The 72,089-nt window shown below is 42.6% G+C and overlaps 1 pseudogene; it reads right to left on the reverse strand.

The window, feature by feature from the left end:
• Nucleotides 1-21,936: 21,936 nt before the first annotated feature.
• On the reverse strand, nt 21,937-23,138 carry LOC120997749 (annotated as a pseudogene).
• Between the last annotated feature and the right edge of the window lie 48,951 nt (nt 23,139-72,089).

The following is a 72,089-nucleotide window of genomic DNA, read 5'->3' on the forward strand; positions in this document are numbered from 1 at the left end:
TTATTATTATTATTTTTTTTCTTACAAAGTCTCATATTCCACTAACTTGTGACAAAAAATAAAAACTTCCATGAACTCACTATTCCCATCAGCGAATACCTTGGGTTCTCTTCTTTCCAAAATGGGGTCACTTGTGGGGTAGTTATACTGCCCTGGCATACTAGGGGCCCAAATGTGTGGTAAGGAATTTGAAATCAAATTCTGTAAAAACTGACCAGTGAAATCCGAAAGGTGGTCTTTGGAATATGGGCCCCTTTGCCCACCTAGGCTGCAAAAAAGTGTCACACATCTGGTATCTCCGTACTCAGGAGAAGTTGGGGAATGTGTTTTGGGGTGTCATTTTACATATACCCATGCTGGGTGAGAGAAATATCTTGGCAAAAGACAACTTTTCCCATTTTTTTAAAAAAAGTTGGCATTTGACCAAGATATTTATCTCACCCAGCATGGGTATATGTAAAAAGACACCCCAAAACACATTCCTCAACTTCTCCTGAATACAGAGATACCAGATGTGTGACACTTTTTTGCAGCCTAGGTGGGCAAAGGGGCCCATATTCCAAAGAGCACCTTTCGGATTTCACTGGTCATTTTTTACAGAATTTGATTTCAAACTCCTTACCACACATTTGGGCCCCTAGAATGCCAGGGCAGTATAACTACCCCACAAGTGATCCCATTTTGGAAAGAAGAGACCCCAAGGTATTCGCTGATGGGCATAGTGAGTTCATGGAAGTTTTTATTTTTTGTCACAAGTTAGTGGAATATGAGACTTTGTATGAAAAAAAAAAAAAAAAATCATCATTTTCCACTAACTTGTGACAAAAAATAAACAATTCTAGGAACTCGCCATGCCCCTCACGGAATACCTTGGGGTGTCTTCTTTCCAAAATGGGGTCACTTGTGGGGTAGTTATACTGCCCTGGCATTCTAGGGGCCCAAATGTGTGGTAAGGAGTTTGAAATCAAATTCTGTAAAAAATGACCAGTGAAATCCGAAAGGTGCTCTTTGGAATATGGGCCCCTTTGCCCACCTAGGCTGCAAAAAAGTGTCACACATCTGGTATCTCTGTATTCAGGAGAAGTTGAGGAATGTGTTTTGGGGTGTCTTTTTACATATACCCATGCTGGGTGAGATAAATATCTTGGTCAAATGCCAACTTTGTATAAAAAAATGGGAAAAGTTGTCTTTTGCCAAGATATTTCTCTCACCCAGCATGGGTATATGTAAAATGACACCCCAAAACACATTTCCCAACTTCTCCTGAGTACGGCGATACCAGATGTGTGACACTTTTTTGCAGCCTAGGTGGGCAAAGGGGCCCATATTCCAAAGAGCACCTTTCGGATTTCACTGGTCAGTTTTTACAGAATTTGATTTCAAACTTCTTACCACACATTTGGGCCTCTAGAATGCCAGGGCAGTATAACTACCCCACAAGTGACCCCATTTTGGAAAGAAGACACCCCAAGGTATTCGCTGATGGGCATAGTGAGTTCATGGAAGTTTTTATTTTTTGTCACAAGTTAGTGGAATATGAGACTTTGTAAGAAAAAAATAAATAAAAAAAATCATCATTTTCCACTAACTTGTGACAAAAAATAAAAAATTCTAGGAACTCGCCATGCCCCTCACGGAAGACCTTGGGGTGTCTTCTTTCCAAAATGGGGTCACTTGTGGGGTAGTTATACTGCCCTGGCATTTTCCAGGGGCCCTAATGTGTGGTAAGTAGGTAAATGACCTGTGAAATTCTAAAGGTGCTCTTTGGAATATGGGCCCCTTTGCCCACCTAGGCTGCAAAAAAGTGTCACACATCTGGTATCGCCGTATTCAGGAGAAGTTGGGGAATGTGTTTTGGGGTGTCATTTTACATATATCCATGCTGGGTGAGAGAAATATCTTGGCAAAAGACAACTTTTCCAATTTTTTTATACAAAGTTGGCATTTGACCAAGATATTTCTCTCACCCAGCATGGGTATATGTAAAATGACACCCCAAAACACATTCCCCAACTTCTCCTGAGTACGGCGATACTAGATGTGTGACACTTTTTTGCAGCCTAGATGCGCAAAGGTGCCCAAATTCCTTTTAGGAGGGCATTTTTAGACTTTTGGATACCAGACTTCTTCTCACGCTTTGGGGCCCCTAGAATGCCAGGGCAGTATAAATACCCCACATGTGACCCCATTTTGGAAAGAAGACACCCCAAGGTATTCAATGAGGGGCATGGCGAGTTCATAGAATTTTTTTTTTTTGGCACAAGTTAGCGGAAATTGATATTTTTTATTTTTTTCTCACAAAGTCTCACTTTCCGCTAACTTGGGACAAAAATTTCAATCTTTCATGGACTCAATATGCCCCTCACGGAATACCTGGGGGTGTCTTCTTCCCGAAATGGGGTCACATGTGGGGTATTTATACTGCCCTGGCATTCTAGGGGCCCTAAAGCGTGAGAAGAAGTCTGGAATATAAATGTCTAAAAAATTTTACGCATTTGGATTCCGTGAGGGGTATGGTGAGTTCATGTGAGATTTAATTTTTTGACACAAGTTAGTGGAATATGAGACTTTGTAAGAAAAAAAAAAAATAATTCGGCTAACTTGGGCCAAAAAAATGTCTGAATGGAGCCTTACAGAGGGGTGATCAATGACAGGGGGGTGATCAATGACAGGGGGGTGATCAGAGAGTCTATATGGGGTGATCACCCCCCTGTCATTGATCACCCCTCTGTAAGGCTCGATTCAGATGTCCGTATGTGTTTTGCGGATCCGATCCGTGGATCCGTAAAAATCATACGGATCTGAATGCAGCCTGACAGGGGGGTGATCAATGACAGGGGGGGGTGATCAATGACAGGGGGGTGATCAGGGAGTCTATATGGGGTGATCACCCCCCCTGGAAGGCTCCAGGGAGACGCCTGTATGTGTTTTGCGGATCCGATCCATCTATCAGTGTATCCGTAAAAATCATGTGGACATCTGAATGGAGCTTTACAGGGGGGTGATCAATGACAGGGGTGTAATCAATGACAGGGGGGTGATCAGGGAGTCTATATGGGGTGATCACCACAGTCATTGATCACGCCCCTGTAAGGCTCCATTCAGACGTCCGTGTGCGTTTTGCGGATCCGATCCATCTATCAGTGGATCCGTAAAAATCATGCGGACGTCTGAATGGAGCTTTACAGGGGTGTGATCAATGACATGGGGGTAATCAATGACAGGGGGGTGATCAGGGAGTCTATATGGGGTGATCAGGGGTGATCAAGGGTGAATAAGGGGTTAATAAGTGACAGGGGGGTGTAGTGTAGTGTAGTGGTGTTTGGTGCAACATATTACTGAGCTACCTGTGTCCTCTGGTGGTCGATCCAAACAAAGGGGACCACCAGAGGACCAGGTAGCAGGTATATTAGATGCTGTTATCAAAACAGCGTCTAATATACCTGTTAGGGGTTAAAAAAAACACATCTCCAGCCTGCCAGCGAACGATCGCCGCTGGCAGGCTGGAGATCAACTCTCTTACCTTCCGTTCCTGTGAGCGCGCGCGCCTGTGTGCGCGCGTTCACAGGAAATCCCGGCCATCGCGAGATGACGCGTATATGCGTGATTGTGCGCAGCGCTGCCACCTCCGGAACGCGAATCTGCGTTAGGCGGTCCGGAGGTGGTTAAAGGGCTTCTGTCAGCCCACTAAACCGTTTTTTTTTTTTTTTACTTAATAATAACCCCTACACTGCGATTTATCCATACATAAGTAAAATAATAATTTTGGTTCAGTAGAATTTGCTAAAACCCTATTTTTATAATATGTAAATTACCTTGCTACCAGCAAGTAGGGCGGCTACTTGCTGGTAGCAGCCGCATCCTCCGATGGTAATGACGCCCCCTCCGCTTGTTGATTGACAGGGCCAGCGGACGGGATCTTTCTCCGCTGGCCCTGCCTGTTTTCATTCAATATCTGGCGCCTGCGCCGCGGCCGTACCCATCTTCAATCGGTGCAGGCGCACTGAGAGGCGGCCACTCACTCGGCCGCTTCATCCTCAATGCGCCTGCGCCGATGACGTCACATATACACCCGGCGCAGGCGCATTGAGGATGAAGCGGCCGAGTGAGTGGCCGCCTCTCAGTGCGCCTGCGCCGATTGAAGATGGGTACGGCCGCGGCGCAGGCGCCAGATATTGAATGAAAACAGGCAGGGCCAGCAGGGAAAGATCCCGTCCGCTGGCCCTGTCAATCAACAAGCGGAGGGGGCGTCATTACCATCGGAGGATGCGGCTGCTACCAGCAAGTAGCCGCCCTACTTGCTGGTAGCAAGGTAATTTACATATTATAAAAATAGGGTTTTAGCAAATTCTACTGAACCAAAATTATTATTTTACTTATGTATGGATAAATCGCAGTGTAGGGGTTATTATCAAGCAAAAAAAAAAAAAAACGTTTAGTGGGCTGACAGAAGCCCTATAAGGGTGTTTAAGCTAGGGGGGCTGAGGGGGTTAAGGACTGTAAATAAATAAATTAAAATGCTACTCGTTTTCCTTGTTAATAACATGTACTTGAATTACAGACAAGTGCAAGCAAATTTTGCACTTAATTATGTTTTTTAGCTAAAAGAAATTATAAAATTTCTGTTCACTCGCACACAGGCCCCTTGGCAATAAAGTAGATCAGGAGATGAGTCTTTTGGCTTTATTATAAGCATTATATATAGTGAACGGAAATGCACATCTTAATCTATTGGACACTTTAATCTCATTTCATTACAGTCAATGATTTTTTATGTCTCATAATGTTTAGAAATGGTTTCTCTGTTCAATTACTTGTTTCTATATGAAGGAACTGGAATATGAGGCTAAAATGGTGTTATAAATTTAAAGGAAATCTGTCACCTAGTTTTACCCTATAGAGCTGCGGACATGCAGGGATAGATCTCTGCTAGCATGTCCGCAATATACCTGTTCCATAGCTCTGTGTGGTTTTGTTTTGTATAAAAAATGATTTTATAGATATGTAAATTACCCAAGTAAGGTGCCCAAGGCGTGGTTACTTACGGTTAAGGGGCCCAGCCATGCCCCCTGTGATGGAGCCCAGCACCGCCTGCATCCAGGAATCTCCTCCTTGCTCACAAAGTCACAGTGCCGTAATCTCGCGATACGCGAGCTAGCGCATGCGCAGTTCATTCACTGAGACTGATGCCAGCAAAGGGAACAAACACTTTGCCGGCACTGTGCATGCGCTAGCTCGCGCACCGCAAGATTATAGCACTGTAACTTTGTGAGCAAGAAGGAGATTCTTGGATGCAGGCGGTGCTGGGCTCCTTCACAGGGGGCGTGGCTGCGCCCCTTAACCGTAAGTAACCATGCCTTGGGCACCTTACTTGGCTAATTTACATATCTATAATATCATTTTTTAAACAAAATAAAACCACACAGGGCTATGGGACAGGTATATTGTGGACATGCTAGCAGAGATCTATCCCTGTATGTCCGCAGTTCTATAGGGTAAAACTAGGTGACAGATTCCCTTTAAAGCTACATGTGCACCCTTATCATTTAGGCTCTGCTTTCGCTTAAACTTCCGACAAAGGGTCTTATTACAAAAAATGTATAATGCAGTAAAGTATGAAAACAGTACTCCATAATGTAGACTACCAATAGAAAAAGATTTTTTGCCATTTACCCAGATTAGTCCTTGTGGTCACCCAATGATTTAAAGGGTTTCTGTCACCCCACAAAACTCATTTTTTTTTTTTTTGGATAGTTAAATTCCTTATAGCGCGATATAGGAGAATAGAATAGTCTTACTTACTTTCATGCGGCCGATTCTTTAGAAAACGAAGTTTTATAATATGTAAATCAGGGCTCTACCAGCAAGTAGGGCGTCTACTTGCTGGTAGCCGCAGCAGAAAACCGCCCCCTCGCCGTGTTGATTGACAGGGCCAGCCGTGATCTCCTCCTCCGGCCGGCCCTGTCAGTATTTCAAAAATCGCGCGCCTCTGGTCATTCGGCGCAGGCGCTCTGAGATGAGGAGGCTCGTCTCCTCAGCACTCCCTCAGTGCGCCTGCGCCGATGACGTCTTCTCTTTCGGTGATGTCATCGGCGCAGGCGCACTGAGGGAGTGCTGAGGAGACGAGCCTCCTCATCTCAGAGCGCCTGCGCCGAATGACCAGAGGCGCGCGATTTTTGAAATACTGACAGGGCCGGCCGGAGGAGGAGATCACGGCTGGCCCTGTCAATCAACACGGTGAGGGGGCGGTTTTCTGCTGCGGCTACCAGCAAGTAGACGCCCTACTTGCTGGTAGAGACCGGATTTACATATTATAAAACTTCGTTTTCTAAAGAATCGGCCGCATGAAAGTAAGTAAGACTATTCTATTCTCCTATATCGCGCTATAAGGAATATAACTATCCAAAAAAAAAAAAAAGAGTTTTGTGGGGTGACAGAAACCCTTTAAGTGGAAAAATATATTGTGAAAGCAGCATCAACTTCCCTTCTAAACTCCCTCAGGAATGCCTCAGCCTGTCAGCAACCATGGATCCTCTGGTCGCTCCAGATACAATGTCAAGCAGAGTAGACGGCAGTATGTCCTCTGAGGATTCTTTATTTAAATTGGGTCCATACAAATGAACAAAAAGTGCCAAAGATAGTGAAACATTTCGACTATATCTTAGTTTTTCTCAAGCTTGTTAGACTTTGGGGGCTGGAATTGGTTAATTTGTTGGTCAAATTCTCTACTTCATGCTTATGTTTCATGAGATGGTGGTTCTTCGCCAATCACAAGGTTGGAATCGTTAGCATAAGGAAAGGGACTTCTGGTGGCCATGAGCTGTAACCATGAAGGGGTATAAATCCCACCAATAAAGTAGTACTGTGTGTTGCTACTTATGGGAACTTTTGATTGTGGATAGGGATGAGCGAATCGACTTTAGATGCTTCATCCGAAGTCGATTCGCATAAAACTTTGTTTGAATACTGTACGGAGCAAGCGCTCCTTACAGTATTAGAATGTATTGGCTCCCATGAGCCGCAGGTAATAACTTTGTGAATTAACTTCTACTGTAAAATACCTTTGTACCACCTGGAACCGAACCCGAGTTCTGTACAAAGGTTTTTTACAGTAGAAATTTATTTACAAAGTTGTCACCCGAAGTCTTGCGAGACTTCGCAAAGTAGTAACTTCGGCTCATCGGAGCCAATACATTCTAATACAGTATGGAGCAATCACTACGAACATTATTCAAACAAAGTTTTATGCGAATCGACTTTGGATGAAGCATCCGAAGTCAATTCGCTCATCCCTTATTGTTGACTTTGAGAAGGATCTATACCACAAGTCTTTGGAGAAGAGAAATATGGTGGTGTGGATAGGTATAGTTGAGGGGCCTGAGGTGGTGTCGCCTCTGAGTTAGTGCAGAGGACCCCTGGAACACACCACTCAAGTAAAGGCATGGAGAATGCAGGAGACTTTGTGGGAATTAAAGCAACTGGTTGCAAGTGCTATACAAGCGTCCAGATACAAGGGTGAAAGAGTTGAGTAACATTGTGTTTAAATACTGTGCCATCAGAAACACTGAGTGAACTCCTCCTCCGGCTGGCCCTGTCTGCGTTCGAAATATCGCGCCTGCGCCGTACCGGTCTTCAGTCGGCGCAGGCGCACTGAGAGGAGGACGCTCGCTCGGCCGCTCCTTCCTCAGTGCGCCTGCGCCGGGTGTAGATGTGATATCATCAGCGCAGGCGCACTGAGGAAGGAGCGGCCGAGCGAGCGTCCTCCTCTCAGTGCGCCTGTGCCGACTGAAGACCGGTACGGCGCAGGCGCAAGATTTGGAATGCAGACAGGGCCAGGAGGAGGAGAGCGCTCGCTGGCCCTGTCAATCAACAGGAAGAGGGGGCGTTTTTTTGAAAGGAGGATGCGGCGGCTACCAGCAAGCAACCGCCCTACTTGCTGGTAGCGAGGTAATTAACATATTATAAAAGTGCGGTTTTTAAAGAAACTAGGCCACAGAAATAGGTAAAAGCACTATATATTGAATAATCGCTCTATAAGGATTTTAATTAGCCCAAAAATGAAAAATGACTTTTGGGGGGTGACAGAAGCCCTTTTAAGGGGTTGTGCCAAGTTTTTAAGTTATCCCCTATCCAAAGAATAGGGACTAACTAACTGATCAGTAGAGGTCCAACCACTGGGCCCCCCACGATCCCGAGAAGAGGGGTCCGATTACCCGGATCTGATGAAGTGGCACATCAGGCATGCTCTCTGCTGATCCATACATTTTCCATGGGACTGCTGGAGATAGATGAGTACAGCACTCGGCTATTTCCAATAGTCCTGCTGAGAATAAATAAAAAGGCAGGGTGCATGTCTGACCTGCCACTCCATCAGGTAGGGGAAATGGAACCCCCGTTTTCGGGATTGGTGGGGGTTCCAGTAGTTGGACCCCTACCAATCAGTTTGTTATCCCCTAAACTTGGTACAACCTCTTTAAGCCTTACTATACTATAAATTGGAACTTTATACTTTGGAACCTCTTAGCTGTACCACCACTATGGATTTGAGCCTCATAAAAGTGCAACCAGTCCTGATCCTTTTACTCACCACTTCTAATTTTGACCTTTAATGAACACACAGTAACACCTGCCCTCACCAGTGGGTGGACTCCTACCAGTCACATTATGTCTGTGTGTGGGAGAAATGTTTATGAACCCATAATGGATTTTTCAAATGAAGCATAAATGATTAGATTGGATCAATTACTATCCGCCATGGATTCTGTAAAAACAGAAGCCATGACTTAAGTGTGAACACAGCCATAACAAAGTATTAATACAACCTCATTTGCAAACAGTGTAAAACATCTTTTGCTTATCCACCAAAAAACTACATGGAACAAGTTGGCACAGAAGTTGTATGGTGGAGCCCTGAGATCCATAAGACTTTGTACTATGGAGCTGTGTGGGAACTCATGTTCCATGGTGCAAAACTCCGACAGGTGCTGTTCATATGGCATATGGATGGTGGAGGAGCAGGGAGCATCTTCATATAGGCCAACATTCATTACTTATTGAGAACTGTCCCTTTACTATTTGTTATATTCCTGCCATTCATCACTCCCTTAGATACCTCTGCATTTCTCTTTCTGTAGTCACAGTGCAGAATAAGAGGCCGTTGGACTGAAATCATATGTAAAGGGTGGTACAGCCCTTGCGAATTGTTTAATCTGTGCCTTGTTATGTCTCATCTGTGTGGTGAGAGTAAGCATTTGACTTGGTCTCTTTGTCCTCTTTTTTTCCTGGTATGCATCAGAGTGGCTTGAGAGAATTCATCAGTCCCTGCCTGTCTTCACCCCATTGCTGTACACGATGAGGCTGAGCAAGGTCAAGATGCTGGTTGTCATGGCAGTGGTGGTAAGAAGTGCCATCCGTCCTTACAAGGGCATTTATCAAACACCCTTCCCCCAACATGTAGGGAGGGAAGGAGAAACACAGAATAATAGAAATACTGGAAAATGGTTGGTAGTAAAGGTGTATTGCAGGTCAGTGTGGTGCCCAATCTCACATCCTTTTTGCATCTGGTAAGGCAAGTTGCTGGATGAGTGACTTGTGAAGATCAATAGATCCTTTGTGTGTAGTGAAGACCCAGGAAGCCACTATGGGACTGCATTGGCTGTCTATGTCTTGCCATAAGATTTTTAAAAAACTGTTCATGTTTAAGAGTAGAGAAATTTTGAGGCATTCAGCATGTGGCAGAAATATCATGTTACTGTAGGTTTCTTCTAAGGACCAGTACGATTATGGCAATACCAAATATCTATAGGTTGGTATGCTCTACTCCTTTTGGACATAAAAACCCACTTTAATAACCCCTTCACACATTTGGACGTAACTGTACGTCCAAATCGCATGTGACTTAGTGCATTTGGACGTACAGTCACGTCCAAACTGCTTAACGGGGCTGTTACACTATAAAGTGTCAAAGCCCCAGAGTCTCCTCTCACCCCGAGAGCAGAGACATTGGAAAAGTCAGCAAGGGACCAATCAGAGTGGTCCCATGCCGGCGATGGCTCTGATTGGTTAGTCTCTGCAGACTAACCAACCAGACCGTGGTAGTGTGAAAATGCTGGTTTCAGGCTCTGATCTCCATGCTGGAGATCACAGCCTGAAACCAAGAACTGCCTCAGATCTTCCACTAATACCCCCTGTGTCTCCTGATGCCCCCTCCCGCTGCCTGATGCTTCCTCATGCAGCCTGATGTCCCCTCATGCAGAGTGATGCTTCCTTGATGCGCTGCTGTGGTCCCCAGTATCTTGTGGCGGTGACTCCGTTCCTGAGCTTCCGCCATCAACAGAGTGTCAGCTGTAACATGCAGCTGACACTCTGCTGCAATGGCTGAGATCGGTGCTAGCACCGATGTCGGCCGTTTAACCCCTTAGATGCTGCAGCCAGTAGCCGGTGGCGGCAGCGATGAGGTTAATAGAAGAGCTCCCTCTCTCCCCCCGGACTGCTGTGCCATTGCAACTGGACACCTTACAAAGGCATCTAGGCTTGCCATGTGTACAGTGCATTGCAATAGTATTGCAGTGCACTGTAGAGCAATCAGGCCCACTGGATCTTTGAAATCCAAGTGGGTCTTGATAAAATAAAAAAAGTGTAAAAATATATATTTTTTTAAAAACAATAAAATAAATAAATAAATATGTAAATATTTTTTTTTATAGCCTTTTCCCATGTCCACATATTTAGAATTGATAATTTTAGAAAGTACACATAATTGGTATCGCCGCCTCTGTAACGACCTGATCTATAAAAGAGTCATGTTACTAATCCCGCGTGGTGAACGTTGTAATAATTTTTTTTTTAAAACCATGACGGAATTGCAAAAAACAAGTCCCCACACAGCTACATTGGTGAAAAACTAGAAATGCTCTGAATGTTAGTATTGTGTTGCCATATTCAGGTAAAAATGAATAACAAATTGTGGGGTTAATTTTCTCCTATTACCCCTTGTGAAAATGAAGATTTGGGGCTAAAGCAACATTATATTGGAAATAAAAGTAAATTTTTCATTTTCACGGCCATGTCTTTCTAAATTCTATGGAACGATTGTTGGGTCAAAGCATTCACTTCACCCCTAGATTTATTTCTTGAGGGGTGTAGTTTCCAAAATGGGGTCACTTTTGGGGGTTTTTGTTCTAGGGGTACCTCAGGGTCTCTTCAAATGTGACATGGCACCTGAAAACCATTCCAGCAAAATCTGCCCTCCAAAAACAATATTGCACTTTCCTTCTGCGCCCTGCTGTGTGCCCATACTGCATGTTACAACCACATGTGGGTTGTTTCTGTAAACTGCAGAATCAGGGTAATAAATATTGAGGTTTGTTTTGCTGTTAACCCTTGCTGTGTTACAGGAAAAATTGATCAAAATGGAAAATCTGCACAAAAAATATGAAATTTAATAATTCCCCCCCCCCTATTTTTTTCTTGTGGAACACCTAATGGGTTAACAAAGTTTGTAAAATCAGTTTTCAATAACTTAAGAGGTGTAGTTTATAAATTGGGGTCATTTATGGGTAGTTTCTACTATGTAAGCCCCACAAAGTGACTTCATACAGTAACTGAACTGGTCCTTAAAAAAATTGTTTTTTAAAAGCTAACTTCCTAAAGAAAAATATATTACATTTACAAAATAATGCAAACATAAAGAAGACATATAGGGAATGTAAAGTAATAACTGTTTGATGAAGTATCTAGATGTCTTAAATACATACAAATTCTTATTTTGAAAATAGCAAATTTTTCCAAATTTTCTGCAACCTTTGGAGGTAAAACATACCAACTCAAATTCACCACTAACATGAAGTATGATGTGTCATGAGAAAACAGTCTCAGAATGGCTTGGATAGCTAAAAGCGTTCCAAAGTTAATACCAGATAAAATGACACTCCGGCAGAAAAATGGGCCTCCGGCATTTGGTCCAAACTGGCTGTTCTTTGAAGGGGTTAAAAAATCATTTGTTTTTGTTTTGCCACTTTCTGAAAGCCATGCTTTTTATTTTTTCTATAGATAGGTTTGTTTTGTTGGGGGATGAGTTGATGTATTAATTTATTCATCAGTACTATTTTGGGGAACATATGATTTTTAGATGACCTTTTAGGCTACTTTCACACTCGCGCTTGGTGCGGGTCAGTCATGGCTCTGCACAGACGGATCAGTTCAGGTAATACAACCATCTGCATCCGTTCAGAATAGATCCGTTTGTATTATCTTTAACATAGCCAAGACGGATCCGTCTTGAACACCATAGAAAGTCAATGGAGGACAGATCCGTTTTCTATTGTGTCATAGAAAATGGATCCGTCCCCATTGACTTAAATTGTGTGTCAGAACGGTCAGTTTCGCCAGATGGTGCAAGCAGCTTTTTGGTATCCGCCTCCAGAGCGGAATGGAGACGGAACGGAGGCAAACTGATGCATTCTGAGCGGATCCTTTTCTATTCAGAATGCATTAGGGCAAAACTGATCCGTTTTGGACCGCTTGTGAGAGCCCTTAATGTATCTCACAAAAGGAAAGCCAAAACGCCAGTGTGAAAGTAGCCTAATTCTGTTGTTTTGGGGGGTGGGATGAACAAAAACAGCAATTTTGGTATCATGTATTTCCAATATTGCTCACCATGCGTGTTAAATATTTTGATAATATACAGAAATTGACTTTCTGACACAGATGGGTAGATTTACTAAACCTAAAGATGGCATAAGCTTAGATAGGCTGTCTAGACCTGCATCAGATTTATTAGAGGTGTCAGGCTAAATGATGGATTTGGTCCAGGGATAGTCACTTTTCTAACTTTTTACCACCTGTGTGTCACCTTGCTTCACTGCAAAATTTCATGCCAGAATTGTGGTGCAGTTTTGGCACAAAGCCGTGCGTCTTAGGCTACTCCTCTTTTCCAGCTAAATCACACCCTATTTTATTTTACTTGCTTATATTTTGCCACAATATTCTGCAGCGCTTGCAGGTATTATTATCACTTGCTGAGCTCAGAATATAAATTCCTTGAAGTGTGGTAGGAAACCCATGCAAGCACGGTGTTCTGTCCCAGCACTGGGAGATGCATTTCAGTATCATTACAGTTCAATTCTGCTTTCAGTTTGCTTATTCCTGTTATTAGTTAGGCAACAGCACCATCTAGCAGTGGTAAAAATGTACTGCGCTTTGTTTTCTTGTTAATAAAGTTTATCGTATTGTGGTGAGTGCAATGCATTCTGGGAAGAAGAAGCCCAATCTTCAGTCTACATAAAGACTACAGGACATCAGCAGAGCTGTTCCTTGCAGTTCTCCTTCTTAAACTCCATCTTTGTGCAAGTATATCTGGTGAGTGAGATCTACCGTGTCTCAGAGATATTATGTTATGCAGTGATGTTTAGTTAGCTGTAGTATTACTTTGGGAACATGTTGTAGCTGTTAGATGTTAGCTATGCAATCCTATGTACAGGCAGCTATTTTGGGACATGTGCTCAGAGTAAATGTAATGTTGTAGTACATGTTGTTCTATGCTTCCTGCTGTAGATGCTATCTTGTATGCTTTATTCTTATACATGTCATTTGTATTCTTATAGTTTTACCAAACAATTGATCACACATCAATACTCCTCCTGTTTTGCCAATAAACAAGTTAGACTACAGAAAACAGTACTCTTATTTGGAAGACAGGAATGGTTTATACTGAATGTCAGACTGCACATTGTAGGCCAGATTTATCATTAGCTCAAGTCAGAATAATGGAGTAAAAAAGTCGCAAATTTGTGTAAAATCGCATAAACTGCGCAAAAATATGCGACTTTTATTGGCTCTGCACTATGCTCGCCAGTTTTCTGAAAGTGGGCATGTTTTCTTGTGTAAATGAATCTCTAGACAGATTTACTATTGCGACAAAAAGTTGTAAAAAAATTTGCAAAATCACTCCAGTGTGGACCATGCTTATCTTATGCAACTTTTTAAAAGAACATGTGACTTTTTTGTAAAGACGTGCGACTTTTTTTAAAGCCGCTTACTGACGGATAAACTGCTATCATCACACCACATTTATCACAGTCTTAAAGGGCCGATCATAAATCTGACTTAGCTAAAACTCACGTTAGCCATATGTGAAATGGAGTGAGCTGTCAGAGTAGTGATAAATCTGGCCCTGTGTGAACATGTATGAAGACAGAACAGTAAAACAGATGCTAGTCACCAGCGATAGTGGATCTGCCTATACGGAGCCGCCATCACACATGTGGTCCTGCGTACAAGATTGCAGCGGTTGCCATATAGTCACAAGAAGTGAGGGTGCAGCCCCCAGCAAGTGCAGCACGATCCAGACAATGCTAAAGTCCGTTTCTACATAGACTGAGTCCGCACAGAGACGTTAAGCAGCCAGAAAACAGGCACACAATGTCCACTAGCTGGGTATCATCATACAGGACCAGGTCATGAGCAAGCTGCTCTAGCAAGTCCTCAATAAGAGAAAAGGCTGCTCTCACACGTGCAGAAGCACAAGAGATGCAACTAAAGCTAAAGCAAGCAGATCAAGAAACAGAAAGAGCATGCGTACAAGCATCAATGGAAAAAGAGAGAGCACACCTGCAAGCGGCACTGGAAGAAGAGTACACAGTCAAGCGTCAATGGAAAAGGAGAGAGTACTCCTGCAGCAAGTGTCACTGGAAAAACTCGCCGCAGTAGCCAAAACAGAGTTCCTAGAAGCCTTGGAGTTCCCCAAATATGAGAAGCACAGCCAAGTATTTGGACCAGGCCTAGATCAACAAGATCCAGCACAGCACGTCTCAGAATACGTCCATCAGCATCCCAAGACAGAAGATGACAACTGTGATCCAGTACATCAACCAGCTTATACAGAGTGGCAAAGATCCGACCTTGAAGCACAGTACCTCAAGCAGGATGGTATGCGACAACACGATGCTGACCACAACTACCGCCTTACAGAACAGAAGATACAACCTTTGCTTCGACTTAAAGGGACAACCTTCGCATCAGAACGGTATTATACAGACTTCCTTAAGCCAGAAACCCCTAAAACGTATGGTGATACACCACACATACAGCATAACCACAACACACCTAGTAGTATTCGCGCTAACCAGGCCGCCATGAACTTTGCTAAGTTCTTTGCTAAACGGGAGCTGGTTACCAAAGGACTTATAAAGTTCACCGATCGCCCCGAGAACTACAGGGAATGGCGAGCCTTCTTCCGAAACACCGTAAGGGACTTAGATCTTTCCTATAGTGAAGAGTTAGATCTCTTGGTAAAGTGGCTTCGAAGAGAGTCTGCCGAACACGCCAAAAGAATCAGAGACATTAACATAAACTATCCGGGCAGATTCCTAAAGATGGTGTGGGAAAGACTTGATGAGTGTTATGGGTCAATAGAAGCTATAGAAAATGCATTATTTAAGAGAATTGATAATTTTACCAGAATAGTGGGTAGGGTTACCAAAAGCTCAGAGAACTCAGTGACTTGCTTATAGAGGTACAGGTTGCTCAGGCAGAAGGAGATCTGCCAGGGCTAGCATTCCTGGACACCGCCAGAGGTATCAATCCGATTGTCCAATAACTCCCTTATAACCTACAAGAGAGGTGGATCATGCATGGTTCTCATAAACAGGTTCATAATGTACCATTCTCCCCCTTCGTGGTGTTTGTAGACTTTGTTACTCAACAGGCAAGGATCAGAAATGATCCCAGTTTTGACTTTACATTGTCATGTTCCACTACCCCTGGTGTCAAACCTCATAAAACACCAGTGGCATCCACAAAACTAACGTTGCCTCCACAGGTTCTTCTTACAGGCCGTTTAAGTCTTCTAAAGAAGAGAACATACCCAAAGATCTTACCAAAGAATGCCCCTTGCACAACAAACCACCACCCTCAAGCACAAACTTCAGAGGACACCAGAGACGAAAGAACATTTTTTTACCTTCATGGAAAGAATATTCCAGAACAACCAGGCTGAAATGGCACCCACACTCCAAGACTCAGAGGAGTGTTGGTACTTACCCATATTTGGCGTGTATCATCCTAAAAAAACAGGGCAGATACGAGTAGTATTCGACTCGAGCGCCAGGTGCGAATTCATCTCACTAAATTATGTCTTACTGTCTGGTCCAGACCTCAACAACAGACTTCTAGAGGTACTTCTACGCTTTCGCAGAGATTCCGTAGCATTTATGGCCGACATACAACAGATGTTCCACTGCTTTCTCGTCAAGGAAGAACATAGAAACTACTTGAGGTTCTTCTGATACCGCAACAATGACCCCAATGAAGACATTGCAGAGTACCGAATGAGAGTGCACATCTTAGGAAACAGTCCTTCCCCTGCAGTCACTATCTATTGTCTCAGACATTCAGCCCGAGAGGGTGACGCAAAGTATGGGTCAGATGTCAGATACTTTGTGGAAAAAGATTTCTACGTGAATGACTGCTTGAAATCCACACCCACGAACGAGACCGCAATCAGTCTCCTAAAAAGGGCTCAAGAGATGCTCGCTCTATCTAACTTGAGGTTGCACAAAATTGCCTCCAACAGCCGTGAGTTAATGGAAGCCTTCTCACCCCAAGACCATTCAAGTCATCTAAAGGACTTGGATCTTAGCACCGACTCTCTTCCCATGCAGCGGTGCCTCGCTTTGCTCTGGGATTCAAAGGCAGAGACACTCAAAGACACACCTCCAAATCAGAAAGAGGGATGGCATTCCCCTTCAACTCCGGGTCAGTATCTGCTTTTCTCATGCTTATCATTTACCACTGGCTATTTTGCCATTTAGGATTTTGCACACAATGCTTGTATTTGGGGTATGCCTCTCGGAGACTCCATGCTAAGCTAATATTTAATGGCAGTAAATGGGTATGTAACGATAAATACGCCAGCGTTTATGATGAAAAAGAATAGGTATTTATTGGATAGTGCGGCTGTATGATACAAGGCGCCTTTTCCCTCAGTGCTGTTGCACTCTTTCCTGTATGCCTATTTCCCAGGACATCCATCTACCAAGCGGCACTAGTTTGATGAAGGCCAGAGTGTGGCCGAAACGTCACATGTATCATACAGCCGCACTATCCAATAAATACCTATTCTTTTGCATCATAAACGCTGGAGTATTTATTGTTACTTTAAGACGGGGTGGGAACCTGACTTCCAGCAGCAAGCAGACGGCAGAGTGCCACAAAGTTTTATTAGTTAATGGGTATGGTAATACGATGTGGCATGAGGTCAGGATATGAGATATACGAGCTATCTATTTTTATATGTGTTTTTTACACAATATTTGTACTAAGATTGTGGCTTATAATCAGTTTTTTTGACTGTGCAAAACTAACCATAGGAGTTATTGTTGTTGGGGGGATGGTGGACTTATACTTGTCGCAGTACTGTCCTGCACTGCTACCACTGTATGTACTTTTGCTATAATATGTATTGAATTTTTCTTTTTAAACAAAAAAAGATTAAGCCACGTCTGGGAAAGAATGATAGGTATAACAAGGAAAATCCTGGATTCCATCTTCTTACAAGTAGGGAATACACATGAAAGTTTCGTCGCATTATTGGCGTAAATCTCAACCATCATGAACGCTAAATTGTTGACTACCCTTTCTAGTGACCCTGAAGATTTGACTATCCTCACCCCTGCCATGTTGCTCACACAGAAGACCAGCACCATGAACGCTCCTCTTGGAGAATTTAATGACAAAGACCTCTATAGATGACAATGGAGGCAGGTGCAAAGTCTTTCTAATGCCTTCTGGGACAGGTGGAGGAAGCAGTATATCTCTACCTTGCAGTCTAGAAGGAAGTGGCAAACTAACAAGCCGAACATCAGACCTGGGGATGTTGTGCTTATAAAAGACAGCCAGGCACACCGGAATGAGTGGCCACTGGGCCTCATCACCAACACATTTCCAAGTAAGGATGGGAATGTGCGCAAGGCTGAGGTCAAAATTTGGAAGCTTGGAGAATGTAAACTATTCCTCAGGCCAGCAGCTGAGCTTGTCTTGTTGTTTTCACCTCAGAGACCCAGTGATGGTGTCTGCTGACGCCAGACAGGGAGTGTTCTGTCCCAACACTGGGAGATTAATTTCAGTATCATTACAGATCAATTCTGCTTTTAGTTTGCTTATTCCTGTTGTTAGGCAACAGCACCATCTAGCGGTGTTAAAAATGTACTGCGCTTTGTTTTCTTGTTAATAAAGTTTATCGTATTGTGGTGAGTGCAATGCATTCTGGGAAGAAGAAGCCCAGTCTTCAGTCTACATAAAGACTACAGGACATCAGCAGAGCTGTTCCTTGCAGTTCTCCTTCTTAAACTCCACCATCGTTGTGCAAGTATTTCTGGTGAGTGAGATCTACCGTGTCTCAGGGATATTATGTTATGCAGTGATGTTTAGTTAGCTGTAGTATTACTTTGGGAACATGTTGTAGCTGTTAGATGTTAGCTATGCAATCCTATGTACAGGCAGCCATTTTGGGACAGAGTTAATGTAATGTTGTAGTACATGTTGTTCTATGCTTCCTGCTGTACATGCTATCTTGTATGTTTTATTCTTATACATGTAATTTGTATTCTTATAGTTTCACCAAACAATTGATCACACATCAATACTCCTGTTTTGCCAATAAACAAGTTAGACTGCAGAAAACAGTCCTCTTATTTGGAAGACAGGAATGGTTTATACTGAATGTCAGACTGCACACTATGTGAACGTGTATGAAGACAGATCACACTGGAAGAAAATACTAACTCCATGCAGATGTTTTCCCTTGGTCGTATTTGAACCTAGGATCCCAGTGCTCTAAGGAACTAGTGCTAACCACTTTTTGTTTTGTCTCAATTTACAACAAGGTCTAGGTATACTCACATTAATAAATGTCGGCTAGTGATCAATGCTCCAGGAGACTGGAATACTTCTTAGGCTGAGGCTACAGTTGCGTTGTATGACATGAAGATCATGAAGTTGCATTGCGACACTGCCTCTAACGATTATCAATAGGATTACGATACAGCAAGCAACCATTGCAAAAAATCCAACTCTCAACTTTGCTATCATAGACCAAAATGCAAGCCAAATCACAGCTGTAAAATAAAAAGTTGAACATAAGTCTCAAAAATGTTTTTGGTCAACTTCTTTTCTGCAACTTGCTCTCACAGACACATGTCGCTCAGGCCTAAAAGAAAGTGGAATCTGAAAAACATGTCACTCATCTTTTTGGATTCATGTACATGTACAGTACAGACCAAAAGTTTGGACACACCTTCTCATTCAAAGAGTTTTCTTTATTTTCATGACTATGAAGGCATCAAAACTATGAATTAACACATGTGGAATTCATAGGCATTCTCTTGATGAGCTTCAAGAGGTAGTCCCCTAAAATGGCCTTCCAACAGTCTTGAAGGAGTTCCCAGAGATGCTTAGCACTTGTTGGCCCTTTTGCCTTCACTCTGCGGTCCAGCTCACCCCAAACATCTCGATTGGGTTCAGGTCCGGTGACTGTGGAGGCCAGGTCATCTGGCGCAGCACCCCATCACTCTCCTTCATGGTCAAATAGCCCTTACTTTCAAAGTTTTCCCAATTTTTCGGCTGACTGACTGACCTTCAGTTTTTAAAGTAATGATGGCCACTCGTTTTTCTTTACTTAGCTGCTTTTTTCTTGCCATAATACAAATTCTAACAGTCTATTCAGTAGGTCTATCAGCTGTGTATCCACCTGACTTCTCCTCAACGCCACTGATGGTCCCAACCCCATTTATAAGGCAAGAAATCCCACTTATTAAACATGACAGGGCACACCTATGAAGTGAAAACCATTTCAGGGGACTACCTCTTGAAGCTCATCAAGAGAATGCCAAGAGTGTGCAAAGCAGTAATCAAAGCAAAAGGTGGCTACTTTGAAGAACCTAGAATATGACATATTTTCAGTTGTTTCACACTTGTTTGTTATGTATATAATTCCACATGTGTTAATTCATAGTTTTTGATGCCTTCAGTGTGAATCTACAATTTTCATAGTCATGAAAATAAAGAAAACTCTTTGAATGAGAAGGTGTGTCCAAACTTTTGGTCTGTACTGTATGTATTTTAGCTGTACACATGGGTCATATATTTTAATTGCCAAGGCCAGGATTCTTACCTGTGAGATCTGAAAAACTTTTGTCAAAATGGCTTTGGGAAAGACTTTTCTGATCTCACAAGGTTGTAAATATGACGGAACTGCCCGCCGGATCACACTGCTGCAAGTGTGAAAGTAGCCTAGGTAGCTGTTTCTTCGCCAAAATGCCATTAACCATTACCACACCACACAAATAAATAAATAAATAATGCAGCTGCGCCTGCCAGGCTTGAGCAGGTATATGTGTGAATAGGGAAGATGCTGAGATCCGGCTGTACCTCAAGCCTGGCAGGCACAGCTGCATTATTTAAAGGGGGGGGGGGGCCCATAAATTTTTTTTGCTATGGGGCCCAGTCATTTATAGCTACTCCCCTGTTCTGACCTGTTTTTCTTTACCTTCTTGGCACAGATACATGGCAGTGGTCCCACAGAGTTATTTGACTAGACTGAGATGTAGAATTGAAATGATTATTCAAATTTTTATTTTATTCTTTTATTCAAAATGAAATATTTATTACCGCATTTTTTTTGTAACACCTTTTTTCTTTAAACATAAACTCACAGTCCTTATACAAGTATTTTAATGTTAATTTGACAAAGTTTAAAGGTAACAGCATTTTTCTCTAATGAGGAACACTTGCTGAGAAAGAAATTATCCATGGACATACAATACCAATCCCTCAGCAGGTTTTACTTTGAGAACATTATTTTTTTTCAATTGAGGTAACACATAGAATATATAACATGAAACATTAATAGAACAAACTTTGAACAAATTTTGTTACAGTATTGTCTTCCTTCCTCTCAGTCACTCGAGCTCATCGTCTCACTGATTCTCACACTCACTCGCTCACTCATTGCTGTACGCCCACTCACGCTTCAATCTTTGAGTTTACAATTAAGTTCAGTCTCTCATTTGGTGCATAGACCAGATTGTAGGAAGACCCCCCCCCCCTTTCGCCATATGTCCACATCTAGGTTGGTGTCCATTTGTCCATGTCATGTCTGTGTCTCTGCCCCAATCCACATAGTCTTGTAGAGATGAGGGACAGGAGCACAGACATTTGTCACATCCATGGTTCTAGTCCAGGTCTTGGCCTTGTTCTTCGCTGGTCACAGGTAAAAATAATCTGTAGCTTTCCATGGACAGGGGGAGGGGGTTCTGGCTGAGCCAAGTCATTCATTTGGGAACAACACACATAGTGTGGAAAAAACAAGGCTATCTCTGTATGTCTTGTCTAAAACTATTTAAATCGATAGAAATGTACAAGTTAACTTAGTTCCTATCATTTATCCTACAGTAGTTATATCTCTGAGTCTTTCTGCTTCCAGAGGGTATTTTTTTTTTTTATGGGTATTAAAGTGAACCCATGACTTCACATTTATGTCTTGTTTCATTGGTCCTTTGTTGTCGGTGAAATCTTTTTTGACAAAAGTTTAAAAAATCACACCTGTCTAGAATTTTAAAACTGACCAAAGTTCAAAAGTCTTAAAATATTATCTTTTCCCTTGAGGTTCCTTATAAGTGATGGGCTTCCTGGACAAGATGAGACTCCAAGATTTGGAGTTGTTTGGGGTTATGGGGGGGTGGTAGTGGTTGTGCAGACATGGCCATCCCTAAGACAGCAATTCTCCTTGTGTCATGATGGCTGATGGTAGATGTAGGACACCGGTGGTCCATGTCTTGAGGAAGGGTGTGATGCCAACTGGGGAAAAGTGTGAGCTGGTTGTACCAAACTGATACTCATAGGACCACCCTGAGAAAGACAGTCCCCTGGCATGTACTGCAGACTTCCCCTTGTTTGTGATTGCTCTGCAATTTCTTGGTTACATATAGTGCCACTGTCCATCCATGCCCATATTCATTCCTATTCCACTCATAGGTCCTGCAGGTCGGATCCCCATATGTTGCTTCCTGTCCAACAAAAAACTTCCCATAGGCTGCCCCTCTGGACTATATGCTGCTCCTTGGCTCACTGCTCGATTAGACTGGTCAATCATCGCATCAATGGTCAATTCGTCTTCTAGCATTAATAAACCAGTTATTTACTTGCAATATAGTCAGCCCTGTGTCTTGTGCTAACTGTTTCTTCTGTTCTTCTGAAGGGTATGGATGCGTGAAATGTTGGAAAAGCCACGCCCTCATAATATTCGTTGCTACTTTAGGGACTAGTCCTCTTTTCTTTTGTCTCTTTTTGTCCTTGTCTGGGTCATCATTGTCCCCTGTGTCGGGAGATGCAACACTGTTATCTAAAACATCCCCTTGTTCACTGCTGTTGTCCCCACTTCATGACGCGTACCCACCACTGGAAAGACCCGGCATGCCCGCTGAATGCGTAGACACTGCATCATCGTGATCTCTCCATGAGGCAGGATTATGGCCTGCAAGGTTTGTGAAGGATCCAGAGAGTTCTTCATGGTCAGACTTGGAGCTTCCATCCCTCTCATCAATCACTAAATCTATTGGCATTTTTCCTTTCAAACAGCTGATGTATCAATGGCAGAAATTATCACACAATTCATGGACCTTTTTCTAACTCCAGGAGATGAAACCGCAGGACCTGGATCACCTGGATCGTCAGATTGTCCAGCTCGGGGTTGGAGGAGAACAGTAGCTTCTCTGCACGAACCTGTTTTGCAAATACAGCGATGTCTTCATTAAAGGAATAGGAGGAGCACACATCCCCTCCTGCCACTCCGGGCTCCCGGGGAGTACACATCGCCAGGTCACACTTCTCAAAGACCAGGGCTAGAAGAGGGGGTGTCCATAAATGGCATCTTTGTCCCGTTTGAGGGCATCGTTGACAGCAGATCCCATGCTGGTGGGCATAACATTTGGATGAGGGGCATGAGTTCCATAGTGCTGGCTGGCATGTAAAGGGGGTCCATGGTTTAAGTGGTGTACCTGTGGGATAGGTCGAGGGTCATGGGGATCACCATACATAGAGGTTGGCACCCCTACTCCATCCATGGCATAGTGCGGTAACTCACCATACTCAGGAGATGATAGTTCCTAGTCGATTATTCTAAATTTTATTACAGTACACGAGGCTCCCATTATGCGTAACTTTCTTTTACTGAATCCGCAGCTAAAGAGTTAAATATCAAAATATAAAGAAAAAACTTGTTTAGGTACAACCTAGCATGCTTGAACATATGGTAACCAATGAGGATGTATCAGAGGTCATATAAGCAATATGAGGATAAACTCCGCCCTCTTTCTTTAGCTGCGTCCGCAGTGATAACAGCTGAGTGAAAATTTTCTTGTTATATTAATTATATAATTCTATCATATTTGCTCATTATTGTTCTTATTTTCTATATTCACTCCTTGTTTCTTACCCCCTCCTGAATTAACTTGTGGTTTTATTCATCTTTTTTCATCTTTTTTACTTAACATATGTGTCCTAATTTTCCTTTCCGACGTTGGTTGTTCAGCCTTCGTCTCTCGCCTGTTCCAGTCAGAACGAGCGCTGGATGGACATTGTTAATCTGCTGTGTAGAAAGATTTTACCTCACAGGTGTCCTCATAATTTACTCTCTGCGGCCATATTAGTGACTGCTCGCGCTCTCTCTCTCTCTCTCTCTCTCTATATATAAATATAAATATATATATATATATATATATATATATATATTAATTCTGCCTTTGAATACCTCACCTGAGGAAAATACTTTTGATATATACACATATATTATATTATTTTACCGGTAGTTAATTATCTACCCTTACAGGCCTCACTATAAATTGTGAATTTCTGTTATTACAGTGCCCTCATATATATATATATATATATATATATATATATATATATACAGTACAGACCAAAAGTTTGGACACAACTATTGTATTATTTTCCCTTATAACATGGTTATAAGGGAAAATAATAGCATTCTGAATACAGAATGCATAGTACAATAGGGCTGGAGGGGTTAAAAAAAAATAAAAAAATATTTAACTCACCTTAATCCACTTGTTCGCGCAGCCGGCATCTCTTCTGTCTTCTTGTGTGAGGAATTGGACCTTTGATGACGTCACTACGTTCATCACATGGTCCGTCACATGATCCATCACCATGGTGATGGATCATCTGAGGGACCATCTGATGAGTGTAGTGACGTCATCAAAGGTCCAATTCCTCACACAAGAAGACAGAAGAGATGCCGGCTGCGCGAACAAGTGGATTAAGGTGAGTTAAATATTTTTTTTTTTTTTTTAACCCCTCCAGCCCTATTGTACTATGCATTCTGTATTCAGAATGCTATTATTTTCCCTTATAACCATGTTATAAGGGAAAATAATACAATCTACACAACCTTGAACCCAAACCTGAACTTCTGTGAAGAAGTTCGGGTCTGGGTACCACATTCAGTTTTTTTATCACGCACGTGCAAAACGCATTGCACTCAGGCGATAAAAACTGAACAACGGAACGCAATCGGAGTCAAAACTGACTGCAATTGCGTATCTACTCGAGCGGGTTTGCCGCAATGCATCAGGGCGCATCCGGACCTAATCCGGACACGCTCGTGTGAAAGAGGCCTTACCGTCGCCCTACTGCTGCCCTTGTATGACATCAGCATCTGCGACTCATCTACCCCACACAACAGTAAAAGTCGCACATGACAATTACTAGACCACCCGTAGCCATGACAGGGGCCGCTCTGCCGGACATCATCCTGCCCATTCCATAAAGGTTTCTAGACAGGAGGACGCATTGTGTCTCCATGGCAACACACAGCGGCTCTGCCCGCTCCCGTATGCAAACACAGAGCAGGCAGGTGCGGCTACTGCAAACCTCCTCTCCCTTCTCCCGGCCGCAGCACAGGATCAGGGGCATCACCCAGGCCTCCTCACCTGACACATGTGACTCCCGGCCGCCCACCGCTCTCACGTCCAGCCTGTCACTTCACCAGACTGCAAGAAGCCCGCACACACCTCACAGGAAGGAACCCGCGGAGGCGCGACAAGTCTACTGCTAGAATCAGATGAGAGCAAAGTGGGCGTAACAGGGATCCGCACACCTACCGCATTTAGGGTCAGTGCTCCAGACTAAAAAAAATACCTAGTAGCCATTGGCTCCTGAACTGAAAAATTTAGGAGCCAAATAAAATTTTTAGTCGCCAAATCGAAACCGAATAAAAATTTTGGTATCGTGACAACGCTACGCCGATCAGATCGGCATAGGGTTGTTTCGATACCAAAATTTTGATTCGCTTTCGTTACCATAAAAAAGTATTGCAAAACTAAATACCACGCGAATAAAAAACAAAACACCAAAAAAAGCCGTGTGCATTTTGCATTTTATTTTTTTGGGTGACAAGGTGACAAAAAAATGGCGAAACGCATGTTTTTTATTTATTTATTTCTGTTACGGCGCTCACCGCATAGGAGATATTTTTAAATAATTGAATAGTTTGGACTTTTCGGACGCAGCGCTATGTAATATATTTATTTATTTATTGTTTATAAATTTTATATGTAAAATTGGAAAAGGGGGGATTTAAACTTAATATTTTAGGGTACTTTCACACTAGCGTTTTTCTTTTCCGGCATAGAGTTCCGTCACAGGGGCTCTATACCGGAAAATAACTGATCAGGCATATCCCCATGCATTCCGACAACGTTGGGGTTGTCGGTGCATCACTCAGGTATCTATCTTATGGCTTTTTAGCGGTCAATTCAGCATGAGTGATCTATATACTTTGTGATATTTGCACTATGCACTTTATATTTGTTTCTTGTACATTGTATGACATCTCTACCCTGTCCTGATAGTTCTGCCTGATTATATGCATTTGACCTCCTGTCTGGCTTATATGCATAATATATGCTATATATATATATATATGAAGAAAAATGGCAGCACTGGCTCAAAGGAGAAGGTACGGGTGCACGTCCCAAGGGGAATAGACTTATAACCCCAATAAATGGATCCAGAAAAAAGAGCGGCACTCCGGTAGGTAAAAGCAAGTGAACCCTTTATTCACCCAGGTGGTGCAACGTTTCGGCTCCAAGCATGAGCCTTCTTCAAGCAAAAATAGGGAAATCAATCAACATACAAGTCATGTGATCACATATCACCCAGTGGGTGTGTTACAAATCATAACAGCAATATAAAAAATAAATAAATACAGTGTCTCATAGTGCATTAAATGAATCATGAATTAAGAAGCATGACCATGCATGCTATATACATCATAAACGTGATACAAAATATATAAATCAAATACAATAAATTTGATCAGACAATGCGTCCACACTGATTGTACATAAGTGTAAATAATACAAGGGGAGGAGCAAGGCAGTGGTGCCGCAGACATACCGAACCAGCGGGGAGGCTCATTCAATGTCGCCATGTCGGCGTTGTGGACATCTCATTGCGCAGGCATGGCGAAGCACCAATAGCAGGCATTGGACATACAGGAAGCGCCGCGCATCATCACAGCAGGCCGGCAATCGTACGTCTTACAGACGTCATTCCAGTCAGCCGCGATGATGCGCATGCCCAGTAGAGGGCCTAGCTGGAAAGCGCCATCTTTTCCACAGGGGGATCTTCCTATATACAAGATACATCTGACTTTCTGGTCAAACTTCAGGATGTTGATTTGACACAGGTGTCTTCAGTTGTGCTTGCATCATTTGATGTGACTTCATTATACACATCAATTGTGCATGAAAGGGGTATCAAGGCCGATGAGCAAATGTTGATGACATCAACTTATACTCCTCAAGCCTCTGAATTTATAATTGATTTGCTCAGAATTGTGCTATAATATAACTATTTTCTTTTCAGAGATGTATTCTATTTGCAAGAACGTGGTGTGGCTATGGGGTCTCACGTGGCCCCCACGTATGCAAATATTTTTATGCGGTGCTATGAGGAGGATGTCGTCTATTTGTCCCACCACTTCAGCCATGTGCTGAGGTGGTGGAGATACATCGACGACATCTTCCTCATATGGACAGGTTCAGAGACTGACTTGATGAACTTTCATAGCTTTTTGAATAGCCATGATCCGGATTTACAATTTACCCTCGTTTTTTCCAGAACTGAGATCCAGTTTCTGGATACCCGAGTGATGTTTAATGAGGGCATGCTGTATACTGAACTATATACAAAACCTACCGATACCAACACTTTTCTATGTTATAACAGCTCCCACCCTAGGAGAATGATCCAGTCATTGCCTTTCTCCCAATTTCTCTGGGTCAAATGTGTTGTGTCAGATGAGGCCAAGTTGGATGCGACCCTAGACTCCATGGCCAATAGGTTTCAAGCACGGGGTTACCCCAAACGACTATTGAGGGAACACATGAACAGGGTTCACACTCTAGACAGGGTTCGCACTCTAGACAGGACTGAGTTGCTGATGAAGCGGAGAACTGTCCGCAATAGGGATAGTATTCCGTTCGTCACAGTATATACTGAACTCAGCCCCTCTATAAATAGGATCCTCAATAAACACTGGGGTCTGCTTGGCACATGTTTCAAAGATATCCCCGAGTTCTCATGTCCACCCTTATCATCTTACCGTCGATCCAGAAACTTGCGGGATCAATTGGTTAAAGCCGATATTGGCCCCAAGGGATCCCTGAGACAAACCAAGTTGGCGCAGTCCGGCCAGGGCTGTTTTCCCTGTCTGAATTGCGTCAACTGCAAATACATTCGCAAAGGGAGGAATTTTGTACATCCTATTACTGGCGCAACCTATAGTATCTTATTTCATCTAACCTGTGATTCAAACCATGTCATCTATGTATTATCCTGCCCATGTAATTTGCTTTATGTGGGCGAGACGACAACCGAATTGAAGACTCGCCTCAATAATCATCGCCTCAGTATCCTGAAAAAACGGTTGGATCTGCCGGTATCCAAGCATTTCACTGAGGCCAAACACAGAGAAGGTGATTTGAGGTGCTGGATCCTTGATCACATACCTCAGCCCAGACGAGGTGGTGACAGGTCCAGGATACTTAAGCGTAGAGAGCTCAGCTGGATCCACAAGTTGGACAGCTTGAAACCCAAGGGTTTAAATGTCGAATATAATTTTGGGGATGTTTTATGAGGGTTGGTTTGCCCCTGGTGTCTAGCGGGATGTTGTTCCGCTACTTGTGTACATACTTGGAGAGTTATACAGCTCAATTTATTCTAGCTCTAATATTTTTTTCTTCTTTTTTTAGATCACCTACACTCAGCACCGTGGGGGATGGAACATATGGATGGTGTGCACACAGTATACCACAGGAGGGGGTCACTCTACTGTACTTTGTATTTTGTTTTTTTATACTATGGCATCTTTTATCTTTGTTTTTGCCAGGCATGGCAGGCACCGCGGGATTGGTTTTTGTGGTATAACAGCCCCCGTTGGTGTAATGTGTTTATGATATCTATGATATTTATTTTATTACCCTGTGGCATCTTAGTACCTGGATGAGGAGATCCCTCTTGGGCTAGAAGGTGGCTTGGCACCTCTGGTGAGAACCCTGCAGGTACTGCGGATTCCGTGGTTGCGGTGGATCTTTACCTGGGTTGGGCATGTAGGCACCCGTTTCCATGGGAGCTTTGTGCCCCTTTCAAGCCACTGATGCCCCATTTTGTTCTAGGTTGGATGTGCTACACAGAGTGACAATCCATGGGCAAGTTTCCAATCACTAAGATGGAGCTTTCCAGCTAGGCCCTCTACTGGGCATGCGCATCATCGCGGATGACTGGAATGACGTCTGTATGACGTACGATTGCCGGCCTGCTGTGATGATGCGCGGCGCTTCCTGTATGTCCAATGCCTGCTATTGGTGCTTCGCCACGCCTGTGCAATGAGATGTCCACAACGCCGACATGGCGACATTGAATGAGCCTCCCCGCTGGTTCGGTATGTCTGCGGCACCACTGCCTTGCTCCTCCCCTTGTATTATTTACACTTATGTACAATCAGTGTGGACGCATTGTCTGATCAAATTTATTGTATTTGATTTATATATTTTGTATCACGTTTATGATGTATATAGCATGCATGGTCATGCTTCTTAATTCATGATTCATTTAATGCACTATGAGACACTGTATTTATTTATTTTTTATATTGCTGTTATGATTTGTAACACACCCACTGGGTGATATGTGATCACATGACTTGTATGTTGATTGATTTCCCTATATAATTGTCACCACTTGAGTTGTATTTTTGCTTGAAGATGGCTCATGCTTGGAGCCGAAACGTTGCACCACCTGGGTGAATAAAGGGTTCACTTGCTTTTACCTACCGGAGTGCCGCTCTTTTTTCTGGATCTATATATATATATATATATATTTTTTTTTTTTTTTTATTTATTTGCCATTATAGGATGAGCCCTTAGTGGTGCTCCATGTCATCTTGTGTGCTCTCTATTCACCATCATATTGTTTTCTATGTATATTTTGCCGCTTTTTGTCTCGTATGGAGACGCTAATAAAGTTTATATATAATATTACTGTGTGCTAGCCCTGTCTTCCTTTTTTGGTGTATATATGAGAAGAACATCGGCGGCGGGCAGAGAACTATCATCTCCTGTGCCCGCCGCTGTATTCAACTGCAGAGCTGCAGCGGTGGGTCTAGTCGCAAATGGCGACAAGGCTAAAAAGTATTGTCGCCATTTGTAAATTCTAAGTCGCATTGGCGACCATTTTGATCGCCATCTGGAGCCCTGAGGGTGGAGCCGCCGTTCACATGAGCGTACTACATTCCCTCCTCAGGACATGAGAGAAGGCGCAGCAACAAGCCAGCAGCAGCTGACTGCTTCGCTGTCAGTTCCGGCCAGCAACATGAACGCGCACGCACGCAGGAGGACGACCTCCTTGTGCGTCCTTCATCTTCCATCTGAGCACAATTGGAAGGCGGATGAGTCATAGGAACCTGATTTTAATCTTAGGTAAGAATAGCATATACTGGGGACATAAATGTGGTTTTCAGGAGTTATTTACTAAAGAGCCAAAAGTTAAAACATGGCAAACAAGGTGATATTAATCACCAAAATCCAATATTGAAAAAAAAAAAAAATGACAGTTATCCTTTAAATCCCAGGCCGATATGTGTCACTTTATAAATGATGAATGTGGCCTGAGCAGGGCTGTGATGGTTTCAGGTCTCTGTCCTTTTGCGGCAAAACCTGTAATAAACACAAAGACATTATTATAGTATACATATATAGAGAGAGCAGTTCTGTGCAGTGTGTGATGTCCGAATGTGCGGCTAGGAAGGCGACATTGTGTGATTTATCTAAGATTGTAAGATCTGTCACAACATCTGTAATAATGACTTAGATCTCAGGAGTGGATTAGTAATGTCAGTGTTATACGTAAAGTGAAATATTACATACGTGCAGTAGATGATGATGGCAAAAACTATCAGGAACACGAGGAGGATGATGAGTGGAATAGCCGCGATCACTCCGAATTTCATGTCCGGGAGCAGCTCAGTACTCTCGAAGTCTAGCATCCACGTTGTTCCTAAGAATAACAGTAACAATAAGTCATATAACTAGGGATGCCGATTAGGACACATTTATGAAATTGTCTTAAAGAAGAACTGCCTTTGCTGCCCAAACCAACCTTCATTTTTTACGAGCAGCGTAGAAACTGACATCATAATGAGGGATTTCTGAGTGATCTGCGCTCTATATGATGAGCAAATAAAATCAACAAAACTCCTATTATTTTAGAAAGAAAACTCTAATCGCAGGTGAGCGACGTGTTCTCCTTCACCTTCCCTCACAATCACCTCTACATCTCCTGAACATTTGTCTAGAACCCGGTGATGTCCTAACAGTTATCACATCACTTCTCGGTGACTTACAGCAGATCACCTAACCGATGTTACTCAGTGTATTCCTATGAGTAGCAATGTCACAGTATTTTTTATTTTGTAGTGTGAGAGAAGAAATCTGGGGGATATTTATGAAGACTGTCAGTTCCTATGCTGGTCTTAATAAGGAATGTGCTGGAGTAATATGTGCTACATTTTAAGTGAAGGCCTCATAATACATTTGGTGCGTTTTCTTGCTGTCCATGTACCAGTAAAGGTAAATGATCTGGCATAGATGTCTGCTATAATTTACTCCATTTGTAGGCCACAAATCACAAAAAGTTGCACATATTTGTGCAAAATGTGGCTTGCAGAAAAACTAAGACTTTTGTATGCTGGAAAACTGGAGAACAGCCTTTAATAAATCCCCCAGGTGTAGTCCTAGTCTTAGTCACACTGAACATAAAAACCGGATGACAATGCATGTATTACTCTCATCTTATAAACGCCATACTATACACATGGAGGACACTTACTGGGTGACTCCTCCAGATCAGTCTCCATTGCTGAAGGAAGTTCAAATGGAGGTAGTGGACGGCAGGATACATATGTCCAAATAACTAGCAGCAGGAGAATCCTCATTTTTCAGGAAGAAAACTGTAGTCGCAGGGGAGTGATGTGCGCGGCTTCTCCTCTCTTCACAATCACACCTATGTCTCCTGAGCAGCCACCTTTTGTCTAGAACTCGGTGATGTCATAATAGCCGCTATGTCACCCCTCTGTGACTTCTGACCTTTCATACACTACTATGACATCACTATGTATATCTCCCCTCTGTGACTTCTGACCTTTCATACTCTACTATGACATCACTATGTATGTCACCCCTCTGTGACTTCTGACCTTTCATCTAGCCCATTACTACACTATTAACCATTAATACCTGTGTGATAAATATTATACAGTGGGCACATTTACTGTAATATCGTGCTCGATATAAATGTTATGGTGGATACACTTTCACTGAGATTACCAGTCTGTACTGTTACCAGTAAAGACCCAGTTTGCAGTCTGTTCTTCTTTATTTTACTGATATGCTAAAAGCAGCTTCCACTCTGGTGAACCTGAGCCACCCGAATATTACATGGACAGACATACACGGCCGCTTCATAATACTAAGTCTCCATTAAATGAATATTATTCCAGCTGTTGCAGAGGGTATGACTGGCAACCCCCAGCAAAATCAGCTACTCGCCAGGGGTTGTAAGAGCTGCAGCGGCTCCTACCTGAATAAGACAACCCCTCTAGTGTACGGCTGGATGGTGACACTGGTCGGGGCCAGGATAGCAGAGTAGCAGTGATCCCATAGAAATGAATGGGCTCTAATAAAACAACAAAAAAAATGCATTTTTGCGACTCATACAGCGATCCCATTCACTTCTATGGGATTACTGCTACTCTATTATTCTGGACCTATTGTTTTCTCGTGACACATTTTACTTCATGTTTTTTTTTATTTGAGCCAATATGTTTTACCATTGATTTATTAAAAAATCCAAAAATTAAGAGAACATTTGTAAAAATTCACTATTTTCTAAATATAAATTTCTCTACTTTTATGGCAGATAGAGATACCTCTCAAAATAGTTATTACTTTACATGTTCCATATGTCTACTTTATGTTGGTATGATTTTGTAAATGTCATTTAATTTTTTTAGAACGTTAGAAGGCTTAGAATTTTAGAAGCAATTTTCAAAATTTCCAACAAAATTTCCAACAGCACCAATTCAGTTATAAAGTGATTTTGAGGGGCTTACATAATTAAAACCACCCATAAATGACCTCATTTTAGAAACTACACCCCTACAATTATTCAAAACTGATGTCACATACTTTGTTAACCCTTGAGGTGTTCCACAAGATTTATAGGATAATTGAGGTAAAATATAAAAATATGTTAATCATTCTTTTTTTGCAATCCTGGTAAGGGTTAACAGCAAAATAAGCCTCAATATGCATTACTCTGATTCTGGAGTTTACAGAAATACCCCATATGTGGTAGTAAATTACTGTCGGGGCACATGGCAGTGGTCAGAAGGAAAGGAGCGCCATATGGATTTTGGAGGCAGGATTTGCCAGAATGGTTTTTCGGCACAGTTTTGTATTTGAATAGACCCTGACGTACCACTACAGTGGAAACTCTCAAAAAGTGACCCCATTTTGGAAGCTACACCCCTCAAAGAATGTATTAAGGGCTGTACTGAGCACTTTGACCCCATAAGCGTTTAAAGGAATTTGGAAACACTTGGCTGTGAAAATGAAAAGTTTCATTTCTTCCAATAAAATGTTGCTTGAGCCCCAAATTTTTCATTTTCACTAGGGGTAGCAGGAAAAAAAGCACCCCATAATTTGTTACCCATTTTCTCCTAAATATGGCAAGACCTCATATGCGGTGGTAAACTGCTGTGGGGGCACATGGCAGGATTCAGAACGGAAGGAGCGCCATATGGCTTTTGCAGTGCAGATTTTGACGGATTGGTTCATGGGCGCCATTGATTTTTATTTTTTGAGTGATTGTCTTTTGTGGTGGTTCATTTTTTTTGGGATGAGTTGACGTTTTCATTGGTACCATTTTGGGGTACATATGACTTTGATCACTTGGTATTACACTTGTGAGTCAAGGTGACAAAAAATGGCAGTTTTAGCACATTATTTTTTTATTTATTTTTTTATAGCATTCACCTGAGGGGCATATCATGTGATATTTTTATAGAGCAGGTTGGTACGGATGCAGCGACAGCCAATGTGGCTATTATTTTTATTTTTGTTAATGAGTAACTAAACCTTTACATAAACTTTTAATATGTTGTCCCTAATCCCCCTAATAAAACTATCTCTAATATACTTTATTCATTAAATTTTCTGCACCAATCCCTGTGCGCTTAAAACTCTGTTCTCTGTACCCCGCTGACAGCTCAGTGGTGTACAGAGTAAATTTTTATCAATGGGGCTGCAGCAGAGCTGTGAGTACAGGCAGCATCGTATATTGCTGCTCCTGCCTATGTTCCCTGGACGATTACTAACTCCTGGCATAGCACATGGGTACTCTGTACCCATCCACTATGCCAGGATTAGCAGAGCGGAGCGGGCTCCTGCTTTTGCCTGCTCCGCTAAGCAGGGAATGGAAATGGTGCGCTTTAGGCAGGGAAAAGTGTAGTAAAAATTGAAAATTGATTAATAAAGTATATTAGAGATAGTTTTATTAGGGCATTAGATACAAGATATTAACAGTTTATGTAAAGGTTTAGTAACTTAATTTTTGGAAAAGGATGTTTTTTTTATTTTTACTTGAAACTTTAAATTTTTTATTATCCATATTTTACTTTTCACTTTTTGTCCCACTATGGGACTTCAACTTTTGGGGGTCTGATCCCCTGTACAGTGCATTACAATACATCTGTATTGTAATGCTTTGGCTGTCAGTGTATTACACTTACAGCCTGCTTGCCTGTGAGATCCAAGGGGCTGGGTCTCACAGGCTTGCATGGAAGGCATCAGACTGTGTTCCCAGCCATCGTGTCCCCGCCACTGCAGCAGGGATTCTCCAAAGACATTGCACGTGCCTCGGTCAGCGCTGGCCGCATCACAGCTACGGTTAATGCGTCGGTATTGGTGTTTTCACCAATGCCAGTGCATACAGCCGGGGCACGGCTAATGGGAACAGCTGGTCCCCTGCTGCTGATCAGGCGGCACAGCTCCTGCACCCACCCGATCAGCGCGCCGTAGCTGTACGGCGCTGGGATTTAAGTCACAGTCTCCAGCGCCGTACAGCTAGTAGAATACAATACCGGCAAGTGAGGTCCAAGTGCCGACGCATCTGAGTGGTGACTTGTAAGCAGCCCCTGGACGAGACATCAGCACTAAATTGTGTATCTGAAGCTTCCAGAATTGGGTTTTAGAGCTGCATAATAAATTACATTTACCTTGCGCCATTGGACTCGAGCGGAGTAATAACTCATATTCCGCTGTCTGATGGGGAAATTTTGGTTTGGCAAATACCCGTTGAATGTTGCCTATTGGAATTTCAGTGAACGGAACTATGCAGATTGTTGCAGGTCCTCTCCTGCCCCGGCATTACACTGCACTGTACACAGAGACAACCATGGTTTAAGTTTGGCAAGGAGGATCTTGAGTGTCTGCAAAGCTCTGACCTCATTCCCATCAAACACCTTTGGGACATCAGTGCCTGACCCTACAAATGGAGTTTTATCTGAACAGGCACAAATTCACACAGACGCTCCAAAATTTAGTTTGAAGACTGGAGGCTGTTAGGGAATCTGTCACCACCCACCTGTGTATCCATCCAAATGAATTGTTATATGTGCACTAGTCTTCTGAATAAGATGCTCTTTCTCCCCACCAGATTGAGATATTGGTGCCCACCAGAGGTCACAATAACACCTGAAACAAAAAAGTCTAAGGCATATCAATATACTTTAGACTTTTCCCCTACATTCAGCTGCACAGGGAACGGCACAGGTAGCGCAGCGATGCGCCCTGTGCCTGAAATGACTAATAGCAAATTTCCATACAGTAAGGAGCTTTGCTATTGGGTGGTTTGGGTAGCCGGCGGGAGCTGAAAGGAGGAGGGGCCGGCTCCCAAGTCCCAATGTATGAGGAGAGCAGGGGCAGCGCTGCACCAGCAAACATGGCGTGGAGCTGAAGAGGAATGGAGTGCTGGACCACTGCAGGGGAGCCCGGACTTCCAGTCTGACCTGCACCACAAGGTGGCAGTGCAGCATACGGGTAGGTTACCCGACACTGCTAGAATGTAATGTGTGTTTCCCTTTAAGCCAGTTAGGCCTGGTGCAGGCAATCTTTATTCCAGCCAGCAGAGGGAGCCCCCAGTTCAGTATAAATAGGCTAGGGCCTAGCCAGGAAGTCAGTTCAGAAGTTTCTAGAGCCTGAGGAAGCTGAGAGAGAGACAGAGGCAAGTCCAGAAAAGCAAGAGGTACTCAAGACAACAGAGGAGGTACTTGATAGAGATAAAACCAAGGATATACACCAGAGCTAGGGCATTGGACCTTGGAGAAGAGTTTCTATGTTCCAGGATCAGTCAGGAATAGAGTGCAAGCTGCCTGTACTGCAAGACCTGTGTTTAACACTCTAAAGTCACCTTGCTATATATATATATATGTTGCCTGCATCAACTGTATGGAAAATCAACTGTCTTCAAAGGAACTGCGCTTCCGTCAATTTCCCTATATGATGACTACTAAAGTTTGAATTCTGTTTTAACATCACGTGGTTCCTCAGTTATTCCTGCTATCAGCAAACGGCGTGCCACCGTTTAATTGGCACTGGCGTCACAAACATTTCTCATCATCACCTGCCCTTGCAGAGAGTCAGCCGTCTCAGGTTAGTGTCTATTGCACTACAACACCCAGGAACATTTCTAAACCTAACTTGAGTACGCTGCACCTCTCTTTTGGCGTCACGAACAGGATACGCACGCTTTCTAGTGCAAGAAGCGTGAACTTTGTGCCTTATACAGTTGCCCTGTGACCAAAGTGACAAATTGCCTGTTTTATTAAAGTGGACTTTGTGGACTGAAAAACATACCAAAAGTGTCCCTAAAACCTCTAAAAAGCGCTGTACAGTGTTGCGCTATCAAGAGGAAGAAAATCGCCACACCGGAGTGTGGTTTTATGGACTTTTCAACAACCCTGCTTGCTGTCAGGGAATGGTGACCAAGATGGCCACCGGCCGCCTGGAGTAAAGTTTCCCGCGCTGCTGAGGACCTTCGTGGGCGGATCCCTGCAAAGACACAGAGAATCCCGCCCCTCGTCATCATCGCACCGCCGCGGCCCTGTTTCTTCTACGTCACCGCGTACTTAGGACGTCCGGAGTCTCTCGAGAGTTGGACTGCGCGAACCCGGCGATACCGGTAAGGACTTGTAACCGGAGGGAAGGGGATTGTTCCGGCCCCTTTAGTCGCCAGCGGCCACATCTCAATAAGCTAACATGTCAGAACCGGGAGTTCCAGAGCAAGCAGCCCCGGGAGAGCTCGCAGCTCCTAATCATCCCATTGCCCCCAGCATGATGCCCTTTACCATGCCTTACTATTTCGGGGCCCCATGGTTTCCCCGCTATAAAGGAGAGACCCATACCCTAAGAGACTTTAAAGAAAAGTTGCTGGCATTATTCAAACTGTACCCCATAAATGCCGATCAGCAAATGGAAATCCTGCTAGCGCAACTGGAGGGAGCTGCCCGCAGGGAGGTATTATCCTGGCCTGCTGCTGAGCGGAGCACTCTAGAGCAGATATTCACCCGCCTCAGGGCCACTTTTGAAACCAGGACTGCCTCTGAAATAAAGATGCACTTCTTTGGCAAGAAACAGAAGTCCGGTGAGTCCCTCCGTGACTATGCTCTATCACTTCAGGAGGCTTTGGGGGCTGTAATCCAGATAGATCCCAAGGAGGCTGATAACCAGGACCAGACCCTGAGGGAACAATTTATCAACGGGGTGTCTAGTGAACAAATAAGGACCCAATTAAAGATGCTGTCCGCCCAGCACCCTAACAGTACCTTTCTGGACTTTAAAGAACTGGCGATAAAAATTCTGGGGTCAGCAGTATCTCCGGAGTTGAGCACCCCACCTGAATCATCAGCCTGCAGGCCAAAACCGCTTATCACTAACCGAGCTGAGGCCGGCCAAGCTGTTCAAGTGTCAGCTACCGATACTATTGCCATGCTGACAGAGCAAGTAAATCACCTCACTAAAAGTCTAGAGAAAGTGTGCAGAAAAATAGAGGAATGGGAAAAACCCATAATGACAGAAGAAGAATTCCTGTCACCTCCTAGGCCGTTCCCACCTCCTTACCAAGAGACTCACCCCAGGGATCCTGGGAGGCGTAATAGGGATCGCAAGCGGCCCGTGTGTACATACTGCAAAAAGCTGGGACACACAGAATCCACGTGCTGGCAGTTAAATGGGTAACCCCTGAGGCTGAGGACCACCCCTCGGGAGGTAGAACACTAGGTCCAGAGGATCCAAATTGGATGCCACGGTATGTAGGATCCCATCCTAAAATCAATATAGAGATCAACGGGGTCCCCTTTGAAGCCCTATTAGATACTGGGTCTCAGGTCACTACTATTCAGCTGCCCGCCTTTGAAAGGTTCTGGGACACCAACCAATTGACCCAGCCGCCTGAATCCTGGGTGGAGATTATCGCCAGCAATGGCAAACCAGTAAAGGTTCATGGATACTGGGAACCCACCCTGCAGGTGGGAGAAGTAACCTTGCCTCAACAGGGGGTGATAGTAGTACAGGCCGGCGACAGAGGAGGACATCCTGTCATTCTAGGCACCAATGTCTTCAAAAACTGTTATTCAGAAATACTTGCCGTATTACATCAGACTTTGCCCACTGCTTCCTCTGCATCCAGGAGGGTGATTCAAAAGACTATTACTGTGTTAAGTGCCCAGCAGAGGTTTGCTAATGGGAAAGGAGAAATTTGTACTGCCAGGATTAGTGATATTAAGCCTGTGACTTTGCCTCCTAATTCTCAAACTCTTTTATGGTGTCGTGCTGTCCTGGGAGTCCAAGGCCGAGATTATCCAGCCCTGGTGGAACCAATCCAGATGGAGGATTACCCTTATGTGAGAGCTGCCAAGTGCCTGGTGAACGTCTCCCAAGGTAAAGTACCTGTCCGTCTGATTAACCTGAGTAATCATCCTGTTGCGCTTACTAAGCATTGCCGTGTTGCCCAGCTGTCCCAGGTGTCCTTCCAAGACATCATTCGTCTTCCAGTGACAGAAAAGCCGCCAGCTGCAGTCAGCGGATGTTCGCCAGTGACCCAGCCACAAGTGCCCTGGTGGGAAGAGCTCCATGTGGGGGACGAGACTACCCCCCAACATCAACAAGAAGGTATCCTACAGCTGGTCAAAGAGTACCCCCAGGCCTTCAGTAATCATGCTACGGATTATGGAGAGGTGAGTGCCATACAACACACCATACCTACTGGCTCTCATCCTCCTATCAAGGAGAGATACAGACCCTTACCACCTACTTCATATCAGACTTGTCGGGTATTTATTTCATATAAGATATGAAATCATAAAAATTATGATTTCATATTTTTATGAAATATGAAAAATTAAAAATTAAAAATTTAATTGGCGGACATATAAACGCCAGTTCTTTTATTGATGAGATCTAAAGTTAATTTGTGCAGATAATGAAACAGGGTGCAATTAATTATATAAAATATAATTTATTACAAATAAATACATGCAGTAAAAATGGCATACAAATGAATATAAGGATAATATCAAAATTGACCACAAGATGATGCTCACTTAATTTAGTACACCAAGTACAATACAATGTTATTCAAATTATTATCAAATTATTACCGATTATTGAAATATTATAATGTAACAATAACAACAAAACAATAGAAATGAATCTGTGGAAAATCCCTTATGCTCAATCAAAGAATATGGCAGTAAGAGACACCTTATAAATACGCCCGTTGGCCTAACTACGGATAATAATATCCGATCAGAGATTTCACTCTGATATCAATATTACAGGAATTATAATGATGTGCACGTTCATTAAAATTTCCCATAAAATTATTGTTTTAACAATATTGACCCACTAATAATGGGGTCTCAACTATATGCCAATTGGAGCGATTTATAATTACTGCAAATGAAATAGATTATACATTACCCCTGGCTTTGGGACAAAGAGCTTTTTAGAATGGACCCAGCTTTCCAAGATTTAGACATGTCCCGTCCTATGGTATGTTCCTGACGTGTGAGTGATGCTGATGAATGAATCTTTGTGAAATGTTCCTTGTGAAGAAGTCCTTGTGAAGTTTTTCTTTTTGTGAAGTTTGTGAAGTGTCTGTGAAGAAGAAGTGTTCCCTGATCTCCCAAAACTGGATCAGATATCCCAATCCTTATCTATGCCCATCCCCTCTTGGATTAGGGATTACCAATTAGATAAGGTGGGTGTGACGTATGTTAAACATGGGGATGATGTCATCTAATTGACATTCCTAAGAAACTTCTGCCCATCTACCACTTGATGGCACTGTTGTATCATATAACAATTTTGAATATTTTAAGAATTAACATATATACAGATTGTTTTATTACTACTTAAACTTTGCCCTTTCACACCTTAAATCAATTAGGAGGGGCTCTTTCTGACACTTTGCTCAGACTGACTGGCGGTATCAGAAGTTTCCCTAATCCCTGAATTTATGGGGCAGATAGGAGTAATGATGGTTTTTCTGGTTTGTGTACCTTAACTGTCTTCAGCTATTGAGTAATGATGTTTGAAATAACATCAGCTCCTCTAAAATAAACCCTATTTAAGAAAATTCTATATCCCCTAGAATATATCCTCTCAATGAGATACAGACACATAAAGATACATTAATAATATTTGGTTATAATACACCAATATTGCATAGTATATATGAATCATTAATAAGTTCAAACGCTAAATAAATGCACACAGGAATATATATCTATATGCAAATATATGAATAGATATCTGTTCCACACCAGATGTGTTTTATGGACGTCTCTTATCAGATCATGGTTTAGCCATGAAACACCCATTGTTCCTCAGACAGACAAGTTTAGAGAAACCTGTGTAGATAAATCCATGTCTCTAAACAATAATAAAAGTATAGTCTTCTCTATATATTCACTTTTAACACATTGAACTTGCTATGAACCCATCTTGGTTTTTTTTTTCAGGTTCATGCTGATCACATGCTGTTAAAGGCAATGATCATCCATATTGAATATAGTATCATCAGATACATTATACACTTATGAAAATGCACAACAAATCCCCCTTCATTCCAAAATATTCCATAAAATGTGAATGTATTTGGAATGCTTAAAAGGGCTTTTCATATATCTTCTTCGATGCGTAGACTTGGCTTATAATGTTCCAACCAGAGCTTGACTAAAGTTCTTCTGGAGAACCTTATCTAACGCATGACTTGGATGGTCAACAAACTCAACCATCCCATAGATCCTGCAAAACAGGATATAAGTTCGATAAAGGTTTGTTTTGATTCTCCATCTCCACATGAATGTTTAATAGGTTCCTTTTCAATGAACCAATTTCAAGTTCCAATATCTTGATGGAGATGGAATCGGCAACTGTCACACCGGTAGTAATAACAGTGCCCACTACGCCACTATGGCGGCTACGATTGCAAAAACATGAATCGCTTTGGTCTGTAGAAAACTGTTCTCTGGTTAAGGTTTTCCTTGCTTGCTTCAGGATCTGGGTAATCCGTTCTTGGGAATATCCGATGTGCATCTGGTACCAGGCTTGGATTTCCGGCGACTGGATTTCGGACACGTTGAATTGCCTTTCGACGAAAACGTGCGGATCCAGGCTGATATAGACCTTCTGGGATAATATCCTCTTGTTCGTCAAGATGAACCCCGCTGTATCTTGTAGCATGATCCCCGATGAAGGACCTGGCACAGCAATCGGCTCAGCATGGAACTCCTTCCCCAAGATCAGGACGACGTAGATAATGGCAATCATCTTTGATGACATCTTACGCCTATAAAATATTGTATGACACATATGAGTATATACATTTTTTTTTACTTTATCCTGCAAGAAAAGAGTTACTAATACCATATACCTCTGATTGGCATAAGTTCTTTTCTTGGACAGAGTAAGTTCTGGTTTCAGAGGTGAGTTAGGAGACATTTTGTTACAGAGGAAATGTATATCAGGATGGGTTAGTATGCGTTAAAGATGTAGAATAACAGATAACGCTTTTCTGTTCATACGATACCAATCCTTGTTTCCGTCTTTAGCTGGAACCATAAAGTCTTTTCACCTCATTTCATCCAACTCCTTCAATCTCTCGAAGTCGTGCACTGGGATGACAAACACGTAGCTGATTAATGTGCACCCATTTTTCAATAAACTCATCCCCCTTAGGGATTTTGATCTTATAGACCACTGGAGATAATTTGTCAGTGATGACATAGGGACCTTTCCAGGAAGGTAGGAATTTTCTCTCCTTCACTTGATCCCGAGCGAAGTTATAGAGATATACCCGATCGGAAATTTGATACTCCTTCTGTGTAGTCTTCAGATCATAGTATGTCTTAGCACTCACTGCGGCTTTCTCTATATTTTTCTGGGCGAACGCAAAAGCATGCTGAAGGTGCTTGCGTAAATTTTCCACATACTGATGCGATGTTGTAGCATTGATCAAATTATGGTCTGTTGTCCTGTAAAGTAAATGCTGGGGTAGCACCATCTTCCTTCCCGTGATCATCTCGAAGGGAGAAAGCTTAGTTGCTGCGCTTGGGGTGGCTCTGATGGCCATAAGCACCAAAGGCAACTTGACATCCCAGTCCTTACCAGATTCATTGACAAACTTTTTCAGGATGTTCACAATGGACTGGTTGTAACGTTCTACTCCACCACTAGAGGCTGGTCGATAAGCTATATGTAGCTTCCTCTTTACCCCCAGGATTTCCCACATCTTTGTCATCACCTCACTGGTGAAGTGACTTCCACGATCGGATTCGATGCGCTGGGGAAGACCAAACCTGGAGAATATGTGGTTAATGAGCAGAGATGCACATACGCTTGAACTGCATGTTTTGCACGGCAAACATTCCACCCATTTGGTGAACAGACAAGTTACGGTTAACATATACTTGTTGCCTCTTGATGAGGTTGTTACTGGTCCAATGAAGTCAATTTGGATGTCTGACCATGGCATGGACATCCCCCTTTTCATCAATGGTGCCCGATGAGTGGGTCCTTGTGGCTGGAATTGAGGGCAGATTAGACATCCCTGACAATATGTTCGCACATCTTGTAACATATGTGGCCAGTAAGCGTAGTCCCGTAGTAACTCGTACGTTATTTTCTCACCTCGATGACCAGCTGTTGGGGCATCATGTGCATGTTGTAACATCAGACCTCGGTATGCTGCAGGTACTATCCATTGCGTGATACCATTCTTGGAGGTTCTTATCAGCAGTTCATCCAGTAATGAGATTTGGGACTTACCTTTCATCAAAATTCGTAACTCCTCCTTACCCACACAGTCTTCCGTGGTTATGGGGAAGTTGTGTGGATCCTCAATGTGCTTATAAAAGAGACCAATAATTGGATCCCCCTTTTGGCTTGCAATGAGATCCTCACTAGGGGAATTTTGGCTCCACTGCGCCACATTGGCTTCAGCTCCCTTTTGGGCCTGACTCCTTGTCATAGCATCCACTTGGATAGTTCCCATGAGGTCATCAACGTCAAAGACTTCTCCGTCAATGGTTGCTTGCTTGGCAAGGGAATCCGCTAGGTCATTCCCCTGTTTATCCATGCCTGGATATTTTGAATGACCTCTTATCTTCTTCCAATAAATGGTAAGACTGTGGGCGGTAACCATCTCATCAATTTTACAAAACATCTTACCATGCTTTACTGGCTTGTTATTACTTCTCATCATGTCTGACCTTTTCCATCCGGGAAAGTACTCCATAAAGCTGTTACGAATATAGTCAGAATCTGTGATGATTACAAACTCCTTAACATCATATTCGATAGCCATTTGTATGGCTTTGTACACAACAGTAAGTTCTGCAACTTGGCTGCTTTTGGAACCAATCTTGTATCCAACGGATACATCCAGGAATGTATTATTCCATACGACTCCAATACCTGCAACCAATGTACGTTCGGATCCTTCATCGACATGGAAGGAGCAGCCGTCTACGTACACACATGGTAACGATTTGCAATATTCCTCTTCATAAGATTTATATGGTGATGATGATTGTTCATCCAGGAAATCATTTTCCGTTGACTCACTTTTATGTTCCGTATGGGTACAGTCATGGAGTTCTGCTAATCCTTGAGCAACTGGGTTTTTATTATTTTGTTTGTACCTGATTTCCAATGGCCATCCCATTAAGGACATTGTCCAGGCGGTTATCCTGCTGTTTGACAAGTTTCCATCTCTTATACGATCACTCTGCAAGTATTGTAGTGGCTGATGTGCGGTCTTCACAATGATCCTTTCGCCTTGGATGAAACTCCTAAAATATTGCAAAGCCCACACAGTTGACAATAATGCTTTCTCACAATCATTGAATTTTACCTCAACCGGTGACAAGGATTTGCTGGCATAGGCGATGATCTTGTTTCGGTTTTCCTGTTTTTGGAAAAGAACTGCACTTATGCTTTTATCAGTGAAACCTGTTTCCACGAAGAAAGGTTTTCCCCCTTCTGGATAAGCAAGGCATGGAGCCTGGATAAGTTTGGCCTTGAGCTCGGTTACAGCTTGCTCATGACGCTCACTCCATTCCCATTTTACTCCTTTCTTTAGCAACTGTAAAAGAGGTTTTGTAATTTCGGCATAATTATCTATGAACTTACGTGAGTAGTTCATCATGCCCAGGAATGATCTCAACTCTTTGAGATTTGTAGGAGATTTTGTCTTGGTCACTGCTTCCACCTTCTTTTCCTGTGGGTTAATTCCATCCGCAGTGACTTCATGACCTAGGAAATTAACCTTGTTCCGGCACCATTGAGCCTTTTGCAAAGAAAGTTTTACACCTGCTTTCCTCAGCTGGGTTAGTACATGCCTCAACTCCTGAATATGTTCCTCAAAAGTTGTACTTTTTATCAGGATGTCATCCACATATGATAAGGTACCTCGTTCAGTGGCATCAGGCATTGCCTTATGCATGAACACTGCAAACTCATGGCCTGCATTTATGTACCCGAAGGGCAGTCGGGTCCATGCATACTGTCGTTTGCCAAATGTAAAGGCCAGTTTGTACTGATCCCTTTCATCTATCTTAATCGTCCAATATCCTTGTGCACAGTCAAGGGCAGTGAAGATTTTGGATCCTTGTATTTGTGCCAAACACTGGTCAATATATGGCACGGGCCATCCGGACATGTAAACACGTTTGTTCAACTGTCTTAGGTCCGAGCAGAGACGAAATTGACCGTTAGGTTTGAGGACTCCAAGTATCGGATGATTGAATGAACTGTGTACTGGACGGATGATACCTTTCTTCTCCAAGTTTTTGACGATTTCCGATAGTGACTCGTAAGCCGCCAGCGGAAGTCGGTATTGTTTGACAAAAACAGGGGGTGCATCGGGATCTGTCTGGATTCTTGTAATGTGTAGGTCTGTTTCCCCACAGTCATAAGAATCCTTGGCGAACATCTCCTGGAGCTCTGTGAAGAGCTCCTTTAGCCGTTGACGCTTCGACTCGTCGGAGCATGCGTCAGCCATGGAGATTTGTTCTTCCACCCGCTCCTGAAATTCTGGGAAAATCTCAGGCTGACTTAACTCGTAAGCTTCTTCAAGCTCACTAGTTAAATCGTTCTGGGTGTAGCATACCTTATCCTTTCCTTGCTGGTACGATTCATACTCTTTTTCATCGACCTCATGGTTGAAAACCAATGATGATTCTTCGATGTGGCATGTACCTTCTTCAGAGCTGAAAGGATAAACAGAGTGGATGTTAAATAACCCCTCAGGGGTTGAGGAAAAATGTTGTTCCACTGTTTGTTCCTCTGTCAGGTATTCATCAGGAATTATTCCAATAACATCATTTTGGAATCCAAATGTGTAGTATTCCGAATCCATAGCCAAACCAATTACAGTGTCCTTTTGTAGGGATATGCTATGGGAAACCATGTTATGAATTACCATATGTAACGGATCCTGATGGATATTGATCAGGGGAGTAGGCTTTACCTTTAGGCCGAGTTGCTGTATTCTGTTGGATAAACAGATCAACGCGTCTGTGTTCTTCAGCTTCTGTCCCTTCTTTACTTTAATGGGTAGAAGAAATGGTTTGCATCCTTCAGGAATTTCAACTTTCTCAGCAACAATGATACTTACGGCATAGGGCATCTGTTGTCCCCATCGTAAGGCTTGTTCTACATCCTGGAATCCCTCTGGGTTTCCCGGCAATCTGGACCATAAGGTGTTATTCACCAGGTCAATCTGTACGGCAAATCGGTGCAGAAGGTCATTACCTATATACATTTGATACCGTGGTTCATTTATCACGATGAAAACGTGCTCCGTAGTTTTGTTTCCTATGGAGATAGACAAAACGCATCTTGCAACCACATTATGACTTTGGGAATCTCCATCCAGATCATGAACCCATTGGTCCTGTGGAGAGAAACTTTTAATCATTTTAGGATTGGTGATCTGTTTCAAGAGTCCTAGGCTTATGTAACTTGCTTCGGATTTCAAATCCAACTTGGCAAATTTTACCCGGGCTATATTGTTTACCTGTACGGGAATCAATAAATTGTCATTGACATTTTTAATCCGTACCATCGATTGAATGTGCCTTGTCAGGTCCGCGACTTCGTGATTACTTCTTTCATGAGAAATGGTTAATATATCATCATCCAGAGTTACCTTTTTGATTTTATCCCTCTGGATGGTAATGATGTGAGCGGCACCATTGACATCTTCCTCGGGCTTACCATTCTTCAGGATTGTGACCTCCGGTGTTTGATTGTTCCTGAAATGCACTTCAATAGAGCTAGGTTTCTCTTCAATCACATGACAACTGTGTTGTGCTTGTGTGTTGCAAGAGTATTCATAGGCAATGGGTGCCTTCACCTGAGTCCATACTGCTTCATTAATGAAATCAATTATGGGACTCAATCTTTTTAATAAATCGATTCCTATGATCATTCGATCATATGGAAGATCCACAATCAATGTGGGATGTCTAATTGTTTTCTTGCCAATCTTAAATGTCAACCAGGATGTTCCTTTTACCTGTAAGGCATCTCCACCTACACTTATCAAAGATCCATCAAATGACCTTAATCGTGGCTTCTTTGATGTTAAATTCAAAGTCTTTTGGAAATAACTGATAGATAAAATGGTGGCTTGTGATCCAGTGTCTATTAATCCTTTGATTGGTCCGATAAGTTCATTTTGGAGATATATATCCATAAAGTATCTGCCATCCACCTGGAACAAATCACAGAGAAAGTTAGGATGTTTACCCATCTGCTGTCTGAGAGGTTGACCTCTTTGCAGCTCCGTGACCTCTGCATTCCTGAGTCTCCCAGGACAAGCTGAAGGAGCAGCATCAGCCCCCGCCTTTGGGACAAGCTGTGTGACACCACAAGTCACAGCTGGCTCACGGCTAGATGCTGGAATGATGGGATTACATACTGGAACAGACATCTGGTCATATGAATTGACATCATTAGACTGCAAGACAAATGACATATTAGACATTTCCCCCCTGGCCCTAATTTCAGGGTCAGAGGTACTGCAAGGAAATATAGAATTAGGAATTACATCAGATTCTACCACGATTAACTTAATATCCTTACAGTGGCCTGGGTTCTGACCCGGCCCAATTTGCTTTATGATGTTGAGCTGGGACCTGGAGTTGCCCCTAAAAAAGGCTCAGGCTGTTTTCCTGGAGATACCAATTTCCTCACAATGTCACTCAACTGGGCCACTTGTTCTGCCAGCTGATCAAACCTGTTTGGTCTGGGCACATTTTGGCTTTGCTGGGTACCCTGGTTATCGGTAGGTGACCTACTCCTGGGTGAATTTGAGGATTCCTGCCTATCTTCCCTCTGTTGTCTGGGTCTATTATCCCAGCGCCTGTAACCCTGGTAATTCCTATAGTTATAGGGCCCGTATCCTTGGGGGCCTCTATTGTAATAGGGACGGTAGTTAGACCTCCCATTACCTGAATTATTCCCCTCTGATCCATTAGTATTTTGGGGTTTGGTCTGTTTGGGCGGTCCTACCTGTTGTGGCTGGGCTTGTTGAGCAGGTCCTGTAGACTGAGGGAACCTTCGTGGCTGGCTTTCAAATCCCAAGTTAGGGTTTACCTTAGCTTCAGCCACCTTTTGCTCTGGGGATTTTTTAAACCTTCTCTCCTCTATTGCATGGCACTCACTGATATTATACAGCGTGGTAGCAGCCGTCACCAACCAATCCAAGGGGGCATGAATATCCAGATCTCTGGCTAAGTTAAATTTGATCTGGGTTGGCATAGCGTCATAGAATAACTGTTTGAATTCTTTAGATTCCCATTTTGGGGATCTATATGCCAACCCATAGGCATTTTTGAGGACAGAGAGGAACTCACGGGGACTCTGATTGGGTCTACACGTAAGGCTATATATGTCCCGTTTTGCAGCAGTGGTGGTTCGGTACGGTCCGAATTCCAATTTAACCTCATGCAAAACACTTGGCCAATCTTGAATGCCTCTCTCCCCAAATGAGGTAAAGTAATGACGATATTTATCATCAAATGCCCATGGAAGGAATCTGATCCTGTCAGCATCAGAGTATAATTTTAAAGAATTCATACAGTTCCAAGTGATTGGCTCTCTGAGAAGAACCTTTCTTGGAAAATTTGGATACTGTAGTATTCAAAAACTTATTTATGCTGGCGGAGCTCTGATCCTTATCTGAATATTGGGAATTTTTATTCCTAGAAACCACCTCAGCATATGTTGGTCGCCTGTGATCCTGTGGCAAGGAATAAGTCACATGCTTACCCACACCACTGTCAAACTCACATGCACTTTCACAACTTTCATGAGACTTATACGGCACAGGTGATTTAACCCTAACATCTCTTCTCAGGGGAACATGTGGAGAAGAACTTCTAGGGGCTTCCCTGTTATTGGCATCTAGTAAGGCGGTTGCAGTTTGGAATGCCCGACTCAATTGGGTGAATGCCTCCCGTGTAATCATGCCAACACTTTCAGGTTGCTGAGTATCTTGGATGGGGTCTGCTTTAAGAGCATGTGATGGCATGTCTGGATAGTGGGGAGTAAGACATGGAGGGTCAGGATATCCCACAGCGTTAGATGGATCCCTTTCAGCATTGACTATATTATGGGCTGATCCATCTGTCTGTTTAATTTTAGAATACTGGAGATATAAATCCTCTAAATCGCTTTTTGCCTTTTGGTATGCATCATGGCTGTGACTAAGGTTGTACTCTAAGTCTTTGATCTTCGCTTCTGCGGATTGTAGTTCTGATTCTATCTTGGATACATATATTTTTGTACCCATTATAGACTCATACCTAACTTTGAGAGAGTACTGACTGCCAACAATGCATACAAAACAGGTGGCAATGCACATAAGAGGTGTTGGTCCCTTTTGGTATTATCAGTTGCCAAATCCATATATGTCAGGTATCTATCAACCATGCCACCTAACTTCCATATATCTCCACGTTCTTCATAGGCTCTTGCCTGCAGCTCATTAGTCCATTCATCTATATTTTTATCTAACTTCAAACGGGAATAAACATATTTGATAACCTTAGAGATTATCTTATCTGGGTCAGATGGACTATCTGCTAAAACCTGGCCATTACCTGGGTCGCTGCCTGTTACACTCATGATTTTGATCAATAATCAATAACAACAACAATTTGACTTGCCAATAAGGATTAAGTAATATTTTCACTAATTGCACAAATTGGTTATAGAAATATCTCAATCATTCTCGCTGGGGCCTCCAAATATGTCGGGTATTTATTTCATATAAGATATGAAATCATAAAAATTATGATTTCATATTTTTATGAAATATGAAAAATTAAAAATTAAAAATTTAATTGGCGGACATATAAACGCCAGTTCTTTTATTGATGAGATCTAAAGTTAATTTGTGCAGATAATGAAACAGGGTGCAATTAATTATATAAAATATAATTTATTACAAATAAATACATGCAGTAAAAATGGCATACAAATGAATATAAGGATAATATCAAAATTGACCACAAGATGATGCTCACTTAATTTAGTACACCAAGTACAATACAATGTTATTCAAATTATTATCAAATTATTACCGATTATTGAAATATTATAATGTAACAATAACAACAAAACAATAGAAATGAATCTGTGGAAAATCCCTTATGCTCAATCAAAGAATATGGCAGTAAGAGACACCTTATAAATACGCCCGTTGGCCTAACTACGGATAATAATATCCGATCAGAGATTTCACTCTGATATCAATATTACAGGAATTATAATGATGTGCACGTTCATTAAAATTTCCCATAAAATTATTGTTTTAACAATATTGACCCACTAATAATGGGGTCTCAACTATATGCCAATTGGAGCGATTTATAATTACTGCAAATGAAATAGATTATACATTACCCCTGGCTTTGGGACAAAGAGCTTTTTAGAATGGACCCAGCTTTCCAAGATTTAGATATGTCCCGTCCTATGGTATGTTCCTGACGTGTGAGTGATGCTGATGAATGAATCTTTGTGAAATGTTCCTTGTGAAGAAGTCCTTGTGAAGTTTTTCTTTTTGTGAAGTTTGTGAAGTGTCTGTGAAGAAGAAGTGTTCCCTGATCTCCCAAAACTGGATCAGATATCCCAATCCTTATCTATGCCCATCCCCTCTTGGATTAGGGATTACCAATTAGATAAGGTGGGTGTGACGTATGTTAAACATTGGGATGATGTCATCTAATTGACATTCCTAAGAAACTTCTGCCCATCTACCACTTGATGGCACTGTTGTATCATATAACAATTTTGAATATTTTAAGAATTAACATATATACAGATTGTTTTATTACTACTTAAACTTTGCCCTTTCACACCTTAAATCAATTAGGAGGGGCTCTTTCTGACACTTTGCTCAGACTGACTGGCGGTATCAGAAGTTTCCCTAATCCCTGAATTTATGGGGCAGATAGGAGTAATGATGGTTTTTCTGGTTTGTGTACCTTAACTGTCTTCAGCTATTGAGTAATGATGTTTGAAATAACATCAGCTCCTCTAAAATAAACCCTATTTAAGAAAATTCTATATCCCCTAGAATATATCCTCTCAATGAGATACAGACACATAAAGATACATTAATAATATTTGGTTATAATACACCAATATTGCATAGTATATATGAATCATTAATAAGTTCAAACGCTAAATAAATGCACACAGGAATATATATCTATATGCAAATATATGAATAGATATCTGTTCCACACCAGATGTGTTTTATGGACGTCTCTTATCAGATCATGGTTTAGCCATGAAACACCCATTGTTCCTCAGACAGACAAGTTTAGAGAAACCTGTGTAGATAAATCCATGTCTCTAAACAATAATAAAAGTATAGGTTTTTTTTTCAGGTTCATGCTGATCACATGCTGTTAAAGGCAATGATCATCCATATTGAATATAGTATCATCAGATACATTATACACTTATGAAAATGCACAACAGACTGTAAAGGAAATGATCCAAGAGATGAAAGACTCTAATGTAATTCGGGACAGCCGTAGTCCGTGGGCAGCACCCCTGGTCCTTGTAAAGAAGAAGGACGGTGGTATCCGTTTCTGTGTGGATTATAGGAAAATTAATCAAATAACCCACAAAGATGCATACCCACTGCCCCGCATTGAGGAGTCACTAACTGCTCTGGGCTCCTCTGCCTATTTCTCCACATTGGACTTGACCAGCGGCTACTGGCAAGTACCCATGGCCCCTGCAGATAGGGAAAAGACTGCTTTCACTACTCCCATGGGCCTGTTCGAATTCAATTGTATGCCGTTCGGGCTATGTAATGCCCCAGGAACTTTCCAGAGACTAATGGAGCGGTGTTTGGGTCACAAAAACTTCGAAACAGTGCTGCTGTATCTAGATGACGTCATTGTGTACTCAAAAACATATGAAGACCATCTGAAACATTTGGCAGAAGTATTTGAAATCCTTATCAAATATGGCTTGAAGGTAAAGCCATCCAAGTGTCACCTGCTCAAACCTGCAGTAAGATACCTGGGGCATGTGGTAAGCAGAGAGGGCGTGCAACCTGACCCTGATAAGTTAGCGGCTGTCCGTAATTGGCCGGTTCCTACTACTGTCAAGGAAGTGAGGGGTTTCCTTGGTTTTGCCGGCTACTATAGACGTTTTATCCCCCATTTTGCTCAAATAGCTGATCCTATCCAGGAGCTCTTGAGGGGGCAACCCAAGAAAAGTCCTAGAACTCCTGTGCCCATTGAGTGGAATGAGGAAAGAGAGATAGCATTCCAATTGCTAAAAAAGAAACTGACCGAGCCTCCTGTGTTAGGTTATCCAGATTATAGCAAGCCTTTCCATCTTTATACCGATGCTAGCAAGCGAGGCCTGGGAGCTGTGTTAGCCCAAATCCAAGAGGGAAAAGAGAGAGTGATAGCATATGCAAGCCGCTCCCTGAAAGGAGCTGAGAAAAATGACCAGAATTATAGTTCCTTCAAACTAGAGTTCCTGGCATTAGTGTGGGCAGTGACGGAAAAATTCAAGGATTATCTAGCCGCCACCCCGTTCATTGCATTCACTGACAATAACCCTCTGGCACATCTAAATACAGCTAAATTAGGGGCCTTGGAGCAGAGATGGGCCTCTCGCCTCGCCAACTATGATTTCTCTGTAAAATATCGTGCTGGACGTACTAATGATAATGCTGATGCTTTATCCAGGCTTCCCACAGAGACAGCTCCTGATGATGTGCGAGATGCTTGGGAAGATGTAGAGATGCCGGCCTTCTATAACAAATTTGCTTAACAGGATCAGGCTCGAGCTACCAATGACAGAGCTGCAGTTCCTTCACCCTCCAGTAGGCCTGATCCTAAAGAAGAAAGGTGGGTGAAACTACAGTCTGAAAGTAGAGTGCTGGGTGAGTTGTTGGACTTCATTACTAGTGGCAGAGCCCCTGAGAGGATTCGGTGTAAGAGTGCAGATCCTGAGCTCATCAAACTGTGGAGACAGCGCCATCAACTCTTCATACAAAAGGCCTATTGCTACGGAGAAGCCTAGACCCAGTGTCCAACGAAAGAGTACACCAGATTCTCATACCCCGTCGAGATGCAGGTATGGTGTTGGAGATGTACCACAATCAATCCGGTCACTTTGGGGTCCAAAAGACTGAGGCTACTATCCGCTAGCGGTTTTACTGGGTGGGCATGAGAGAAGACATGGAGAAGTGGTGTCGAGAGTGTGTAGCCTGTGCCTTAAAACGAAGTGAGCACCATGATCAGAGGGCACCACTGAGACCCATTGTAAGTACCCGTCCTCTTGAACTTGTCGCCATCGACCATGTGAAACTGGAGCCTAGTTGCTCAGGGTATGCTTATGCCATGACTATTATTGACCATTTCACTAAGTTTGTTGTAGCGGTGCCTGTGAGAGACCAGACAGCCAAGACTACAGCCGAACTGTTCTGGAAGCACTTCCTCCTGCCCTATGGATGTCCAGAAAAGATCCTCACCGATCAAGGACCTGCTTTTGAGTCCCATCTGTTCCATGAACTGTGCCGCTTACACAACTGTAAGAAGATCCGGACAACGGCCTACCATCCTCAAGGTAATGGATTATGTGAAAAAATGAATCAGACCTTGATAGAGATGCTGAGGGCCGTACCTCCTGAAACCAGAGGAGATTGGCCTAATCTGTTGCCACAGCTCATGTTCACGTACAATCATACCATCCATTGTTCCACCGGGTATACCCCTTTTTACTTGATGTTTGGGCGCCAAGGGACATTGCCTGCTGATCATTCATTGGACATACACGTACCTGATTGCATTAACCCATTACCTAACACCGACTGGGTTGCTGAACATCAAAGGCGATTGAATACAGCCAAAGCCATTGTTCAGGAACGTATGGACTATGCTAGGGACCGACAGCAGAGAGACTATGATCAAGCAGCCCATGCAGAACCCTTGACAATAGGGGCCGTGATATGGTTAAAGAATAACCGCCGTACCAGTAAACTGGACAGTAAATGGGAGCGAAGTCCCTATGTTGTCACTGCAATCCCAAATGTTGGAACTCACACTTATGAGATCACCCGGGAAGGCAAGGGATCCCAAATTGTACACCGAAACCGGTTGAAGCTCTGCCTGACACCAGAACCCAGTGCCGAGAGTTCTGGATCTGAATATCCTGTGTCAGAGTCAGCAATACAGCCCGAGGATCCTATGCAGGCTGTCAGTAATCTAAGGTATGACGATGATCCCATGCATTGGCTTCTGACACCATGGTTGAACTTGCTGGTGCCTGCTCCGGCACCTACTGTATCTTCACCTCCAGAAGAGCCGGTTCAAGATGCCCCGGATCCAGTTTCCCCTCTAGTGGATCTAGTTGTTCCTGTTGTTCCAGTTGTTCCTGACCAAGATCTCACTGATGGAGACCCTCCTGTTGCTCCTCTCTCTTCTACCTCATTGCTAAGGGAAGAGGAGACCCCTGTATTGAGAAGGTCTACCCGGATGACCAGGGGACGCCCGCCAGTCCGTTTAGGAGACTTTGACTATTCTGGTGGTGTCTCCTCCCAAACAGTTGCTACTGGTAATACCTTGCTGGACATTTGTGCGCAAGAATGGACTCCCCCACGTGAGCCCTTGCCTGTGATACACCCACAGGAAACCCCTGGGTAGTTCCGTTATTATACTGTCACCAAAGAAAAATGGACTAACCTGGTTCACCCTAAGTCCGCTGTGCCAGGTCAGCGGCCGTGCCTAAGAAGCAAGAAGACGCCCCTTTCCCTTGCGGCATTTATTTATGAAGTTACCAATGTTATGTTTTTTCTGTGTGAAACAATTATTTATTGTATTTGTAATGTAATGCTTAAGTTATGTACCATGTTATGCCGGTTCAAGGAAGGTGTGTGTGAGTACGAGGCCTTACTCACGTTAAAGTCTGGGGGTGTGCAGCATACGGGTAGGTTACCCGACACTGCTAGAATGTAATGTGTGTTTCCCTTTAAGCCAGTTAGGCCTGGTGCAGGCAATCTTTATTCCAGCCAGCAGAGGGAGCCCCCAGTTCAGTATAAATAGGCTAGGGCCTAGCCAGGAAGTCAGTTCAGAAGTTTCTAGAGCCTGAGGAAGCTGAGAGAGAGACAGAGGCAAGTCCAGAAAAGCAAGAGGTACTCAAGACAACAGAGGAGGTACTTGATAGAGATAAAACCAAGGATATACACCAGAGCTAGGGCATTGGACCTTGGAGAAGAGTTTCTATGTTCCAGGATCAGTCAGGAATAGAGTGCAAGCTGCCTGTACTGCAAGACCTGTGTTTAACACTCTAAAGTCACCTTGCTATATATATATATGTTGCCTGCATCAACTGTATGGAAAATCAACTGTCTTCAAAGGAACTGCGCTTCCGTCAATGTCCCTATATGATGACTACTAAAGTTTGAATTCTGTTTTAACATCACGTGGTTCCTCAGTTATTCCTGCTATCAGCAAACGGCGTGCCACCGTTTAATTGGCACTGGCGTCACAAACATTTCTCATCATCACCTGCCCTTGCAGAGAGTCAGCCGTCTCAGGTTAGTGTCTATTGCACTACAACACCCAGGAACATTTCTAAACCTAACTTGAGTACGCTGCAGCAGTGCAGCAATATATCCATATGTGCACACTGCACCACATCACACAGCTCTCACACTGATGTATGTAGTGCAGGGTGTGTGATGTATGTGCTGCAGTGTGTAGTAAATGCACAGCAGGCTATTATAGCCAAGTGATAAAGTACAAGGAAGATCCGCCATATTGGACTGGACTTTATCACTTCGCCATAATTGCTTCATGTTATTTAGACCAGTAACTGTTTCCTGCATACCCACCTCTTCAGTCCCATTCACACCACCACTATTTATTTCTGTTGTTTTGCTCCGTTAGATGAGCAGAACAATGAAAATAATGGAAACGTTGGATTTTTGTCATATGTTTAACGTATACAAAAAAAAACTGTATGTTAACGGACGCCTCAGACAGATGCCATACTGTGGCACCCATCACCATAGAGTTCCATTGTAAAAAAATATATATATATGCTAATGTATTCATTAGTGTTTTTTTTTTTTTTTTTTTCAGGATGAGAAATCGCAGTGTACCACGTCTTCCAATCCTGCAAAGTCCAGAAAAAAAGATTTTTTTTGTATTAATGGAACTCTATGGTGACAGATGCCACAATATGGCATCTGTCTAAGGCGTCCGTTATAGTATAAGTTTATTGATGTACGTTAAACGTATGACCTTAACATGATGTGAACCCGGCCTAACTGACAGGAACAGAGCTGGACAGACTCCAATGACTATGATGGGATCCGTTCAGTTTCAGTTTGGGATCCTCTCTTTTTTCCAGACAAAAAAGTCCTGCAGGTAAGGATTTTTTTGTTCAGTCTTTTTTAATCAAATCTGTGACGCAGGCTCCAAACTCAGGTGTGAACAAGTGCAGGTTACGTATTATGTATTTAAAATTATTTCAATTTTCGTACTCCTCAAAAATGGTAAGAGGAGTATTTTTACTCTTCTGGAAAAAATGTAGTGCGACCTCTGGTGCCCGTAGTCCAGAGGGCATCACTGTTGCAAGGAAAAACCCAGCTCCTTATTGCTGTCCCCCCATAACTTTGAGTGACAGGGCCCGGTGAGCTTGTTTTGCGCCTGTGTGCACCGATCCCCAAGGCAAACGTGCAGGTGCAAGATTACGTTGTTACAAAGCAGGCACCAATCAGGATGCGGGAAAGAGCATTTTTACCCAGTAGACCGGCGCCGGTCTAACGGATAACTCAGATGGATATGCAGGAATGTGGTGACAAATTCCCTTTAAAGGAGGGAAAGTGCATACAGTTCCATATACAGTAGCAGATTAACACGCCATAATTTGCGACTTATTTAAGCCACTAATATGGCATGAAGACTGATAAATGTCCGCCATTGAGTTTTTATTGTGTCTTATGCCATGAGTCACAACAAAAACCATGCCAAAACTGCATTGTGCACCTTTCTGCTGAAACTACTGAAGGGCCTTCAGATAATCATCTGCCCTCCCCGGGTCCTCAAGTTATGGGAAAAATCAGCAAGTATGCAGACGAGATCTGTATTTAGAGGTCTGCGTCAGTCCGCCATGGGTCTGTATTTAGAAGGTGTTTATTTTTTTGGGGGGAATATTTAGGGGGTCGGTATTGCAGACTTTCTGTTCTGAAAATGTGGGCACATAATTCAGAGTTTTACAGTAGCAGCAGAGTGGATGAGATGGGGTTCTTCAGGTTTAGGGCTGAACCGGGATATAAGCAGTTTTTATTCTTTTCCTATATATGAGAGGAGCATCGGAGGATTTTTTTGCTCTGATGCTCCCCCTTATCACGCTGCATCGAGTGATGAGACATCAGTATTAGAATTGAGCGGACACCTGGATGTTCGGGTGCGACGGGTTCAGCCGAACTTGAGAAAAAAGTTTGAGTTCGGGACCCGAACTAGACCCCGAACCCAAACCCCAATGAAGTCAATGGGGACCCGAACTTTTGAGCACTAAAATGGATGTAAAAATGTCATGGGCTAGAGGGCTGCAAATGGCATCAACATGTGGTTAAGAGCATGGCAAGTGCTCTGCAAACAAATGTGGATAGGGAAATGACTTTAAATAACATAAAATAGGTAAAAATAAAAAATTATAATCTTGATCTAGGAGGACGAGGTCCATATGGAGTAGGAGGTTGAGGAGGCGGTGGATGTGGCGGTGTAGGTGGAAGCGGCGGTGGAGGAGGAGGAGGTAGCCTACACTGCTTTTTGGGTTTAAATTTTATTTTTAAAATTAGGGTACACCCCAAAACATTGGGAAATATAACCTGTGATAACCCCCTCCAGTCATGCTAAACACACGTTCAGACAATACACTGGCTGCAGGGCAGGCCAGCACCTCCAAGGAGTAAAGGGCAAGCTTAGGCCATGTGCCCAATTTGGAGACCTAGAAGTTACAGGGGCTGACCCCTATCAGTCAGTTCGTGTAGGCGTGTGCACACTTACTGCCCCACCATGTCGCACGTCCCCGAGATGTTTACAATCCAATTTGATATCTGCTCTATCAACTTTAGATGTTCTTTTATGCGCCTACCATGGTGATCACGGGTGGCGGGGAATCAGGGTTCCAGGCCAGAGAGGGAGCGTGAGAAAGAGAGACCACATCCAAGGGAGGATTCTTTTTTTTTTTTTTTTTTTTATTATAGAGTTGAAATATGGGAGAAATTATTAAAGCGTAAAAGTGTGACAACTTTTCAAAGTTTAAATATTGAATGAAAGGATGTGGCGCGCATTAAATACTGAATAATATATTAAATTTTATTCCCTGTCACCTATGCATAGCAGGTGTTTATTCACGTCTAAAATTGTATAATGTCAACCCAAGAATGTAACAGAAAAATTCTTGAAATTTATTAAGCTGTCAACTAGGTAGAGGAGGGGTATATTACACCCAAAAGTTGGTGAATTTCACCGGAAAATGTAACTGACTATTTTATTTTATTTTTTAACCTGTCTACTAGGTATAGCAGTGGTACTATACACCCAAAAATTATTGAATTTCACCCGAAAATGTAAATGGCAATAATTTTTTTTTTAACCGGCCTACTAGGTATAGCAGTGGTACTATACACCCAAAAATTGGTGAATCTTACCCAAAAATGAAAATGACAATTTATTTATTTTTTAACCGGCCTACTAGGCATAGCAGTGAGACTATACACCCAAAACATGTTGAATCTCACCCGAAAATGTAAATGACAAAAAATAGTGAAATTATATAAAATAAAATACGTACAAATAAAAAAAAAAATAATTATTTATGAGGTGGAGGTCCATATGGAGTAGGAGTTTGAGGAGGCGGTGGATGTAGCGATGTAGGTGGAATCGGCGGTGGAGGAGGACGAGGTAGCCAACACAGGTTTTTGGAATACAAAAGGGATTTCACTTGTGCGTATAGCTGGCACAGATTGACCATGTCCTCTCCTTGCAACAGGAGCTCCACCAGCAGCACCACGACCTGGGCCACGTCCCTTATTTGACGCTCTCCTCATATTTTTCGAATTTAGGATCTTGCCCTAAATGAGTGTTTAATAGTAGAATAGAACGACAGTATGTAAAGGGTATATCTCACACGGGCTGAACCAGACTAGGCCTCAATTAAAGATTTTTTTGCCCAAAATGGCTGTATTTCAAATGCCTGAATCAAACCCCTGTATGTAGATTGTGTATCTTACACGGTCTGAACCAGTGTAGGCCTTAATTAAAGATTTCTTTGCCCAAAATGGCTGTATTTCAAATGGCTGTATTTCACATGCCTGAATCAAACCCCTGTATGTATAGGATGTATCTCACACGGCCTGAATCAGTGTAGGCCTGAATTAAATATTTCTTTGCCCAAAATGGCTTTATTTCAAATGCCTGTATTTCAAATGCCTGAATCAAACCCCTGTATGTAGAGGATGTATCTCACACGGCCTGAATCAGTGTAGGCCTGAATTAAATATTTCTTTGCCCAAAATGGCTTTATTTCAAATGTCTGTATTTCAAATGCCTGAATCAAACCCCTGTATGTAGAGGGTGTATCTCACATGGTCTGAACCAGTGTAGGCCTGAATTAAATATTTCTTTGCCCAAAATGGCTGTATTTCAAATGGCTGTATTTCAAATGCCTGAATCAAACCCCTGTATGTAGAGGGTGTATCTCACACGGCCTAAACCAGTGTAGGCCTAAATTAAAGATTTCTTTGCCCAAAATGGTTGTATTTCAAATGTCTGAATTAAACCCCTGTATGTAGAGGGTGTATCTCACACGGTCTGAACCAGTGTAGTCCTGAATTAAATATTTCTTTGTCCAAAAGGGCTGTATTTCAAATGGCTGTATTTCAAATGCCTGAATCAAACCCCTGTATGGCTGTATTTAAAATTTATAACGTAAAAACGCAGTGGCAGTATCCCATCTCCCTCCCAGAAAGAGTTAATAAAAGTTAAATCAGAAAGTTATGTGTACCCCAAAATGGCGCCATTAAAAACTACAAATTGTCCCACAAAAAACAAGCCCTCATAAAGCTATATAGATGGAAAAATAAAAAAGTTAAAGTTATAGCTCTTGGAACGCGACGATGAAAAAAGTAAGAAAAACGTCAGTAAGGGCCAAAACAGGTTGGTCACTAAGGGGTTAAATCACCTTTTTGATAACATTGGTGACGACGCGTTTCGGAGTACAGATATTGCTTTTTCAAGTTAAAACAACGGTGTGGTGATATAATAAGATTGCAGTTGTAGAATCAGGTATGCATAGGTGGATAAAAAAACTGACCATATAGATTGCACAACTGCTATAAATTATATAAAAATTATAGATGTATAAATAGTTTGTAGACCAAAAAATTTTTTTGCATTATGAACCACCGGCGGTGTTGGCTATCAAGCTAGTGATTAAAGGTATTGCAAAACCGAGCAGCGATCCTATAAAACCGCCGCTCTGGTTCACAACGTGCTTCTTTCCTTTAATGAGGTACTTTTTATCGCTTAATTTCTTTATAGCCGCACGCCATCTTTTCAGTATATTTTTTTGGCGCTCTTTAAGAGGTATGTTTCCTTTAAGGATATTGAGAGTGATCTCACCAATAGCAGCTATCAAATCATTACTGGCGTTACGTAATATTGATTTTCGGGTCTTCAGATTTGTTTTGACTAGCACTTTTAAAAGATCCCAATTACGTTGGATTCTGTTCGACATCTTTACAGGTGCAGCAACACTACCGTGAATAACCGTAGAGGTGTGAAATAGTGCATTTTAGAGCTTCTTTTTGCACTCATAAGCCGCCGGAAGATCTGGCGGGAACAAACCAGTTCTAAGTCGTAGTTCCTCAGGCGTGTCAGATCTTAAATCTACGAGTAAATAGCCGTAAGGCTTGTGTGTAGCATCTTCAAAAGCTTCTAAAAAGAAACGTGTTTTACCAGGGTACATTTGCCGTGCCAACGTAATTTATCACGAGGGTTCTTAAAAAGGACCATGTATTTAGTGTTTAAATTTATGGTTCGGCTTTTCTTACCCTGACAAAAAACGTTTTGAACGAGATACATAATGCTCAAGTTTCTGTGGTGTACGTATTTGGTGAATGCGTTTTGCATTTCAAGATTTTCACAAGCTGCCTCCATTAAATAATCAACGACTTCCAAATTTACCTTGTCCGGCGGGAATAGATCAGCGTCTGTAAAATTTTGCGGTATTCCCTCGATAAACCTGATATTTGTAAACAAACGGGTTAGTTCATCGTACATTCTGCCAACAAGCGTAAAACCAAATGACGTTATCAGGTTTGTGCGACATTAACGTATCCGCTTGTATTAACAAACGTTTAACAAAAAAACTCTTTCCGGAATTTGAGGGGCCTGCTAAAATACATGAAAAAGGGTGTTGAAATTGAGCCGCCATGTTTAATAGCCGAAAGGTAGCGTTGTAAAGTCGTCAGTCAGACGTCTTTTTGTGTAGACAAACTTTTGCGTTTTACGTAACGGTCTTGTCTCTACGGTCAAACGTTTTCTGTTTCAGAAAATTCAGTTTTGCTCGATACCTATTGTTTTCTGCGTCTCGGGATCGGTGTTGCGTGTGTAGTCCAGTACAAGGTCTTTTAAACTGTCAAAATTAACAAGTCGGGTGTTAGCGACGTTGAGCGTTATACCCTTAACCTTTAATACAGTTTTACCGTTGTTGAGTTTGTAACCGTACGTCTTCGGACCCGCGGATACAAACTCGGTAATGTACGTGTCTTCTGGTATTTCGCTAGTTAGATCACCGAGAAAATCACCCAGGGGAGGCGTCCAATCACCGTCTCTACTTACGAATATGACGGAGCCTGTGTCGTGGTAAAGACAACGTTCTTGCAGTCTGTCTAGAAGATTGTATAATTCGAGTCTGGCATAGGTGGTTGTAAAACGGGCAATAAAAATGTTTGTGTTTTTGTTGAGGGTTTAACATAGCGCCAATTGACCGCGGCCGTCTCTTCATCGATGAAATTAACCTCAGAGAGGTCGTAATACGATACAAAAGCTAATTTGAAAAGCTCGTAAGGGTCCGTGACTATACTGGTACGCGCAAGTTAGAATGCTGCCTAAACTTCCCCCACAAAGAGTTTAGGGAGAGTTTTGAAATTTGTCTTTTTGCGGGATTTACAGCTATTTTATCAGGGCGCAAGCGAACACCTTCTTTTTTTTTAAATGCCTCTATGTACGCTGTTTTTTTTAATCAGTTTTACACCAGCTGGGATAGCCGGAAGCCTCCTGTTTATCTCTGAGGTGTAGCCTGATGTACGGCGCAAACAGCTCGTCTGTTGTGTTCGGGAAATGCCAGATCTCGTAGATCTCGGCGATCCTGTAACCTTTTTCAATGGCTAAAATTAGTTCTACTGTGCACCATGTACCGCTCAGGGAAGGTTCTTAGTCTGTATGTTCTCAAATGTATTTCTGGCAATTCAGGGCGCATGTGTAGCATAGCGGAAAAATTCGTTTTTTATTTAGTTTTACGGGCAGGACCGGAAAAAATAAATCTCTGGGCGGGTATACTTTAACTTTGGCAATACCAAAGTATTTTTTGACATACCCAAAATGTTCATAAATGATTTCTGGGTGTCCTACGGGGTACATCCTAGTTTTTTTATTTTTTATTCGTTTTATTGAACACACAAAGCCAATTATGATGACAATCATTGTACACAATCTATGACATAATGTACATCAGTAATTTTCGATAATTACATAAAAGTAACATGACTTTGCATAATAAAAGAACAATAAACACTTATGCTGTATCCACTTGTTTGCGTTTTCTTATCTAGACAAGAGGTATTTGTATGTCTGAATAGAACCTTCTAGAGGTTGCACCCCTCATAGAATCTGTTGCTTTCACCTGTACCCATTGTTTTCCACCTTTCAAGGTTTACATCTATCCAGCTTGTTCTGCATTTAAAGCTTCGGTTAACCTTCGAGCAGAATAAGCAGTCCTGGAAGACGCACACCATGTCCCCCACACTTTTTGAAATTTGGGCGAGCAGCCTCTATTCTTATACACTATGTTCTCATATGGTATGACAGTGTTAACCAGTTGTTTCCACTGCACTAGGGTAGGTGCCCTATCACCCATCCATCTCATGGCTATTGCCTTGCGCGCTAAAAACAATGTCTCTCTCAAAAATATCCTAGTGTGATGAGAATATGCAGTTTCATCTAAAATTCCAAAAATGCAAGTTTTCGGATGTAGTGGGAGTGTGTTGTCTATGAGGTCTGAAAGCAGATTTATTACCTCACCCCAGAATTATTGTATAACTGGGCATGCCCAGACAAGGTGCCAGAAATCAGCTCCCTCTGACGTGCATCTGTGACATTCGGAGTGAGCATGCCTGCCTATCTTAAATAGTCTGGACGGAGTTAGGTAACTTTGGTGTATTATACATACTTGAATAAATTTATTATTTATGGCCGGTGACACTAGTGTGGGGGATTCCAGCACGTCCTCCATATCTTCATTGGATAAGTCAGGAATCAAAGCTTTCCATTTATCTAATGCTAGCATCGGGGTACCTTTCAGCTTGACATCTAAGAGGTGGGTATATAGTGCTGATATGAAGCCTCGTGGTCCTTGAGAGCGTATAATACCAATCATTGGAAAAGAGGACAAGAGGACTGGGGTGTTTCGATAATGTGTCTGTAGGGCGTGCCTCAATTGTAGGTATCTATAAAATGCTTGTCTCGGTAGCTCAAATCTACGGCTCATGGATTCAAAATAATTGAAAACATTATTACTATAGAGGTTTTCCAATGTGATGACCCCATGTTCCATCCAGAATGCCCTGTCTTGCAGTGTCATCAGATCGGGGAACATGGGGTTATCCCAAACCGAGGTTTACAATAGATCCTCCTCCACATCATGTAGCCGCTTGCAGGCTGTCCATACCTGGACTGCCAGTCTATGAATTGGTAATAATTTACGTGGGAACAGTTTCGATTGTTCTAGAACCGGCCATAGGTTAGTGAGTCCCAGTATTCGGCGAGCTGTTTCCCCTGTCTACAGAGAGAACCTTCCGGATATAACCATGACTTGATATTCCTCAATTGCCCTGCAAGGTAGTACAAGTGAATGTCTGGTAAGGACATACCTCCTTCTTTTTTAAAGCGGGTTAGGTTCACCATTGACAGCTTGGGTCTGTTTGCTCCCCAGATAAAGGGCGAAAGCAAGGAGTTAAGTTTCAGAAAAATTGCTTTTGGAACTAAGTATGGAGCATGCTGTAGAATATACAGACACTTTGGTAGTATGATCAATTTTATCAGATTTATTCTCCCTGAAACTGATAGAGGTAATCCTTGCCACACCCTACATTTTTCTTTACAATATGTTATAAGTGGCAGAATATTTAGGTCGTGATAGGACGTGACATCCTTTGTTATGTATATACCTAGGTATTTATAACTGTTTATAATGGGTAATTCCCCTAAGGCGACGGTATCATCCATCTGATATAGTGGGCACAGGGTCGATTTGGACCAGTTTATCCTTAGTCTAGGAACTGGCTAAATAGTTCTATTATAGTAATCGCCCTATGGAGTGTGGATTCCGTCTGTGACATGAAGAGCACCATGTCATCAGCGTATAGGCCTACTCTATCTTCTTGCCCTACTTCTTCCCCTACTCGGGTACCATGAAATTGTGAGTCTGCCCTGATTCGCATAGCCAATGGCTCTATAGCTAAGGCGAACAGTAATGGTGACAGAGGACACCCCTGCCTGGTACCACGTCCCAATCTAAAACTTTCTGAGAGCATCCCATTCACTAATATGTCCGCCCTTGGGTGTTTGTATAACATTTCCACCCACTGTATATATTTAGGGCCGAAACCAAATTTCTTAAGGATCTGGAATAAATAGGGCCATTCAACAGAGTCGAATGCCTTTGCTGTGTCTAAAGACGCTAAAGACATTTCTCTTGCCTCTGGAGCCCAATCTGGGTCACCACTTGCACCCTCCTAATGTTATCAGTGGTGGACCTACCTGGCAAAAATCCAGATTGATCGGGCGGATCTGGGTGGGGTTAGGGCATTTCTGGGAGGGGTTATGGTGTGAAAAGGGGCGGGGCACCTGTCACTTTGAGTTTGACGAGACATGTCCCACTATACTACTACTGAGATATCAATGACATAATTTGGGGCTTTGTTTTTATTTTTTTTATTCAGATGCAGGTGTTTCAGTGTACAAGAAGTTATTTATTCCCAGAGAATTGCGAAAGCTCGTTGGAAGAACAAGTGAAACGTTTTCAAGAAATCTACAGTAAGTCCAGTTGCCTTGATTTATTCTTTACAGATATAGACGTTGTTATTTCAGAGGTAGTCAGAGAACGTTACCGATCGTGTTCGATTTCTTTGACCGCGCTCTGGAAACACCGGTAGCGTCCATTTTTCTTTTCAACGCCGATTTTAGAAAAGCATATTAGGATTATAGAAAATGCTTAAAATTAGAATACATCAACAATACGGGTTACGCCTTACTCTGTTTGGGACGCTCATGCTGCTGCTATAAATCATCGTCCGTGAGATCCGTTAGATCATGAAAAGTATACATTTTTCTTTTCAGAGCTGCGATTTTAAAAAGTGTATTAGAAATATAGACAGTGTTTAAAAATAGAATACATCAACAATGTGGATCGCTACTTACTCTGATTGGGGCGCTTGCGCCGCTGTTTTACGGCAATCGGCGTTGGTGTAGATAGATCGATAATTGCCGGCGGTTTGTTCTCCTTTAGCTTGTCAGAATTGTTGGTGGTACTACACGCCGCGCTTGAATACGTTGCATTTTCTCCACCGGTAACCCCGTTCAAGGTTCTTAGAATGTTATCAATGTGCTCGTCTATAATAGACATATATGAAATATAACAAGCGCCGCTATAAACTATGTATATATATAATAAAAGATTATAACTGTTACGCTTACCGGCCTGTTGCAGCGACGTAGTCATGTAGTCATCGTCGTCGATTGAAATATGTTGCTGCGCTAACGCCGGAACGCATGCGGTGTCATCTAAAATCATTCGTGGGCAGCTGTCGCTGATGAACGATTCATAAAAGTCTTCCTCCGCTATAAGCATTTTGAGCATCGGGGATGATATCATCGCCCCATAAAGTATCTTGGTAAGCTGACATCTAAAAACAACTTGAATATTGTAAATTATTTTATAAATAACAAAAATAATATACAGTCCAAATAAATGCGTGATATATAGCGGTGCAATAATCATTGTGAAATAACAAAATTATACATGTATATAAAAATAGTCGGGCGTTATAAGCAGTTAATACACCCATATAGCTATTACATATTACACCCAGTTTTCAGACTGTGTTAAATAGATAAAGTGGATAGAGAGATAGATACAGTAGATGGAAAGTTCTATAGATAGGCTAGATAGATACATAGATAAATGTATGACATGACCCGACGTAATAATTGCAGAGAAATTTGTCAAATGTTGCGTGTTATATTGCATCAATAAAGAATTTTAAAAAGGCATGTTTAAAATAGTAAAAAGAAGGGTCATATGGCGATACTCTTACCTTGAAATAAGTTTTCTTGCAGAGCATCAATGTCAAATGATTATGCCCTGTGGTGCTCTGCCCACATGTATATATACAGATCCTGCCTGGGTTTTCTTACCATTAGCATAGGCAATAGGTGGTGGCGGTGATACAGCCAATCACAATAATTTTGTTTCCTGAAAAGAGATGCTATAAAAATATGGATACATACTGCTTAGTGTTTGCCGCAGCTGTTGCGGCGATACCAATAGTTTTTGTGTTAAATCTGCTATAGACAGATCCTGAGAAAATTAACACCTCTCAGGTTGTCACAGCTGTGACCTGAAATGCATGTGTGGGGGTCTTGTAGGAAATAAAAAGTTTAATGTTAGGATGTATGGACCGTGAGTTTCAGGTGCTATAGACAGATCCCGAGAAAATTAACACATCTCAGTTTGTCACAGCTGCGACCTGAAACTCATGTGTGTGGTCTTGTAGGAAATTAAAAGTTTGATTTGGACTGTGAGTTTCAGGTAAGTCATTTCAGCTTTTGAATTCAAATTCAGTGTGCTGACTCAGCTGTCCAGTGTGGTGGGAGTTAAATTACACTCAGGTACTCACAGAGAGTTAAATTACACTCAAGCACTTACAATGGAGTTAAATTGAACTTACTTTTCATAGACATACATACACTGTAAGCTGTATATGAAAGGCTGCAGATATAAGAGCGCTTTTAATTGACATGTTATAGCATTATAATTAAATTAATAAAACTTTTTAAAATGATTACAATTTTGTCATCCTTGATTTTTTATCATTGCTATTATAATTAAAAGACGCCCGGCCGTGTAGTATACGTCTTTTGGACATGTGCGGGCATGCCAATATATAAAAGGCATATCAAAATCATATCAAATCACAAAATGACATAAAAGTGGTATAAAACCGTATCAAAATGTTATAAATGTGATTAAGACTTATAAAAAGATATAAAAAGCTTATCATTTGATATCAAATTTATTTTAAACCATATAAAATTATATGAAAATCATATCAAAGTGGGAGGCATTTAGGCGTGGTTTGGGGCGGCGAGGGGGAAGAAATGGGCGGATCTGGGCGGGGTTAGGGCGTTTCTGAGAGAGGTTATGGTGTGAAAAAGGGGCGGGGAACCTGTCACTTTGAGTTTGTTGAGACATGTCCCACTACGGCATCACCCAGGCCACATCACCTGACACATGAGACTCCCGGCCGCCCACCACTCTTACGTCCAGCCTGTCACTTATCCAGACTGCAAGAATCCCGCACACCTCACCAGAAGGAACCCGAGGAGGCGCAACAGGTCTACTGCTAGAATCAGATGATAGCAAAGTGGGCGTAACAGAGATCCGCACACCTACTGCACTCAGGGTCAGTGCTCCAGACTAAAAAAAATCCCTAGTAGCCATTGGCTCCTGAACTGAAAAATTTAGGAGCCAAATAAAATTTTTAGTCGCCAAATCGAAACCGAATCAAAATTTTGGTATCGTGACAGGGTTTGGGCTCTTCTGAATGTGAGACCCTGAACCCTGAACAACTTAATTGCTCCATCCTGCCCTAAAATAGAGACAAAAAAAATGATTCTGCCACTTGGGACTACTCGAGACACAAGTCTGATAGGAATACGGAAATGCCGACTCAAAAAGTGCCTATGCTGCACCATGATCACTCATGGTACCAAAGAACTATCTATTGATGCACCAAAAGAGGCCCCTAAGGAAATATGGAACATAAAACAAGATTTACATTGCGGTACAAAAAATGTGGTTTATCTACTAACCTGTCCTTGCAAACTAAAATATGTTGGTAGAACCACACAAACAGTAAGGGAAAGAATGAACGAGCATCGCTCTAACATTAGACGAGGCGTTCTAACCCACAGCGTATCCCGGCATTACTCAGAAAAACATAACAAGGACCCATCAACACTAAAAGTTTCACCTATAGAACATATAACCACCTCATATCAACAACTCTGCCGGAAGGAAATGCATTGGATCTATCGCTTTAACACTCTAACACCCTTTGGACTCAACGAATCAATGGAATATTCAAATTATTAACCAGCACCTCCAATCACCATGTCGTTAACAATACACCTATGTGTATATATATATATATATTAAAAAAATAAAATAATAATAATATATATAAAAAAATCACCCAAAAACACCCAATACGATCCATAAAACAACCATCATAGATCCATCTATTCCACACATAACCAACACATCTTTACGGTTCACTTTTAACCCACGGATGAAATATATGAAATAATATTTTCTCTATTTTAATACCCTTTTATCTATCCCATATTTACTATATATATTGTTCATACTTTTTTTTTTAACAATTCCTATCCACTCTGTATTTTTTTATATATTTTATTATGTAGTGCTCCTCGAGCGATATTTTTATTGAGCGCGACGCGACTAAATGTTTCGGGCGTACCCCTTCATTTGTATACACACATGTCCTTTTAGGAACAAAAATATGTTCGTTTGTTCCAAGTGTGGGGATGTGCTCGTGGTAGGCTACGGTAGCGGCGGCAGTATTGAGGCAATCACAGACAGTCTTTGTGGTTCACCGTGACTTTATTTACACCAAAGGCATAACAGGCAATGTGCAGACCACACAGGTGCATATCCACATAGTGCATAAAACAAAAGTCCTTCCATAGAAAATAAACAGCAGGTTTGAGTCACCTTGTTTTGGACAGACCACAGCAGTTTCTGCAGGCTTGTAGGCTACCTGCCTTTGTCTCCCTCAGGCCAGAGCCACTTCGGCTCGTAGCACCACAGGTCCCAGGACTATCCTTCAATGTGTGCTGCGCCCAGACTCTCCTTCTCCAGCACTGACTCTGTCTGTGGAAATCTCCAGCACAGCAAGACACACCCCACCCCCATTATCAGCAGGCTGGGTTCTTTAAAGGCCCAGCTCCACCAAAAACCTGGGCTGGCCGTGGGGAACAGGCACCCCCCCCAACTCTTTACCTGTTCCCAGTAAAAACCGGCCCGGACACGCTGCGCCAGCAGCATTCGCCGCTGTAACCGCAATGATCCGGTTCTTACTCCACCGAGGCCAGGACCTCTGGTGGCACGTATCGTCCGTCCATTATTATTCCGGGGACTCTCCTACACAAGATACTGACATACAGATCGCCTTTTATGCTATTATGATTTCTGCACGATCTTTACATAATCTATGCAACTCTACTTTCCCTATCCCGCAAAATATACATATATTTGATTCATCATACTTTCCTTTAAATGTTATTTTATCCTTACAGTTCATTTCTATTCAATTCATATTTATTTCATTCATTTTCCATCTATAGAACATCCCCCCCTCCACCCTCCCTGTGTACATGTATGTGTCCATATGCATATACACTTAGGGAGATGTTACCTGCTGATCTAAAAAACATCACAAATCTCCCGATTCTCCCCATAAGAAAAACCAGCCACTTCCGGTCCAAAAGCCCTGGTCAAAATATATCAATATGCATGATGTGATTTTCTGCAATTTCTTGCAGATGAACAATTGCCAACCCCTATCTCCCCCCCCCCCCCCCCTATATACAGACATGCAGTCGAAATTCTCCACTATGATCCTTGTGAGAAGCTGTGGTGCGTTCCACCCTGGAACGCACACCAGAACCCATACCACTTCCGGTCTATTCCACACCCAATTCTCTTTCCCTGGCCAATATTAATGCCCCTGGATATCACTCTAAAATATCCCTATACCTACCCACATTATCCCACAACAAGCCCATATACTTTTGTGCCGATCCCTGAGCTGCCGTGGTCCCGATGCGTTCCACGCTGGAACGCATACCGGAAGTGACGTAGCTTCCCCTCCCGGCTCACACACCTAATCTACTATAAGCCGAGATGTGTCCCGATGCGTTCCACGCTGGAACGCAAACCGAAAACAACTTCAAGCTAAGCCAGCTACAATGCGTTCCACTGTGGAACACATACCGGAAGTAAGGCCACTACCTCCCGTTTTTTTGGCGCCGTTTTTTGGCGCCTTTTCACTGTATAAATACCTGTCATTATGTATAATGCACTTATGCTCCTGATGAAGGGGATCCCAGTGACCCCGAAACGCATTGAGCCTAGTCCTACCCCTACCCTGTGCTAAACAATAAAGAAGGAAATTAACCAGATGTTCCAATTGTGACTGCCGTTATTTCCGGACGATCTTACAGGCGATCCAGGCGCAGGAGGAAGCAGAGTGGGTGTTATGTGCTTTATCCCACCCTGCCCCTCCTGGGTGAAGTGAGTTTTTACAAAAAAAAATAATATTTTTTTATTTATACTCTCATTGCGATTTTAATCAACTATTATTACTGTTTTAAAAGGTAATTCTGCACGTTTTTATAAACGTTGTGTTTTTAAACAATCTTATCAAAGCTACCCCTTAATTAACCATTTTTACCACAAGTAGGCATCTGAATACAGCCAAGTTAGGTGCTCTGGAACAAAGATGGGCCTCCCGCCTTGCCAACTATGACTTCACTGTGAAATACCGGGCAGGCCGCTCAAATGATAATGCTGATGCCCTGTCTCGGCTTCCCACTACAGAAGCACCAGATGAACCAAAAGATGCCTGGGAAGACGTGCAGATGCCGGCGTTTTACAACAAGTTTGCTCAGCAGGATAATGTTCACACTGAAAATAACTCGGCTGCTGATCCCTCTCCACCGAATAATCCTGGGTCCAGAGGAGAACAAGAAAGGTGGATTAAGCTCCAGTCAGAAAGTAGAGTCCTCGGTGAACTGCTCAACTTCCTTACTAGTGGAAGAACTCCTGAGAGAGTCCGCAGGAAGAGTGCAGACCCAGAACTATTGAAATTGTGGAGACATTGCCACCAACTCTTCCTTCAAAAAGGCCTGTTGCTAAGAAGGAGCCTGGATCCAGTGTCCTGCAATAGGGTGTACCAGATCCTCATACCACGTTGAGACGCCAGTCTTGTATTAGAGATGTATCACAACCGGTCTGGACATTTTGGTGTGCAGAAAACTGAGGCCACCATTCGCAGAAGGTTCTATTGGATTGGGATGAGAGAAAACATTGAAAAATGGTGCCGGGAATGTACTGCCTGTGCCGTCGGGAGAAGTGAATGCCATGACCAGAGAGCGCCTCTCCATCCTATCGTGAGTAAGGCTCCCCTGGAGCTTGTTGCCATTGATCATGTGAAGTTGGAGCCAAGTCGCTCAGGTTATACTTATGCCATGACCATTATTGATCACTTCACTAAGTTTGTTGTAGCAGTGCCTGTGAAGGACCTGACAGCCAAGACTGCGGCGGAAGCGTTCTGGAAGCATTTCCTCCTGCCCTACAGCTGCCCAGAGAGAATCCTCACCGACCAGGGGTCTGCGTTTGAATCACAGTTGTTCCAGGAGATGTGCCTGCTACATAACTGCCAGAAGGTCCGGACCACCGCCTATCATCCGCAAGGTAACGGACTCTGTGAAAAAATTAATCAAAATCTCATCGAAATGTTGAGAGCAGTGCCCCCTGAGACAAGGGGTAATTGGCCTACTCTGCTGCCACAACTTATGTATACGTATAACAATACCATTCACTGCTCCACCGGGTACACACCCTTCTATTTGATGTTCGGCCGTCAAGGGAGGCTGCCTGCTGACCACTCCCTGGACGTGC

The sequence above is a fragment of the Bufo bufo genome, chromosome 4 (genome assembly GCF_905171765.1).
Source record: "Bufo bufo chromosome 4, aBufBuf1.1, whole genome shotgun sequence".
NCBI classification, from domain to species: Eukaryota; Metazoa; Chordata; class Amphibia; order Anura; family Bufonidae; genus Bufo; species Bufo bufo.